The 72,089-nt window shown below is 42.7% G+C and overlaps 2 protein-coding genes and 1 non-coding gene across 4 annotated transcripts in view; 2 read left to right on the plus strand and 1 right to left on the minus strand.

The window, feature by feature from the left end:
- Positions 1–30,453: 30,453 nt before the first annotated feature.
- Positions 30,454–31,600, plus strand: Rps20 (ribosomal protein S20). Its single transcript, XM_040741499.1, has 4 exons — positions 30,454–30,613; positions 30,737–30,836; positions 31,045–31,118; positions 31,383–31,600. The coding sequence occupies exons 1-4, from the start codon at positions 30,611–30,613 to the stop codon at positions 31,563–31,565; spliced, it is 360 nt and encodes a 119-aa protein (XP_040597433.1). The 5' UTR covers positions 30,454–30,610; the 3' UTR covers positions 31,566–31,600.
- Positions 30,903–30,970, plus strand: LOC121139066. Its single transcript, XR_005875918.1, has one exon. It is a non-coding gene; the product is annotated as a small nucleolar RNA U54 (small nucleolar RNA).
- Positions 31,601–64,891: 33,291 nt separating the features above from the next.
- The window catches only part of Lyn (LYN proto-oncogene, Src family tyrosine kinase), a 113,676-nt gene continuing 106,478 nt past the window's right edge, over positions 64,892–72,089 (minus strand). For both annotated transcript variants that reach the window (XM_040741501.1, XM_040741500.1), the window contains exons 12-13: positions 70,392–70,523; positions 64,892–66,282 (exon numbers count right to left, since the gene is read on the minus strand). In XM_040741501.1, coding sequence (XP_040597435.1) covers positions 66,080–66,282; positions 70,392–70,523 — 335 coding nt within the window. In that variant the 3' untranslated portion in view covers positions 64,892–66,079. The remainder of the gene's footprint in view (positions 66,283–70,391; positions 70,524–72,089) is intronic.

Raw genomic sequence — 72,089 nt, forward strand, 5'->3', positions numbered from 1 at the left:
AAAGGGAAAAAACCTGTAGGAATCTTGAAACAATAATGTAAATAGTGGATAAATATCAAGGAGCTAGAACTTACCATCTCAAATAGTAACATGAAAAACACAATAAAAACAAATTAGTTAAACATGTGTCAACATTTAGAGAAAACAAAACAGAGAATTAAAAAAAAACAGGAATAAGGTAAAACATAATGGGTTTTAAAAATCAAAACAAATAGATTTGTTGAATAAAAATCAACATACATACCACTATGACATAAAAAATCTCAAAACTGGAGAATACAGATCCAGTTTTGTTAAGTTATGAAAAATGCTGTTCGCATAATTTTGGAAATAAAACTGAATGCCTAAAAGAATAGATGGCTTCCTAGGCAACTTACCTAAACTAGTCCCAGTAAACACAAACTGGCAGTTTGTGTAGAAGAAATAGTTATTCAACTTCTGATCTACTTACCACATAAAACATTCTTGAAAGGATAGCATTTATACAAATGCCTAACTAAGATTACTTTAATATAGAAAAAGAAAGAAACTACAAGGGCTGGAGAGGTGGCTCATTTAAGACACAAAGGCCACAGAAAAACTAGTAAAGGTGTCTTTCCATGTCATAGGTCAGTGAAGAACGCCGGAATACAAGTATCAGATGATCTGTGTACCAAAATCAATAGAATTTAGAAAGCATGTTTAAGTCTTAAGCAAACAGACAAACAAATGGTTTGCAAAGAATTGCAGCAGAATCGGAGTCCTATTTCTTTCCTCAAATGGCTTTCCTGTCCACCTTTGTGAGGTTTGTCCCACGCTTCTGTTGGCTCTGAGAGGGTGGCCCCATTCCATGTTCACAGTGATCCTCCATTCAAAGTCTCATTATGAAGCATCTGCATTTCCTAGTTGGTAAATCCAACAGCACAATCCTGCACTTTCTATATTTTAAGAGAGCTAGTGTGGGGGTGACTTTGATCCAGTCTCTCAACGAAATGGCACCCTTTCCACATTTAGCTTCAAAAATTTGGTTTCTTGGCCAGCATTGCTAAATGTCTGCATCGTATTTTACTCCAGAATGTGACGTCTCTGTAGAAATGACTCCTTCTTGAACAGTGTCTCTCTCACTAGAAATTTTTCTGTACTCCCCAAGTCTCAGAAAGCCATCCTTCCTTCTGCTGCTGAGCTCTCTGGAGTCTCCATTGAGGAGTCCCACTTCACCTTCTCCAACCGGATTCTGCTTCCAAACCCATGTAATTTCCACTAGGTCAGCAGCCTGGCGGGGGGGGGGGTAGTTCTCTAGGGCTTTGAGAACAGGTCGATGATCCATTACCTTCCATTTTTCTCAGTGATCCTGGTGCTGGATTGTTGGTAATGGCTAAGAAGTGAGTGAACTTCAGCTCAAGAAAATGGATGGGTACATGCAGAAGGCCGTGGAACTATACATCAGTGATAACTAGTATTTAACAAGTTGACCCACTAGACGTTGGAGAGTCCTACTTGGTAAAGACAACTCACCAGATGTTATTGGGGACCCCCACTTGTCAAAGCCATGGGATATTGACTGGATGACTATGCACCCCTAATAATAACAGCTTGGGGCTTTTTCCACAGCCTTTTGGGGGTGTGTTTTATACAAGTTGGGCATAAACATAGCTGTGGAAGGTCAGAAGGATGATTTCTACTATCTGCATAATTTTGATGAATAAAAATAATACTAGGATATTTTACATTACTCAGACTGACATAGGATTCTCAGTCACAAAGACAGCTTTTTACACAGACAAGCTAACTTTAGACCTCAGAGCAAACTCAGAGCAGGCTGATTGTCCCTGGAGACAATATCGAGGTGGCCCCTAGAGACAAATACAGGAGGTCATTTTCACAGGTGTTATTTTGTTAATTCAAGGCCTGAGTTTGAAGCAACTTTAGTCTGCACATACTCGTCAACCTCAAGGTTCAGCTGTTTTCTCATCGTCTGGGAACCCTCACCATCTTAGAGCTACGTGCAAGGCCACTTGGTCACTGGCCAGTCACTGTGACATTCCTAACCTGACAGAAACAAAGTGACTTAACATGTATTATGAGTATGGGTTGGTCCCTGAAAAATAACACTTATTTGTCCAGAGTCTGGTGATGAGAGGAGCAGAGGCAGAAGGCAGAGATATGTAGGAGAAGGCTGCTGTGGGAGAGAGAAGGAGGAGAAGAAGAAGAAGGAGAAGGAGAAGGAGGAGGAGAAGAAGGAGGAGGAGGAGGAGGAGGAGGAGAAGGAGAAGAAGAAGAAGAAGAAGAAGAAGAAGAAGAAGAAGAAGAAGAAGAAGAAGAAGAAGAAGGAGAAGCATGAGAGAAGCGTGAGTGAAGAGAATGAGTGAGAGTGAGAGTAAAGAATGAATGAGTAATGTAGAACTCTAAAGTATGTACATGTGAGTGAGTGTGAGAGAGAGCTGTGTGAACGAGCTGTTGCTACGCAGAGAAGCTGTGTCTAGGAACTGTGTGAAGTGCCACATGATGAGGTTATGTAAATGAGATGTATAGCTATGGCTGTGTGGAGATTTGTAAGTGTACCTGAATATAAAAATATGTACTGGGCCGGGTGTTGGTGGCGCACACTTTTAATCCCAGCACTTGGTAGGCAGAAGCAGGCAGATCTCTGTGAGTTCGAGGCCAGCCTGGTCTACAGAGCAAGTTCGAGGCCAGCCTACAAAACAATACAGAGAAACCCTGTCTCGAAAAAAAAAATCCTGCTACTCTGAGGCTTTCTCTTTATTACTCTGGTGCTGACTGGGGCTGGACCTCCCCCAGTCAGCTACACACACACACACACACACACACACACACACTCCATGGTCCCCTTCCCAGGGTTTCAGGCTCACAGTGGTTGTTAACACCACAAAGCAGTCATCACTTCCATATCCTCACTGGCTGCAGCCCTCTCTAGACAGAATGCAATTTTTACAAAAGAGACCCAAAAAGAAGAATAAATGAATCCCCTTTAACCTGATTCAGCACACACATATCACCAATGTTAATTTCTTAGTTTTGCTAATTATAACATGATGAGATAGGATGCTAGCATTCATGGACTCTAAATAGAAGATACACAATAATCATCTGTGTTTTCTTTGCAACTGTAAAATATTATTCTGTGCATTTTTTAGATGACTAAGTTTTTAAATTTCACACACGTAGGGGCTGGAGAAGCAGCTCAGCAGTTAAGATCACTGGCTGCTCTTCCAGAGGTCCTGAGTTCGATTCCGAGCACCACATGCAGCTCACAGCTATCTATCACTCCAGGCCTAAGGAATCTGACCTACACTTCTGGCTTCTGTGGGCACCAGACACATACACCGTGCACAGACATAGGCAAAACACTCATACACATTAAAAAATTCACACACAAATATCAGCACAATAACAATCATCTTACCAGAAATATAGGAGTCATTCTCCCCAAATTTAGGAGCAAAGTAATACCCTCTATCTTCTGGCTGTTTAATAATTTTTATTAATCACTGGTACTCAAAAAGAAGAAAAGTTGAGTCCTGCCACTACAGCATGGAGGAACAAATTCTGCTTGCAGATTCTTTTTTCAGGATATAAATCTTGGAGGAGGTTCGGGGAAAAGAGCCAGAAAAACTCAGAAAGCAACAAGCACTTAGGAGGTACTGCCTGTATCAGAGTCAACACATCATGTGAAACCTGAACTGTGATAACACCAGCTAAGAGTGTGACTGTACGGGGCCAGTGGAACAAAAAAAGACAGACAGACAGACAGACAGACAGACAGACAGACACACACACACACACACCAGTCACATGAAGGCATACAGGGAAATTCTGGATATGATAAGATGGTGTTTGAAGACAGGGGAGAAAAGACCAGCTTTTTAATGAGATCATCTATAGACATCTATGTAGCTAACTAGAACCAAAGGATGCATCCCGACTTTGTACCACATAAGACACATTCCCAAAGGGTCAGTCTTAAAGTTAAAATATGAAGTTATGAGAAGCCCCAGAAGGCAGGGGTGAATTTTAAAATATGGGAGTGACAATGTCTTCCTAAAGCCATAAAAGCAAACTTGTGTTTTCAGCTGCAAGAAGGGACATAGGTGTATGTGAAAATATCAGTAGGACTTTTAAAGCCAACAGGAAAATAACAAGCTGGGCTCTGTAGGATGTTGCTAGTAAAATCACAGATTGGTAGAAATTCCTGGGAAAATGATCTCCGAACATCTATTTACAATCATAAGACCCTTGCTTGGTGAGCCAATAGTTCTTCTTCTGAAAGTTTAAGCTGTTATAGACACTGTAGGCATTTTGACGGATAGGATGGGATGGATTTTGGCACTCGGGAGCCCAAGAATACTGAGTGTTACAGCTCAGACAGGAATGTATCCTGGAGCTTGGGAGCCAAGGACTACCACAAGCCACAGTAAGCATAGCAGCTTACAGCCCTGCTCCGGGGAAAGGCTTCCCCAGTGTATCAGCTCTGCTTTGGCAGGAGAGGGTTTCCCAGCTGGGGAAGTTTTCCCAGTGTAGCAGTTTTGCTCCAGCAGGAGAAGGCCTCCCAACGAAGTTGCTACAGTTCAGCTCCTCTCCCGGCTCTCCCGGGAAAGTGGAGAGCCTAGTGCAACAACTCCGCTCTGCCAGGCAGAAGTGTTACAGCCCTGCTCGCTCTGCTCTGCCCAGGGTCATCTCTGCTCTGCTGCAAAAGAAGGTCTTCACCTGAAGCTCATCAAAGGTGTTTATTGGGAGGGAAGAATCTGGCAGAAGAGAGCTGGGTAGTAACGAACAGCCACAAGCTGAACAGACATAAGGATTATAAAGGAATTCTTGGGGGCAAGGGAAGTGTTTCCAGGGTGGGGATTGGTCAGATTTAAATCTCCTGCTCAGGAATTGGCTAGTTTTCTGCACAGGGTTAGAGTCAGATTTGGCTCCCATTTCAGGATCAAAGTGTGTTTCTTCTTCTGATCTTTTTTAGCCTTTTGGCTCTAGTTTTAGGGCCAGGGTGTATTTCTTTCACTGGCTCTGATTCCAGGGACAAAGTGTGTTTCTCTGGCACTGGTTTCAGGGTCAGGATGCATTTCTTTAGTTCTGGTTGCAGGGCCAAAGTGTATTTCTTTGGCTCTGCTCAGGGTGTGTTTCTTTGGCTGGCCCCCTTTTCCCTACAGGCACTCCCAGAGTCAGGAAGAGTGCACCTGCAGCAAAAAAGCAGCAAAAAAGAGTGCCTCTCATCATAAAACCCTGTGCACTGACCGAAGTAAATGAGCCTTACACTTTGCTGGAAAGCCTTCATATTTTCAATTAAAAGCAAGGTATAGGACCAATGGATACAACTAACATGCTTTATTTTGTGAAGGAAAGTGAAAAAAAGCACTATTCCTATTTGTATCTGCATACAAACTCCAGAGGAAAACTAAAAGGTAAGACAAAATGAGACTGTTCACTGTGTATCTTCCATAGTAATCTGAGAACTGTGAGTGGGGGGGGCGACTGGAGAGATGACTCAAAGGTTAAGAGTACCAGCTGCTCTTCCAGAGGTCTGAGTTCAATTCCCAGCAACCACATAGTGACTCACAACCATCTGTAATGAGATATGGTGCTCTCTTCTGGAGTGCAGGGACACATGCAGACAGAACACTGTATACCTAATAAACAAGTAAGTAATCTGAGAACTGAACCATATTTCCTGTTGAAAAAATAACAGAATTTAACAGTAAAAAGTATTTACACATAGTCAAAGATCTATTCTCTAAAGCTTGCCTGAAAACAGTTTCAATACATCTTTCCCGTTGCCATTCCCTTCATCCTCCTTCATCCATCAGAATCTCAATAAGCATGATTTGAAACAAGCCAGGAGCATCATTTCTCTGAAGCAGCTGGTCCTCATTAACTGACAGGGATGTGGCCTTTGAAGAAGGAGACAGCAACCTCAGTTCCTGTCCCATCCTTCAGATGAGCATTGCTGCTGGACTGTCCTCTACTGCCTTCGTTGGTGTGCCGCTTCTTTACTCTTCATGCAGATCCTCATTTCCCCCCACTATCGTGTCTGAAACGTACTATTATATGCCAACAACTGTGTTTACAGAAATAGTCACAACTAACCTGTTTACTATTATTGTTACTTTATTTTTAAATATTAGGCTACTGAGACCCAGTGAGCATAACCTGTCACACAGACAACGGATGCGGGCACAGCCCATGGCCTTCACTATAATATTCTTCCACCTGGGATGGCGGCGGTGGCAGAAAAAAACAAAACTATTATTTCAAATGTTTAAAGAGTGTATCTGATTCATACAAAAAATAAGGCATCCTCTGGTATAAATGTTAGGGTACTTACTATAAACGAAACACAGACACATGAAAAATATGAGTGACAAGGGCACAGTAACGCTAGTGTACACCTAATCCTTTTGCTTATGTCATCCCAATCATAAAATTATTTTCCGTGTTTTCTCATATTCAAACATGTATTACCAAATATATATCCTCAACACCACCATGTGTGGAAGTGCTTACAGTATCGATAGGAAGTAAGAGAGAAACTGCTGTGTTTCGTATAGCTGATGAAAATTAAACTAAATTTAAAAAAAATTAAAATGAAAGCATAACTCCATCTTAGGAACATATTTCAACAGGACAACTCTAACCTAACTCTGAAGCAAGAAATAGTGTTTTGTTTGTTTTTAAGACAGAGTCTCACTGTGTAGCCCTGGCTGCCTTCTTTTTCTAAATATCATTTCATATCAGGTGTGTTTTCATATCTAGTGAGTGTGTGTGTGTGTGTGTGTTTACATGGTCATACCATGACATATGTATAGAAGACAGAGGACATCTTACAGTAGTCAGTCCTCTCTATTATGTGGGTTCTGGGGAGAGAACTCAGGTCTTTAGTGTTGACAACAAACACTGACCCACTGAGCTGTCTTGCTGGTCCCGAACTGGCTTTTAGTTCACAATCCTCCTATCTCAGATTCCCTGGTGCTAAGATTACAGGTGAAGTGTCATCAGCATGCCAGGCTTAAATATGAGTCTTAAGAAACAAATAACAACACAGAGGCAAAGCATTCTTCTCAGTAGCCTTGGCATATGTGAATCAACTCACGTGAGAACCATTCTTTCTACATTCACACTCTTAAAACTGAGCAGGCTGCCTCCAGAGGAGAAAACCTAAAAGATGAAAAAGCCCACACAGTCAACTAAGGAAAGGCAGCTACTGAAAAATAAAACAAAGTGAGCACACTCCGAGTAGGGAATCAGATTACAAAGAGGGAAACCTAAAGACTACATTTAAAGAGAAAGGAGGAGGTTGGCCACGATGAGGGAATAACTACAGCCAGGGCCAGAAGCTTGTGCCCTTCCTCGAGAGGTCAGGGTGGGAACTTCCCTGACTTAGAAACAGAAGCCGATTTTCTGCTTTCCGGAGCAATGCAGCACAGAACACTGTTCTGTCCATCTAAGCAAACATTCGTCACATGCTGAGGAAGGTCTGGGTCCCACAGAAATGGGGAGTCCTGCCACAGATCCCTCTAAAGAATAAATCATATCTGTTTCCTCTCGTAGTTTTTAAACGCTGTGGCAAGGGGTGCCTTAGAAGACCCTGTAGCCATCATTCATGGTCCACTTCCATGTATCTTTCCATAGTTATTCACGACTTGTGGCTATTGTGATTTTAGCCAGAATAATTGCTTGCCAGGGCTGTTCTGTACATACAGTCAGTTGAGTTAAGTCTTGGTTATGAAGACAGAGCATTGTCCCAGGGCTCTCGGTGTTCATGTCTTGGCTTCTACTTGTTAGCACCTTTCTGGGGTGTTAGAGAAACTTGCAAAAAGAGTCAGCAACATATTTTCTATAGCAATCCTATCCTGTATTGTCTTTAATTAGGTTTGAACATCAACTAGTAGATTCTTTAAACTCTTTGCTCTCTGAAAATTTCCTAGATTCTTCCTTGTCTAATAAAATTCAATTTTGGCACATTTTATGGACCTTGTTTTAAACCCCCGTCAGAGCAGCAATTGGATGCACAGCTCCAGGCTTTGGTGTGGGAATGGAAAGACCAGTGCTGGCTACTAAGGAGCTGAGTTAACAGCCCCATCTCCAATAGATCCTCTACTCCATATCCAAATAATAGTAATTATTATCAAAAGGCAACCAGAGAGAACCACCGGAGACCTGGGGATTGCACACTGAGGATCCCATGCCAAGGGGAATCAGCTCGCCCACAGACTGCCAGCTCCATAGTCCCTGTCTCCACCCACGGGGCTAGGTAGGCCTGGGCTTGGTAACAGTCTGCCTTCCGGTGATCTGCACACAACTAGCCGAGGCCAGGGTCCTGAGCACTGCAGCTCCCACCCCAGCAGCAGCCAGTTGGCCCAGAGACTGCCAGCATCTAAATCCCATTCTCCCCCACGGGACAGGTGAGCCTAACTTCCGGTGCCCTGAGCAGAACCACCAGAGACCTGGGGATTGCACACTGTGGCTCCCATCCCGACAGGGTCCAGCCTACCCAAAGATTGCCAAGGCCGTGGTACTAGGACCGCCTCCATCCACACAAGAAGAAAGCCACCAGAGTTTGGACCTGTTCGCACCCAGCAGAAAGGAACCGTGGTCACATACCCACCAGGAGAGGAAGAGACTCCTTTCTGCACGCACTGGAAGAAATGATAGGAAGGAGACAATATAAAAACACACCCAGCAACAGAAAAACCAATGTGACACCACCAGAGTCTAGAGACTCCACACCCAGAAGATCTGAACAGATGAAGCAGATGAGAAAGACCTTAAAAACAACTTCATGAAAATGATAGAAGCCCTCAAAGAAGATATGATAAAATCCCTTAAAGACATGGAAGAAAAAGCAAACCAAAAATTCAAGGAATAAAAGAAAAAACACACCAAAAAATCCAACAAATGCAAGAAAGAGAGGAAAAGACAAAGCAAAAATTGCGAGAAACAATTCAAACAGTGCAAGGGATGAAAGCTGAAATAGAGACAATTTTTAAACAACACACACAGTCTGGAGGAATGCTGGAAAGAGAAAAGCTGGGCAAATGGTCATGTACTACAGATGCAAGCATAACCAATAGAATACAAGAGATGAAAGAGAGAATCTCAGACGGGTAAATAGATTCATCAACCAAGAAAATCTTAAGTCCAGCAAATCCCTAACACAAAATATCCAGGAAATATGGGACACTGTGAAAAGACCAAACCAAAAAAAAAAATAGGTATAGAAGAATGTGAAGAAAACCACCTCAAAGGGGCAAAATGATAGAAGAAAACTTTCCCAACCTAAAGAAAGACGTGACAATGAAGGTAAAAGAGGCTTACAGAATGCCAAATAGAGTGGACCACAAATAATAATAATAATAATAATAATAATCAAGACACCAAACATACAGAATAAAGAAAGAATATTAAGAGCAACTAGGGATAACACACCAAGTCAACCTATCAGAATTACACCTGACTTCTCCATGGAAACTCTGGAAGCCAGAAGGTCCTGGATACATGTTCTACCAACACTAAGAGACCAAGGATGCCAGCCCAGACTGCTATACCCAGCAAAGCTTTCAATCACTATAGATGGAGAAAGCAAAATATTCCATGACAAAACCAGATTTAAACAATATGTATCCACTAATCCAGCCCTACAGAAAGTTCTGGAAGGAAAACTCCAACCCAAGGAAGTAAACTACAACTAGAAAAACTGATAATCCCACTTTATCAACAACCAAAAGAAAAAAGAGGTAAAAATCCACATACAATTCTACGAACAAAAACACTCCAAAACAAACAAAAATAAGCAATTAATGGTCATTTGTATCCTCAATATTAATGGTCTTAATTTGCCAATAAAAAGACACAGGCTAACAAAATGGATTCAAAGACAGAATCCATCCTTCTGCTGCATACAAGAAACACACCTCAACTTCAAAGACAGACATTACCTCAGAGTTAAGGGTTGGGAAAGGATTTTCCAATCAAATGGACCCAAGAAACAAGGAGGTGTAGCAATCCTAATATCTAACAAATTAGACTTTAAACTAAAATCAATCAAAAGATGAAGAAGGTCATTTCATACTCACCACAGGAGAAATCCACCAAGATGAAGTATCAATTCTGAACATCTACGCCCCAAATACAAAGGCATCCATGTTCGTAAAAGAAATATTACTAAAACTCAAATCATACATAAAACCTGACAAATTTATAGTGGGAGACTTCAACACTCCACTCTCACCACTAGACAGGACCCCCCAGACAGAAACATAACAAAGAAGCAAAGGAACTAACACAAGTTATGACCCAATTGGGTTTAACAGACATCTATAGAACATTCCATCCAAACACAAAAGAATATACCTTCTTCTCAGTGTCTCATGGAACCTTCTCAAAAATCGACCACATATTCGGTAACATATCAAACTCTGACAGGTACAAAAAAATTGGAATAACTCCATGTACCTTATCAGACCACCATGCATGAAAGTTAGAATTCAACAACAACACAAATTGCAGAAACCCTACAAACTCATGGAAATTGAATAATGCCCAAGTGCACCATTCCTGGGTCAAAGAAGAAATAAAAAAAGAAATTAAAGACTTCCTAGAATGCAATGAGAATGAAGACACAACATACCCAATCTTATGGGACACTTTGAAAGCAGTGCTAACAGGAAAGTTCATAGCACTAAGTGCTCACGTGAAGGAACTGTAGAATAGTCACACTAGAAAATTAACTGCACAACTGAAAACCCTAGAATAAAAAGAAGCATACTCGCCCCAGAGGAGTAGACACCAGGAAATAATCAAATTGAGGACTGAAATCAATAAAGTAGAAAGTAGGAAAACAATACAAAGAATCAATGTAACAAAGAGATAGTTCTTTGAGAAAATCAACAAGATAGACAAACCTTTAGAGTGCGAACATGCAAATTAACAAAATCAGAAGTGAAAACAGGGACATAACAGCAGACACTCAGGAAATCCAGAGAATCATCAAGTCATACTTTGAAAACCTGTACTCCACAAAATTTGAAAATTTAAAGGAAATGGACAAGTTTCTGGATAGATGTAACTTGCCAAAATAAAATCAAGAAAGGATAAGCAATTTAAATAGACCTATAACCCCTAAGGATAGAAGCAGTCATCAAAAGTCTCCCAACCAAAAAAAAAATCCCAGGTCCAGATGGGCTCAATGCAAAATTCTACCAGAAATTCAAAGAACAGCTTATACCAATTCTCATAAAAGTTTTCCATGCAATAGAAACAGAAGGGTCTTTGTCAAACTCTTTTTACGAGGCTTCAATAATCTTCTAAGACACACAAAGACACAACTAAGAAAGAGAACTTCAGACCAATATCCCTCATGAACATTGATGCAAAAATACTCAATAAAATACTGGAAAACTGGATCCAAGAACACATCAGAAAACTCATCCACCATGATGAAGTAGCTTCATTCCAGGGATACAGGGGTGGTTCAACATACGAAAATCCATCAATGTAATCCATCATATAAACAAGCTGAGAAACAAAAATCGCATGATCATCTCAATAGATGCTGAAAAAGCCTTTGACAAAATCCAACATCCTTTCATGATAAAGGTCTTGGAGAGAGCCGGAATAACAGGAACTTACCTAAACATAATAAAAGCTATATACAGCAAACCAACAGCCAACATCAAACTAAATGGACAGAAACTCAATGTGATTCCTCTAAAAACAGGAACAAGACAAGGCTGTCCACTCTCTCCATACCTTTCCAATATTGTCCTTGAAGTTCTAGCTAGAGCAATAAGACAACAAAAGGAGATCAAGGGGAAACAAATTGGAAAGGAAGAGGTCAAACTTTCACTATTTGCAGATGATATGATAGTTTACACAAGTGACCACAAAAACTCTACCAGGGAACTCCTACAGCTGATAAATACCTTCAGCAAAGTGGCAGGATACAAGATAAACTCAAGAAAATCATTAGCCCTACTATATACAGACGACAAAAGGACTGAGAAAGAAATCAGAGAAACAGTGCCCTTTACAATAGCCACAAACGACATAAAATACCTTGGAGTAACACTAACCAAACAAGTGAAAGACCTGTATGACAAGAACTTGGAGTCTTTAAAGAAAGAAATTAAAGAAGACACAAGAAAATGGAAAGATCTCCCATGCTCTTGGATAGGTAGGATCAACATAGTAAAAATGGCAATCTTACCAAAAGCAATATACAGATTTAATGCAATCCCCATCAAAATACCAGCACAATTCTTCACAGACCTTGAAAGAACAATTCTCAACTTTACATGGAAAAATAAAAGACCCAGGATAGCCAAAACAATCCTGTTCAACAAAGCAACATCTGGAGGCATCCTGACTTCAAGCTGTATTACAGAGCTATAGTCCTGAAAGAAGCTTGGTATTTGCACAAAAATAGACAGGTAGACCAATGGAATCAAATTGAACACCCCGGCATTAACCCATACATGTATGAACACCTGATTTTTGACAAAGAAGCTAACATTATACAATGGAAAAAAGAAAACGTCTTCAACAAATGATACTGGCATAACTGGAGTCTGACATGTAGAAGACTACATATAGATCCATGTCTATCACCATGAACAAAACTTACGTCCAAATGGACCAAAAACCTCAACATAAATCCAGTCATACTGAACCTGTTAGAAGAGAAAGTGGGAGGTATCCTTGAATGAATTGGTACAGGAGACCACTTTCTGAGCACAACTCCAGTAGCACAGACACTAAGATCAATGATTAATAAATGGGACCCCCTGAAACTGAGAAGCTTCTGTAAGGCAAAGGACACAGTCAGCAAGACAAAAAGGCAACCCGCAGATTGGAAAAAGATATTCACCAACCCCACATCTGACAGAGGGCTGATCTCCAAAATTTACAAAGAACTCAAGAAGCAAGTCTCCAAAACACCAAAGGATCCAATTAAAAAGTGGGGTACAGAACTAAATAGAGAATTCTCAGTAGAAGAGTCTAAAATGGCTGACACTTAAGAAAGTGCTCAACATCCTTAGCCATCAGGGAAATGCAAATCAAAACAACTCTGAGATACCATCTTACTCCTGTCAGAATGGCTAAAATCAAAAACTCCAATGACAGTTTATGCTTTAGAAGATGTGGAGAAAGGGGAACACTCCTCCACTGCTGGTTGGAGTGCCAACTCATAAATCAGTAAGGAGATTCCTCAGGAAAATGGGAATCAGTCTACCACAAGATTCAGCAATTCCACTCTCAGGCATATACCCAAAAGATGCACATTCATACAACAAGGAAGTCTATTCCACCATGTTCATAGCAGCATTATTTGTAATAGCCAGGACCTGGAAGCAACCTAAATGCCCTCAACTGAAGAGTGGACAGAGAAAATGTGGTACTTTTACACAATGGAGTACTTTTCATCAGGAAAAAAAAAGGACAATGGAATCTTGAAATTCACAGGCAAATGGACAGCACTAGAAGAAGCCATCCTGAGTGAGGTAACCCAGTCACAAAAAGAGAAACATGGTATGTACTTACTCATATGTGGATTTTAGACATGAATCAGGGGAGTGCCAGCCTACAATCCCACTGCCAGAGAGTCTGAGAAACAGAACCCTCATCCAGCAACTATTGGAAGCAGAGGCAGACACCCACAGCTAAACACTGTACTGAACTCCTGGAACCCAGTGACAGAAAGGGAGAACTGATGACCAAAGGGGGTGAGACTGGGTTGGTTTAACCCACAGAATGGTTGACCTGAACAAGGACCCCAGACTGATGGCTGGGTGGACAGCATGGGATTAATCCAGACCCTCTGAATGTGGGTGTCAGTGAGGAGGCCTAGGTAATCTATGGGGACTTGGTAGTATTTATCCCTGGCATACAAATGAACTTTGGCTGCCCATCCCACAATGAGGGATGCTCTCTCAGCCTGGACTCTTGGGGGAGTGCCTAGGCCCTGCCCTGGATGAAATGACAGACTCTGGAGATCCTCCATGAAGGGCCTTACCGTCCCTGGGGATCAAAGTGGAGATTGGGTGGGGGACTGGGGAGCCTGGTGGGGTTAGTGGAGGAGGAGAGGAAGGAGAGGGAGCTGGGATTGACATGTGAAGCAAGCTTGTTTCTAATTTAAATTTTAAAAAAGAAGAAAAAAAAAGGCAACCAGAAAATGGTTTCTCCTCGACTGGGGAGGAGCTCAAGTGGAAAGGAATTTGCTCACATGGTATGTCTGTCAGTGCAGGGAAACTGAAAGACGACATCAGGGGGCGCTGCTGGCCAGAGGCAGGGCAGTCACCAGGGGTTTAATCTGCAGAGACCTAGGGTGGGAGATGTGATATCAGTGTGTCATGAATACTGTCACCTGCAAACTGTCTACTGTGAGAAGGCATCATTCCTAAGTATACTCGGTCTTCTAGAATACTAAGGACAGAGATTGGGTGTAGTCATGCTTCTGCCTGGGAAAGGCCAGGAACCCCAAGAGTGAATAAAGCACGCTTCCTGTTTTCAAAGAGTCTAGCCTACCACATCAGTTTCACTAAAACTATTTTTTTCAATAAATATTTTACATACCACATACCAAAATGATTTCCAGATGGGTTAGAAGCCATATGCAAAACTGGAAGAAAAGAGAATTGAAAGGTTATTATAAATTTGAAGAGAAAAAAGATTTCAAAGTATAAAAGCCATGGAAAAACTCTAGAAGAGATTGCCAGAATTAATTACACAGTACAGATGACTTCTGAATATCAAAATATGAATAAAATACAATGGACTGTTAAAATATTACAACAAATAAAAATGAAAACTTGTCTGGCCTTAAAAGAGAAATAATGAAAAATCTTGAAAAGTTGATTAATTCCCTTAAAATGCATTTAGGGACCAGTGTAAACCACAGGAAAATGTCATCTCTCATGTGCTTGAAGATTTATTTGCACATTAACAATAAGGTATCTTGAGAGACGTATACACATAATTCTCAGAGTTAACGAAGTTGTGGTAAAACAGGATCTTCCACACATGGCTAAAGTCTCTACAACTTTTTGAAAAGCAACTATAATTTGGCAGTATATCAAGAACCCAGCTTTTACTGGGTGTGGTCATGTCAAAAAAGGCCTGTAGTTTCAGTATTTTTAGGATAAAGGAGGGAGATTGTGAGTTCAAGGCCAGCCTTATTGTATAGCAGGACCCCACTTCATCAACACAAAACAATTTTTTTTAAAAAACCTAAAAATATTTTTCATTTAGTATTCAGTACACAGGCTTTGGAAAATATGAAACGCTACACAGTAAGTTTAACTATGAAATTTCACTAAAAGCCACTTTGTGCTGTCAAAATTTTTAAATAACATAAATATGAAAAGTGGTCAAAGCAAATCAGTTGGTTCAGAATGTAATAATTAATAAAGTCACATAGAAATGGCTAATTTACAATGCTGGATGGTGGTGGCACATGGCTTTAATCCCAGCAATTGGGAGGCAGAGGCAGGCAGATCTCTGAGTTCAACACCAGCCTGGACTACAGAGCGGAATTCCAGGACAGCCAGGGCTATGCAGAGAAACGCTGTCTCAAAACAAAACAAAACAGGCTAATTTGCAAGGTGAACCAAGTGGGGGAGATATAAAACTATTCAGTGTGACTATATTATATGTTTATTTATTCACTTATTTAGTTTTTTGAGATAAGGTCTTCCTGTTACCTAGACTGACCTGGAGTTTACACTGTAGCCCAAGCTAGCTTCCAATTCCAGCCTTCTGAACGCTGCAGTTACTGGTGTGAACCACCAGAGCTAGCTATACACGAACACCATTGTTTTGTTGTAGCACTGAGGTTTAAGCCTAGTACCTCGTGCATACTAAGCCTTCTACCAATAGAGCTACTTCCCATCTCTTGGTGGTGGGGGGGACTTTTTTGTTAGTTTTATTTTTGTTTGTGAGACAAACTGGCCTTGAACTCACAATGTAAACCAGGCTGACTTCAAGCCCACAGAGATCCACCTGCCTGCCTCCATGGCACTGGCATTAAAGGTGTGCACTGCAATACTTTCGTGGGATATTTGTGCACTTGTGAAAAATACACTGCTGTGATTGATTTAATAGAGAGCTGAATGGCCACGGGGCTTCTGTGCAGAGAGAGAGGAACTAAGAAATGAATCGAGGCTCAAGAGAGACACCAAGTCAGACATACAGAATGGAAGAAAGGTAAAAGCCACATAGTAAAACATAGATTAATATAAACAGGTTAAGTTATAAGAGCTAGTTGGGAACAAGCCTAAGGCTGGGTTTTCATCATTAATTATAAGTCTCTGTGTCATTTCTGAACTGGAAGCCCAAGGAAAAATCCATCTACAATACCTAGCTTCTTTGTTCTTTTATTGCATAATCACCGTAGAAATTATCCTAAGATAATTTTAAAAATTCATTTATTAATAAGTAAATGAATGCTGGGTGGTGGTAGTAACACACACCTTTCATTCCAGCACTCAAGACGCAGAGGTCAGTCCAGTCTACAGAGCAACTTCCAGGAAAGCCAGGGCTACCTACATAGAGTAACCTTGTTTCAAAAAACAAAGACAAATTATAATAATAGTAAAAGTAACAGGGCGTCGGTGGCACACGCCTTTAATCCCAGCACTCGGGAGGCAGAGGCAGGCGGATCTCTGTGAGTTCAAGGCCTGCCTGGTCTACAGAGCAAGTTCCAGGACAGCCTCAAAAAATACAGAGAAACCTTATCTCGAAAAAACAAATAATAATAACAATAATAATAATAAAAGTAAAAATAAATGAATAAATAATTGGTTGTACCTCTATACAATAATAATGAACGACTTGAAAGAGATTTAAAAACTAGTTTCATTTACAATAGTATCAAAAAGAATAAAATATTTAAAAATTTGACTGTGTGTCTTTGTTCTTACTTTCTAGAAACAGCCTTATTGCGATATGGTTCACAAATATGTCTGTTTTGGCAGCTTTTGGTCTATCTAGAGTTGTGCAACCAGAATGGAACTCAGCATTAGAATATTTTTCTCACAGTTCCCCCACTTTCCCTATGCCAGTCACTCCATGTTACTCCCCTAGCCAGTCTTAAGCAACCACCAACTCACTCCCTGTCACTACAGAGTCCCCTTGTTTTGACATTGCACAGAATCTGATCACATAATGTATGACTACCTGTGACTGGCTTGTTTGACAGCCCACTGTCTTCAAGCTCACTCCTTTCATAACATGCCTCTGCATTCCGCCCCGTGAACACAGCCCATTTTATCTCTTCAGCGGTTAATGGGCATCTAAACTGTTTTTACTTTGGGAGATGTTATGAATCATCCTGATATAATCACCTAGACAAATGTTTGTATAGGGAAATATTTTCATTTTTATGTACACCTAGGACCTGAGTGATAACACTTTAAAAAATGTCTTTTAAAAAATGTAATAAAAAAATTGCTTCCTAAAGCAGCTGAATTGGCTTATGTGCCACTCTGAAAAAAAACAACAACAAATTTACAGATAATAGGTGTAAAAGGAAAGAAAACATTTTTTTCATTTTATTTCTTTAGAGAAAGTGAAATAGAGACAGTTACCCACAACGCACATATGGTGGTCCGATAGCATTTTTGGGGAATTGGTTCTCTCCTACCAATCTCAAAGATTGAATCCAGGTCATCAGTCTTGGCAGAGGGTACCTTTATGCACTGAGCTATGTCATTGAGCCTGAATGTATAGAAAACATTTTTTTAAAAGAATTATAACAGAAAACTTCCCGGAGTTAGAAAAAGAGATGCTAATTCAGATGAAGGACACATTGAGGACACCAACCAGACACAATAAGAAAGGAAATCCCCTCCTCATAATGAAAACACAAAATATACTGAAAAAAATTCTTGAGAAACGTCAAGTCACATATAGAGGCAGGTCCATCAGAACAACAGCCAATTAATCAATTGAAGCTTTAAAAACCAAGAAACCTGAGAGGCATATTTCAAGTTCTTCAAGACAACTGCCAAGCTCAAATATGATCTCCAGGAAAAGTTATCTGTCATAATTGAAAGAAAAATAAAAGCTTTCCACGATAAAAATAGTCTAAAAGAATTCATGACCACTAAGTCAGCTCTACAGAAAGTATTTAAAGGAATGAAGAGAAAATCCATGAGGCCACAGGAAAGAATAAACCACACTAGAATAACAGTTAAGCAAGAGAGGAAGAAGGGGGTACAAGGGGAAACACTACAAAATCAACAAAACTGCGAGAATCAACATACAACACCTAGTCATAGCCCTGAATAACTCATGACCTCAGTTCCCCGGTCAAAAGGCACACTCTATAGATTGGCTCAAAATGCAGGAAACATGTGTGTGCCAATTCATCAACTTCTTAAAATAATATGAAGACACAAATTAACTCTAGCACAATACGAGTGGCAGCTTCAATACCTCACTCTCATCAGTAGACTGGTCTTACTAACAAAAAAAGAGATGTGAGTTAAATGATGTCATACATCAAGCCAACTTACCAGACATCTACAGAATATTTCACCCAAATACTACAGAAGAATTTATTTTTCTCAGTAGCCCATGGAATTTTCTCCAAAATAAGTTATATGTTACAGGATGGGGAGGAAGGGGCATGAAGAGAGGACATGGTGATTAGGAGGTGGGGTAGATCTGGGAGGAGTTGGGTGGTAAATATGATAAAAATTGTTGTATAAAATTCTTAAAGAAATAATAAGATATTATTTAAAAAACAAAGCATATATTAGGATGCAACAATTATATCAAAAATTGAAATAGTTACTTGTATCTGATGACAATGGAATATGACTACAAATCAACGGCAAAAGAAGTCCTACAACATGCATAAACTCATGGAGATTAAATAACCCTCAACTGAATCATGAATGAGTCCTTGAAGAAATCAAGGAAAAAGTTTAAATCCTAGAATCAAATAAAAATGAAAACACAACATCCCAAAAATTATGGGATAGAATGAAAGCTGTCTACAAAGGAAGGTTGCAGCTCCACGTGCTTACATTAAGAAATCAGAGGAGTCTCAAATAAAGAACTTAACAATTCCTCTTAAGGATATAGGAAAGGAAGAGTACACCAGACCTCCAATCAGGATAGATTGAAAACATTAAGATAAGGGTAGAAATTAATGAAATGGAAACAAACAAACAAAACCCTCACAGAATCAATGAAGTAGGAGCTTGAACACTGAGTGTGTAATCAGTGCTTCCCCAGAAGATGTTGATTATGAAGTAAAAAATCTCAGTGCCAGCCATGAGTTATTAGTCATGGAGGCCCCCCAAACAATGTAGGCTATCACTATTGCTGTTGGATCACCACTGGAACTAGATGATAAGACCTTATTGTTGAAGCACAAGTTGGTTGCAGGACAAAGAGAGCTCAATCTAGAACTAACCAGAAAAGCCCCCTTGCTGGCTACTCTCATAGTTCCCGGAGGTGCTGTGTAGGGCACTGGGTGAGAAAAGTCATCTGTGGATGGTATCACCCAGTGGTGAACCCGAAGGCTAGACTACCAACACATCAGGCAAGATGTGTTCACTCGTGCAATATTGGTGTGAAGGTTAAGGGGGTAACCAACTGCTTTCTGACTGGATCTGAGGACTGCTTCAGAGAAGAGAATGTATATCACCTACTGTAAACTTGGTCAGAAGCCTGCGGCATGGGAGGTCATAGTGGGGACCTATGGTGGGGACCGACTATAGTTACTGCTAGATGGTGGTATTGTCAAATGGTCTTCTAAATATTCATGTGTCATACCATAGACTAGTACTTGCCTTGGCCAGGGAACCTTCTTCCTTCAGCAGGCAACAGGCAGCGCAGAGGCTGAGGATGGGGAGGGTGCTGTGAAAAGCTGTCTTCTGGACAGGACACGGCTGTGAAGCTCAGGAATTCACCGCAGCCATGCTCACCTGCTTTAGGAACCACTTGATTCCAAGTAAAGAAGTCAACTGAGTGACAGAGATGGCATTGACTGCAGGGTAATCTAGTATCATCGCCTTTTAAACAATGCTGGACCTTCCATAGGGTGCACATCCACACATCTTTATCTTCTATATTTCTTTTTATAATTGTTACTGTTTCACCAGGCCTTGGTGGCACATGGTAGGCAGATCTCTGTGAGTTCCAGGTGTTCCACAAAGACTGTTTCACCAAGAAATTCTGTCCTGAAAACAAACAAAAAAAAGCTACTGCTTGTATGAAGAAGCACAGCTGACTGCTGTATGCAAATCGGTTATGATAAAGGTTGAACTTGTCTTTGACAGTGCTGTCAGTGTGTGTGTCCACTAGAATTTTCTGGATACAAAGTTATCTCTGGTGCAAATTCAGATGGCACTACTTCATTCCAACTTCAATCTTGTTTGCTTGTTTTCTCATCTAATTGCCCTGATGGGTGTTTTCACCAAAATGCAAGTAAAGGACAAGAGTAGCAACATTGTCCTGTTTCTCAACTTAAAGGAAAACCGTTCACTCTTTTTATTTTGAGTAGAATGTTCATTGTGGGTTTTTCATAGACTCCCCTACTGAGAAAATTCCCTTCAAGCCCACTTTCCCAGATTATTGTATTTTTTATCATGAAGGAAAGTTTAATTTTTCATTTTTTCATTGTCTATTGAGATAATTGTTGTGGATGCTATTTTAACTAGGCAAAGATGTGTTACATTTGTTTATGCTGCAGAGCATTACTTTAACTATGTGATGGTGTGTTACATCTGCTTATACTGCATTTGTTTAATGCAAAGATGTGTTGCATTTGTTTCACCTTGCCTGCCTAAAGTATCTGACTGATGTAATAAAAAGCTGAATGGCCTATAAATAAGCAGGAGAGGGATAGGTGGGGCTGTTGGGCAACGAGAATTTAAGTAGAAGAAATCTAGGCTCCAGAGAGAAGAAGAGAATAAGGGAGAAAGAGAGAGCCATGGCCAGGGTCAGACCAGGCAACCACCATCCTGCCATACACAGGAAACAGTGAAAGTAAGACATACAGATGGAAAGAAAGGTAAAAAGCGCCTGGTGTTGGTGGCGCACGCCTTTAATCCCAGCACTCGGGAGGCAGAGGCAGGCGGATCTCTGTGAGTTCGAAGCCAGCCTGGTCTACTGAGTGAGTTCCAGGACAGCCTCCAAAACAATACAGAGAAACCCTGTCTCGAAAAACAAAAAAACAAACAAAAAACAAAAAAAACAAACAAAAAAGAAAGGTAAAAAGCCCTGATATAAAATGTAGATGCAGAGAAAACAGGTTAAGTTATCAGAGCTAGTGTGACAAGCATAAGATAAGGCCAAGCATTCATAATTAATAAGAAGTCTCCATGTCATGATTTGGGAGCTGGTTAGTGACCTAAAAGAAAGCCTGTTACAGACAGTTATATTGGTTGTTTGTATTTTACGCAGTTGTGTTTTAGGCAAGATATCCTGTAACCCCGTCTATCATCAAACTTGCTATGTCCCTAAGGATGACCTTAAATTCCTGATTCCTTTCTTTTATTCTCTAAAGCTGAGATTAATTACAAACATCCACTGCCTTGCCTGGCTAGTCATATGGTTTTTGTTTGTGTGATATAATTCACTAACATTTGACTGTCTTCAGCTGATAGAGTGGCACATGCTTTAATCCCAGGAGGGAGGCAGAGGCAGGCAGATCCCTGAGTTTGAGGCCATCCTGGTCTATAGACCTAGTTCCCGGACAGCCAGAGCTACACAGGGAAACCCTGTCTCAAAACACCAAAATAAAAAGCAAATGAACACAAAACATTTGCCTGTCTTTATTCTTACCGGACCTCCCACCAACATTAACATAATTTGTCAAATCCCTCCTTTTAAAAACACTCTCCCTTTCTTTTTTGGTTCATTTTTCACTGATTTCCTCCTACCTCCTGGCTTCCTTCTCCTCTGCACCCTAAGCCCTGAGAGCAGTGGGCTTCCGGTGTGTTCTCTTTAAGTGATCTCATCCTGTCCTGGACTGGGCCTGCCCTCAAATTCAGATTTGCAGCCCTGATCTCTTCTTTGAACTCAGAGCAATCCTACTGCCTTTTCTGACTCCACATTTCCTGTGAACTCTGAGCCTTCTGTCCCCACATTCCCTGTGAATAGTTCAACTATAAGTTGCTTTAAGCAGGGTGTTCCACATCTTCTGTTCCCGGTTAATGTCTCCCAAATGTGTAATTCTTAAACCAGAAACCGAATTCCATAATAATTCTTTTCCCTCCCTTCTTTTATTCAAATCTTGTCATTTACACTTCAGAAAAATATAGCACAAATAATAAAAACCCTGAGACAGATGTTGGGGTTAAGGCTGAAGACCAGAGAAGCAAAGCAGGCAGTCACTAGAGAGTTCTCGCCTCTACCAATGCTCAGACTGAAGGGGCGATCCTGTCCTCAGACTACACCTCCAGACTGCACTGCTCCTCAGACTAAATACCCTGCACTGCTGTCTCCACCCACCATACATCCCTCTCTAATGCTGGCACTGAAGGTGTGTGACACCACTGCCTGGCCTCTGACCTTCAGGCAGGCTTTATTATATCATCAACAAAATATCACCACGGAAAAATACACATCAAATCCGACAACTTTTCACAATCTCTGCTGGTAAAGCGCAGCCTGAAGCACTGATGGGTAGCCTTTGGATGGCAAGGAGAGCTGCCTTCCACCCCATCTATTGCTGTAACTCGGGGTGGAACCAGCAGGCCTGGGCCTCAGCACTGAACTCCACCTCCAGCCCGTGTCGTTCTCAGCTAACCTGTTTCCCTGAACCACATGCAACAGCCCAGTGTAAGGCTGCAAAACCCAAGTCACTGATTATTCACAAGTCCCCATGCTTGGCACAGCATTCGGTCTTAGAGTCACGGAGGGACATCATGCCAAGTGAAATGTTAGAAGCAGAAAGAGCACAGCACAACCTTACTCCTGCACGGGATCTAAAGAAACAAACATACGGTCACCATACATACATGAAAACGAAGTAGAGGGGCCGGAATGATGACTCAGTGGCTAGGAGCGTTTTCTGCTCTTCCAGAGGACCCCAGTCCAGCTCTCAATATTCTTGTAGAGTTGTTCACAGCAACCCTGTAACTCCAGCTGCAGACCAAGGCTCCCTTATGGACCCTACAGATACCTGAACACACATAACACACACTCACACAGATACATACATCCACATAAATAAAAAAATAAAATGAAACAGCAACAATAAAAACAATAGAAGGGAGAAAGATGAGTGTCCAGGGTAGGAGGAAGATAAAAATAAAGACTACATTTTCTGTTGCCTCCCCATTGCCTCACACAAGCCTCAAGCCTCTTGCTATGGCCTAAAAACCTGTCGTGATTGAGTCTGACTGCGTATCCGACTTTGCCCTCCCCCTGCCGCATCCTGTTCACACCTGTGCACACCTGGAGTGTGCCCAGCTTCTTGTCCCAAGGAATGCTGACTTTCCCAACATTCACTTTCAGATACACTTTCTTTCCTGACCACTCTTTTTATAAATACTTATTCGTTTTTTAAAAACAAATTCAACGTGTGCCTACATGTATGTATTAGCCTGGTGCTTTCAAAGGTCGGGAGAGAGTGTCAGAGCCCTTGAAACTGTAATTACAGATGGTTGCTTACTGCCGTGTGGGTGCTGGGAACTGAACCTGGGTCTTCTGATGGTGAGCTGTCTCTCTAGAGCAGCACGCACACTTAACCTGTATCGCTCTTTTCTCTGTCACTCATCACATTGCTGGACTCCCTTCTCATGGGTATGACATTATTTTTCATGACAGAGTCTCATACAGCTCAGGCTGGCCAGCAACTGACTAAAGCTGACGATGACCTTGAACTCCTCATCTTCCAGCTTCCAACTTTGGAAGACTGGATTCCAGGCCAGTGAACCAGCACCATGGTTTATGTGGTGCTGGGCATTGAACCCAAGGCCTCCAGCATACTAGACCAGCTCTACCAACTGAGCTCCATTCCCATCCAAACACACCCTGTATTTCCTTATAATCCTAAAAAACTAATAATTTCCCTTCCTTAGGTAAAATAAGGATTGTAAGCCCCCTGAAAGTGAGATCGTATATATGCATATATAACTAATGATGTATAATTAATATTTTCTGGAGGATTAATGAGTCATATTTGTAAAAGATATAAAAGTAAGGTATCTTTTTCGAGATAACTCAGAGTAGAAATGGAAGTATGTATTTCTCTATTCATTACAAGTAGTAATGAATAAATGCATAGTACAAGTCAGGCATGATAACAATCTCAAAAGGGGGTTTTCTCATTTTAAAAACAATTGAGACAGGATCTCACTACGTAGCCCTGGCTACCCTGGAACTCACTATGTTGGCCAGACTGGTCTGAGTTCCTATCCCAGCTAAGTCCCTGACCTTTCCAAGAGAACTCCAGAGTCCTCCTGCTCCTGTTCGTGAACACAGTAGGGTTTTACACCTCAGACACTGAGTGAGCCCTGACTTACAGTGATCCTGCAGCATAGCAGCTAAGAATGCACACGCTTCTCACTGGCCCTGACCCGTCATCTGACTTCAGCTTCTCCCTAATATCGATGTAAGGGTCAAATGAATGGACAGAGAACTTCTGGGAGCCACACAGCCAGGGCCTGCTGAGGGCCATTCTGCATATACCTGCTATCTTAGGCACCCATGAGAGACTGTCTCTCTGCTCCATTGAATGATACAATCCGGGCAGTCACAGAGGTTTTAAACTTTTCCTAGGTTTTACCTTTAATTTTCAGACTGATGAAGTTTTAAATTAAAATATTTATTTAAAGCCAAAATTTCACAAAAAGATACCATTTACACAGACTCTCCAGTACTAATTTTATCATTTACTTTCATTATTTTACTCACAAATGTACAGATGTGTTCCATGAATTAAGTCATTTTCAACTGCCACAGATTTTGGGAAGGAATAGGATGACACTGTCATTGTGGCAAATGACCAGTAGGTGGCGGTTCACAGGCCACAAGAATACAGAGAGCAAGTCTTCCTGAGCTTTTTCAAAGAAAAAAAAACAGTGTTTAAAAAGGCTAAGGAAAGATACTGAAAACATTTTCTAATTGTTTCAAGACTATTTTATAAGTTAAAATAAAATGAATATTTAATTCATCTTTTTCACACTTAAAATTGTTCTTTTAAAAAAACTTTATTTTTTATGTTATGTGCATTGATAATTTACCTGCATTTAGGAGAATACAAGATTCCCTGAAACTGGAGTTACAGACAGGTGGGAGCTCTTATGTGGGTGCTGGGAATTGCACCCGGGTCCTGTGGAAGAGTAGTCAGTGCTTTTAATCACTGAGCTATCTCTCCACCCTAAAATTCTTATTGTTGAAGGAAATGTGTACTTAGGTACAACTTTCTCAGAAATCAAGTTAATAAGGAAAAATTGACAGTGTTAAGGATGAGATAATGACTTATCTGTAACAGTGCTCTCAACAGTGGTGAGGAAGGGTTCTGACTATGCCCCGCAGAAAACACTGGGCAGTGTCTGAGCCTGTGTTTGAGGTCACAGCTCCAGGGGAGGGGTGATTGTTGGTAAGGGGGGGGTTAAAGGCCAAAGGTATGACTAAATGCCCTGCAGTACAGATGGCGCCCACCCAGCCTCATACATAACTACAGAGCTTAAGAGGCCTGATAGACAGCTCTACACTTACTGGGATTGTTTATCAGAGAGAGAGGGGAGTGGATGAGACAGAGAGAGGGGGGGGGAGGGAGGGAGGGACGGAGGGAGGGAGGGAGGGAGTGACAGGAAGAGAGAGAGAGAGAGAGAGAGAGAGAGAGAGAACAAACCCATGCCTAAAAGCTACCAAAGACCCCTCCACACAATTCATGATACAGAGCGTCCCTGCAAAACACAGCTCTTGCTCCAAGGGGAATGAGAGAGCACTTCCCCCAAGCCGGACATCAGTCGCCATAGCACAGAGACACAGACTCAGTCACTCAGAATGATACGTCCCACTTCAGAGAGGTTACATGAAGTTTTAAAGAAAAAAAAAGTCAATGCATTGACCAGACACGTCGATGGGGACACTATGTGGCCAAGTATGGCAGAGTGGAAGAGGCCTGTTCTGGAGGTTTCTGATGCTACCTTATAACTTTAGATTTCGACGTGGTAGAATTCAGTAGTCAGGTACACAGTGCATTCTGAGAGTGTTAAGTGACAGTCACAAAACTGCTAGAAGAGACATAAATTGGCCACAAATAGCCCACAAGAGGCTAAAGCGAGCCCAAGCTACTGTCAAGTCTCATCCATAACCTTGCATCTCTCCACTGACTATCCGTGGTGAAGTCAATGAGCCTTCAATAGGGACGTGGTTTCTTTGCAGACTTCGGTCACAGTTGTGCTTAAAGGAGGTGAAAAGGGCCTGGCAAAGACGGTTCAACAGGTGAAGGTGCTTGCAGCTGGATGCCACAGGCCTGACCTGAGTGCGGTCCCTGGAACTAAACGAATAAAGGTGTAAATAAATAAATAAAGGTGGAATGAGGGCTGGAAAAATGGCTCAGCCATTGAAGGCTGGGCTCACAACCAAAAGTAAAGGTGGAATAAAGAAAAAGAAAACCTCCAAAGCCACAGAGAAACCCTGTCTCGAAAAACCAAAAAAGAAAAAAAAAGAAGAAAAAGAAACCAATTATTCTCTGGCCTACACACAGACACCGACAGACAGACAGACACAGACACACATACACATCACACACACACACATCATACACTCACATACACACTAATTATTATTATAACAATTATTTTATAAAGAAAGGGAATGGAACAGAAATATACTTGGAATCATATTGTACATAGGATATAGGCCATTTTTTAAAAAAAGATATATACATACCTAAAGGCTTAAATTGCTTATCTTGGAATGGTGAAAATATGTGTTTTCCTTTAGCATTTTACTTACTGTTAATTTCTACTTTTCATTCAATAGCTACCTTATACCCTAACACAGAAAATTACCTTTTACCTGGAAATTTGGGCGGCACTATAACCACTAATTTCCAACAGAAGGGGCTGAAGAGATGGTTCAGTGGTTAAAAGTACTGGCAATTCTTCCAGAGGTCCTGAGTTCAATTCCTAGCAACCACGTGGTGGCCCAAAACCATCTGTAGTGGGATCTGATGCCCTCTTCTGGTATAAAGGTGTACATGCAGATAGAGCACTCATACATGTAAAATAAAGAAATCTTTAAAATTTTCTTTCCAACGCAGCAAAAAGTTTGAAATAAAAACCAACAAAATCTTAAACAATGGTTTTTACCAAACATCTCCTCAGACTTTGCTGTCCCACCCTGTCCCTGGTAACTGCGCTTTACCTCTTCGCCTCTGTGAGTTAAGACTTTTTGGTTGCCACATATCATTGAGAACACACACTATTTGTCTTCCTGACTCCACTTAATACAATGCCAACAGCCTCACAGATACACATCGGGATTTCCTTTAAGGGCAAGTGATATTCCATTTATATGTACGTCCTTTTCTTCATTCACTCATCTGCTGATACTCAGGTTGTTTCCATACTCTGATTATTGTAAATCATACTACAATGGATATGAGACGTTATTTCTCTGAGATACTGACTTTAAAAATATTTTTATTTTCAGTCATGTGTCTGTTAGTATATGCTACTTGTGTGCAGGTATCCAGAGGCCAGAAGAGGCCAATGGAGCCCTTGGAGCTGGAGTTACAGGTAACTAAGAACCTTCCAAACTTGAGTCCTCTGGAGGAACAGCAAGTGCTCTTAACTGCTGAGCCATCTCCCCAGCCCTGAGATACTGATTTCACAGACACCCAAAGCTGGGATTTCTGGGACATACGATGGTTATGTTTATTTTTATTTATTTGGGTGTGGTGATATACCTTGAACCAAAGCTCATGCATGCTATACAAATGCTCTGGAGTCAATCCCCAGCCACAATTACAGTTTTTAAAGGAAACTCCCCTTTTGCTTTCCTTTTTAAAGTTCTTTTTTTTTAAGATGTGTGTATTTTATGCATATGAGTTTTTGCCTGCATGTTTGTGTGTGTACCATATATGTGCCTGATGTCCAAAGAGAGTCCTTGGGCAAGCTAACCAGGGGTTCTACACTGAGCTACATCCTCAGCTTGGTGATTTTGTCCGTTTTGTTTTTTCTTCCTTTTTAAATGTTTTTTTTTTTTTTGAGACAGGATGGGTTTTTTTGTTGTTTTGTTTTGTTTTGGGTTTTTTTTTTTTTTGAAACAGGGTTTCTCTGCATTGTTTTAGAGGCTGTCCTGGAGCACTCTCTGTAGACCAGGCTGGCATCCAACTGACAGAGATCCACCTGCCTCTCACTCAAGAGTGCTGAGATTAAAGGCGTGTGCCACCAACACCCAGCTGACATAGGATTTCTTTGTTTAACAGTCCTGGCTGTACTGGAACTCACTCTGTAGACCAGGCTGGCCTTGAACTCAAAGAGATCCGCCTGTCTCTGCCTCCCAAAGGCTGGAGCTAAAGGCTGCGCAACCACCGCCCAGCTCAAAACTCCCTTTCTTATTGTTTAAGAAGTTTACATGTTCACCATTTCCTTAAGTGTTTACGAAGTAGGGAGTCTAAGAATTGTTCTTGAAAATAATTCTAGCTGAGAATGGTGGCGAGCCCCTGTAATCCTGTAGCACTGGGAGGAGGATTTTAGATTTGAAGCCAGCCTGGGCTACTAAAAAGTTTATAACTATACTTCTCAAGCACACCTCTGAGTTTCTGGCTCCTGAAGATACTAAAACAGATCACATCTCAGAAAGGTGGGCTATTAGGCATTTGCCTATTTGTTGCAGATGACCCTATAAATATATCAAACAGATTTAAAGTTTCATCGAGGTCACAGCTACTAAAATAAGGATGCAGGTTTCAGCTGGGGTGCTGGCACATGCCTTAATCCCAGCACTCGAGAGGCAGAGGCAGAGATCTCTGTAAATTCCAAGCCAGTCGAGAAGTAAGACCCTGTCTCAAAAAAGCAAAACAAATAAGAAAAGAAAAAAGAATACAGATTTCAGATTTTTTTCCTGCTGTGAAATCTACTAGTAGAGTATTTGTAGTCAGTGGATTATGTTTAAAAAATAATTGAACTTGAAAAAAATCTCCTAATTTTAACACTTAGTTAATTGTTCAATGACAGCAAACCTTCCTGTGCATTATAAGTCAGAAAGCCGGTTACTAGCTCACTGGAAAAATGAGCCATGCTGGTGATTAGAAGTTTCAAGTCTAGTTCTCTCCCAAAGATTAGAAGAGAGTATCTTTAAATCCCTGATTGGAGAGGTTCAGTGTGCAGACCCTCACCATTCTGGCAGGTCTGAGTAAATAACTTCTCACCTGCAAATTAATGTGATTTTCTCCTGTCTTGCGCTAAGGCCACCTCCCTGTTTACATTCTATTTGACCACGCCCTCATCCTTGACAGGGTGGGAGTTTGGAGTGGGAGTTCAACCTGCACCCTCCTCCGCTTCTCAGGGCGTTTGACCTCGCTTGGCTTTCCTTCCGCTGCGTTTGGACACGGGTTTTATTATGAACAGATGCTCCGTTCTAAGGGAGTCCTCGGAGGTCTTAGCCAATACACATTGCTCATCGCCACACAGAGGAGAGACTGTGTTCAGTGAAAAACTGGGCACACGGGTCGCAGGTCGGGCTGCAGGTACAAAGTGACCCGACAGAGCCCCGGGCTGGAGGTGTAGACGCTAAAATATCACAAAAGGGCACTTCAGCTCTGAAAAACAGTTTCCGAGTAATTTTGTTTCTCGAGACAGGGTTTCTCTGTGTAGCTTTAAAGTCTGTCCTGGAACTCACTCTGTAGACCAGGCTGGCCTCGAACTCACAGAGACCCACTTGCCTCTGCCCGTGATCCGAGTGCCACCACCGGCCGCCCCCACCCCGAATAATTTTAAAACATAATTTTAGTTATTAATAGGGGGTGGGCGTGGGTGCCACAGCTCTCGATCGGAAGTCTTAAGACAACCTTTGGGAATCCATTCTCTCCTTCCACAGAGGACGAACAGGATCGAACTCGGAGTTCACGGTTTTTTTCCGCACCAAGTAAATAAATTCAAACACCTGGCCTGTTGGGATCGCTCTTCCCCAATGTCCGTGTCAGTGAAACCCGGAAGTCGTTCTCGTGTCTGGCGAAAGCACGTTGGCTGGGTGTGCATGGGAAGCATGTGAAGTTCTGTGACGACCGTGGAGGGCTACGCTTTGCAAGGGGCTACGCTTTGCAAGGGACTCCGCACAGAGCGCGGGCGTCGGGAGCTGCCCTGGGGTCCAGCCTCGTGAGTCCCCCGGGACCGGAGCAGTGACTCCGCCAAGCCGACAGGGGGAGCGCGCGCGCCCTCAGCTTTCCCGCCAACTCCCTGGCGCTGCGGCCCCGCCTCCCGCGGCCGCCTCTGGGCGGGCGGAGCGGTTCCTGTTCCGGGGCGCGCGGGCCCCCGGATGCGAGCGTGCTATATAAGCGCTCGCCGGCCCTTCCGCCCTCCTTTTCGAGGCGTGGTGGTGGTGCGCGCGGAGCTCTGCCCGTCCGCTCCCGTCCTGACTCACCGCTGTTCGCTCCCGCCGAGGAACAAGTCGGTCAGGAAGCCGCGCCGCAGCCATGGTGAGGCCCGGGGCGCCCGCGGGGCTCGTGATCCCCGGCAGAGGGTCCCGGTGGCGTGTGTGTGTCTTGAGTGGGCCGCCACTTAACGCTGCGCTGTTTGTTTCCCCGCCTGCGTGCTAACAGGCTTTTAAAGACACCGGGAAGACGCCTGTGGAACCCGAGGTGGCGATTCACCGGATTCGGATCACGCTCACCAGCCGCAACGTGAAGTCGCTGGAGAAGGGTCAGTAGTGCGGTGGCCCCGGGGGCGCGCGTGGTGGGTGCCTGGCGCACCCGGGGTGTGGGCGCTCGGCGGTGAGGACACACCTACTGTGCGGAGTTGCCGTGATGCCTCTTATACGCTATTCTGAGCCGATAAGCCCGAGCTCCTTAGGGCGACCCGAGTCACTCTGAATGAACTGAAAGGCGGCGTTGTGTGTCTCTTCCCGCAGTGTGTGCCGACCTGATCAGAGGCGCGAAGGAGAAGAATCTGAAGGTGAAGGGGCCGGTGCGCATGCCTACCAAGGTAAATGCCAGCTGGAAGCGTCTGGTGGTGCAAAACAGGTGTTCTTGGCAGTTCCGGGGCCTGGTTACAAAAGGAATCCCGAAGAGTGCGGTTTGGCTCGTACTAGGTACCAAACACCTGATGGTAGTGCGCCGAGTACGACGTCTTATTAAAGCAACAAACTCTGGGTGCTGTTGTCTTGTGGAAATTGCTAGTATCTGAAGTCTTGGGTGTACGGGGGAAATTGTTCACACGTAGACTACAGTATCTAATGTTTCGTTGCAGACGCTGAGAATCACGACAAGAAAAACACCTTGTGGTGAAGGTTCCAAGACATGGGATCGTTTCCAGATGAGAATCCACAAGCGACTGATTGATTTGCACAGTCCTTCCGAGATTGTCAAGCAGATCACGTCCATCAGCATTGAGCCAGGAGTGGAGGTTGAAGTCACTATTGCAGACGCCTAAGTCAACTTTTTTAATAAATTGACTTACCTGGTTAAGTTTTGTTGGCCTTTATTCATAAAACAAGTTTTTATTGCATGTTTTTGTTGGCCCATCAGGGTGTCTGGTGCCATTGCCTGGGACTTTTTTTTTTAGGTGCTGGAAACTGAACCGGAGTGGGTCCTCAGTGAACAACTTTTTTAACTGTTGAACAAGGAGTTGAATTAGAGGTGTGCTTAAAATTGGTAAAGTGAAAGAAAAAGATGAGTTAACTTCTAGAGGTCACTAAACCGATTTAAAGGCTAAATTCGATTGATAGGGGAGGACAGATATTTCTTGACACTGAAGTTTGGAGATGTTTGGGTCAGGGTCTCATTGTAAACCAGGCTAATCCCATCTAAAACTTGAAGCCGTTGGTCTTGTGGTGGACTGAAACCGTCGTAGAACCTTTTAACCCAGGTAGACCTCAAAGCAGACCACTAGCTTTTTTAAGTATTGTGGAGAGATCCAGAAGCTAGTTTTGAGTGTTGAACTTTACCAGTGTCAAGGCTGGGCTTTTGAAATCCTCTGTTAAGGTGTGTAAAGATATATTATCCAGTGGGTAGAAGTTGTGAATGAGTATTACAAATAATGAAATTTATGCACAAATTGTACTTGCTGTTATGTCACTTTGAGGGGGGTCAGGGAATGCATTCCTTTGGGTATTAGCCTAGGCCTTTTGAACTAATACTGACTGGCTTCTTAGCTACTGTATATAGGCAATGGTACTTTCCCACAGTGGGCTAGATCGTGCTGTATCCATTAACAAAAATGCCCCACAGGCTAATAAAGGCAATTCCCATTTCTCAGGTGTGTTTAACCAAGTAAATAACCCAAGACTGACACCTGAGTCATGAACCTCAGACTCTTGAGAATTAAATGAAAGATGTATTAAGAGCATGGATCAAATGCAGGCCATAAAGACCAGCTGGGCAGTGGTGGCACACGCTTTTGATCCCAGTACTTGGGAGGCAGGTGGATCTCTTGAGTTCAAGGCCAGCCTAGTCTTTGAGTTTCAAGACAGTCTCCAAACCTATAGAGAAACCCTGTCTCGAAAAACAAAAGTAAAGGCCAGCCTAGTCTGTAGCAGGGCTGCATTTAGTAGGACCCAGTTTTTAAAAAAGTATCTGGGAATTTGGGAAGCTTTATGTTTCAAGTTTTCAAAATACTTGGTGAGATAAAACCTTGAGAATCTGAGAAGAAAGGATAGTTTACCCAGTTAGTAGCCATGAATCATGGTTCTGTGAATCTTGTGTAAATGAGTTAAAGTAGGAATTACTTTCCCTGATTGAGAACACTTTGAGAAATGTGACCTAGCAAGGGAGTTGAAGCCATTTCATTGCATCCCTAGGGCCGTATGTGTGTGGTTTGTGAACATAAGACAGGCAAAAGGATGTTGAGTGGAAAGATTTGGCTACAGAATCAAATTCCAAATTTAGATTCTTGGATCAGAAGGCTGGTTCAAGTTACAAGATTTCCTTTAAGCTAAATTCTTATGTGACTAACAATAGCTGCTTCAAATGCATATGGGTGTTTTCTTTGAGAGACACTCTGGGTTTCCAGAGAACAAGCTAGCCAGTGGTATTAGTTACTTGAGGATTATTTGAGAAATATTTGAGATCCCAGTTATGAAGTTTCTAACTGGATCATCCTCAGTTGAAAAGAGGGCAGGCCTAACTGGGGAACACAGCACAAGTGAAATTTCATCTCTGAAATTAGGTGAAATGAAACTATTTTTATCCTGTGACTAGCATATTTTACTTTCAAGACATTAAATCACACAAATTCCTGTTCATCTCTATAAAATTTTTGACTTTATATTTTGTAGTTACTATTCTTTGTTAACTTAAAACAACACCCCCGAAAATTGTGTTACTAGAATTAGGGATTTTCATTTTGCTTTCAGGAATCTAGGCTTCCTAGGCTTTTTTTTTTTTTTTTTTTTTGGTTTTTCGAGAGAAGGGTTTCTCTGTGACTTTGGAGGCTGTCCTGGAACTCACTTTGTAGTCCAGGCTGGCCTCGAACTCACAGAGATCCGCCTGCCTCTGCCTCCCGAGTGCTGGGATTAAAGGCGAGCGCCATCAAAGCCTGGCTGCTTCCTAGGCTTTCTACTTGTACAGTGTGCAATGGGATTCCACAGGATGCAATCAGGGTGGTTCGAATTTGTGTCTTCTTACAAGCACCATTTCTTTATTCTGTGAATCTTGGAATCACTGATACTGCTTTGTAAAATAGTCATTCTGAAAGTCACCCTATTGTGCTGTAAAGCGCTGAGTTCGAGGCCAGCCTGGTCTAAAGAGTGAATGCCAAGATAGACTCCAAAGCTATGCAGACAAACCCTGTCTCAAAAAAAAATGTAACTCTAGTGTCACTATTTTCCATTCTCCTTTCCCTTCTTAGCCTCTGGTGACCTATTGTCTGCACTTAGTTAGCTCATTCTAGATTCCATACATGATAGACCATGCAGTATTTTTCTGTGTCTGGTTTATTTACTATTTTGTCCACAGTTCCATCTATATTGCCACAAATTTGAAAATTTCTTTTTTTTCCTCTGAATACTACAGTGTGTGTGATTGGATCTGTTGCTTGCATATCTATAGCACATTTCTCTGCACATGTAGATACACATGTGCTTCATGTATATATTCATATTCTATGAATATTATGTTGGGTGAGTGTACCATTTAGCCTCTCAGTCCTCTTAACAGTCTTTTAGATAAGGAATTTGCTATTCAAAGCACAATTTGAATTAAATGTCTGCAATAGTGTCTTCCCATTTGAATGTGTTAAGAAAGTATTCCTAGAAGTCAAATGTCTGAATATTGGTTGCACTGTGGATGTGTGCACTCAACTGATTAAAAATTATAGGACTGACAAGATAGCACAGAGGGTTAAGGCATCTCGTTGCCAGGCCCAACAGCCTGAGTTCAATCCCAGGATTGAACAAAGTGGAAGAAGAGAACCAACTCCCACAAGCTGCCTTCTGACCTCTACACACATGAAAAATAAATAAATGCAACAAAAATGTAAATAATTAGCCATTCAAGCTGGGCGATGGTGGTGCACGCCTTTAATCTCAGCACTTGGGAGGCAGAGGCAGGCGGATCTCTGAGTTGGAGACCAAGCCTGGTCTACCGAGCAAGTTCTAGGACAGGCTCCAAAACAATACAGAGAAACCCTGTCTCAAAAAAACAATAATAATAATAATAATTAGCCATTCAAAACAAACATATACTAAATGTTCATATATGAGTGTTTTCTGGGATATTTTAAGCAATTTTCAGTCATAGATTTGGGAATTTTTATTTTCAGCAAAACAACCAAAAGGATGCCTTTAAATGAGTGCATTTACATCACCACCATCATCAGAGTGCAATCACAGCCTTGTGATGTACACAAGGTGGTTCTTGGAGTTGGGCATTATCTGCCACATCTCTCTTCTGGGACTGCTATTAGCTATGTGGCCTTCTAGAAGGCCTGCTGCTTCCGTGCACCCTTTTAGTTATTTTGGTTTTACATTCAGAGAAATTTTCTTAACTGTTTTGCCTAGCATTTCTGTTGATTTATTTTTTCAATTTCATTATCTTGATTTAAAAAAAAAAATCTTGTGTAATTGTGTAGCCAGGCGGTGGTGGAGAATGCTTTTAATCCCAGCATTTGGGAGGCAGAGGTAGGCGGATCTCTGTGAGTTCGAGACCAGCCTGGTCTACTAAGAGCTAGCTCCAGGGAGCCTTCAAAGCCACAGAGAAACCCTGTCTCGATAAAAACAAAAACAAAAGCTCATATAATTGAAAGCTTCAAAAATATAAAAAATTGTATAATGCGCTGGTAGAACTTAGCTTTAAGGATTGTCAGTTGGTGTTGTTGGTATTTCATGTATGCCTGCTTACACCCTTCAGAATATTTTGAATCCAATTCCAGTTGTGATATTTTAGCATGCATGCATACATACAAACACACACATACATGTATGCTAACATAACTTTTATGGATTGAGAGTGTTGCCTGAATGTGTGTGTGTGCACCACATGAGAGCCTGCTGCCCAAGGCTAGATGAGAGTGTTGGTGGATCCCTTGACCTGGAGTTAGAGATGGTTTAAGTTGTTGCCAGGAAGAGCACGGGCAGTAGAACCCCTTTGAAAGAAACAAGACCTCCCAACAATTGCGCCATTTCTTTGGTCACTAAGAGAGAAACTTAAGCCAAAAATCGGGCATAAGAGAGGGGAGGTACTGTCCAGACCACATCCTGAATGAGGAGCTGTTGGCAGACGACAGCTGCTGAGGGAAGGGCAATCACCATTTGACTGTTTCCTCTGGTGGTTTTCCCGTGTTCCAGCAGATGGCCCCATACCCATGCACTAATTGGGTTATCAAAAAAAAAAAAAAATGAAGTTGGGGGAGAGAAGGGATTGGGAAATGGAGATTAGACCTGGTCATATTTCACTGTATATTTGTATGAAAAAATTAGGGAAAATGATTTTTAGAAGTCAAGTAGTAATTTTATTAGTATTGTGCAAGAGATCTCCAGAGCTTTTGCTCTGGTAAAACTGAAATTCTGTGCCTGTAAACACTAATCCACTTTTCTTCCCTTTGCCCCTGGCACCTGCCATTTCATTTCCTATTTCTGTGAGCTGCCTATTTTAAGACACCTCATATGAATGGAATCATACACTCCTGTTCACTTAGCATAATGGCATTGAGATCTCCATCACATGACAGGAATTTTTCTTTCCAGTGTTTAAGGGAGAGTTTTGCTGTGTAATCCTGGCTGGCCTCAAACTCATGACGATCCTGTCACAACCTCAGGAGTTCTAGAATTACAAACTTGTACCATCATACCTGACTTTTTTTTTTTGTAAAGAATTTATTGTGTATACAGTGTTCTGCCTGCTTGTATGCCTATAGGTTAGAAGAGGGCACCAGATCTCTTTACGGATGGTTGTGAGCAACCATGTGGTTGCTGGGAATTGAACTCAGGACCTCTAGTAGAGCAGTCAGTGCTCTTAGCCACTGAGCCATCTCTCCAACCCCCATACCTAATTTATAAAGCAGTTTTGCATGGATTAGCTGTTAGCTAAGGCTAACTGCACTTTTTTCCTTTGAGAGTTTTACTAGGTGTTTTAATAGCACCCCGTCCTCCAATTCTTCCCACATCCAGCACCCACTCCTGACTCATCCAACTTTGTGTCCTTTTTTATTTAAACCTGTCAAGACCAAATTGTGCCACCCAAATATTCTTGGATGTGTGTGCTCGTCCATTACAGTGTGGGGTGAACTTTCTACACTCTTAGAGAAAACTGTCTTCATCTCCCAGCTGTCAATACCCACGGCTAGAAGTAGGATTTTGTGCCCAACTCCAATCTCCATGATGGACTTCACTGTGGCTTGGGCTTGCACAGGTGTTGTGCATGCCTTTCAACTGCTGTGTGTTCATATGTGCAGCTGCCCGGCTGTGTCCAGAGGACACCGTTCCCTTGGAATCTTCCACCTTGTCTGGATCTGGCTCTTCCACTCCTTCAGCCCCGTCTTTCTCATTGGTCTATGAGCCTTAAGAGGTGTGTGTGTTATATATGCTCCCTTTAGAGCTGAACATTTGAGTCTCTCGATCTCTGCACCTTGGATAGTCATGGGTCTCTGTCAATTACCATCTTCTGCAAACAGGAGTTTCTCAGGTGAGTATTGCTATATGAGGAGTGGTGTAATACTGTGCCCATGTAGCGTAAAATAGCAGATTTCTCCCCTAGGGCCTATGGCCTGTCTAAATATAGGTTCTTATGATTCCCCTACCTCTGCCTCCTGAATGGCAGAGTTGTAGCTACTGGACACTCAACTTTGCCCATTAAAACAAACAAAAAAACAGTATGTTATATGCAGTGTGCCTGTGAGAGTCAGAGGACAAGTTTCAGGAGTCCTCACCTTATTGGGTGAGTCTGGGTCTCTTGTTTCTGGAGCTGAACTGCATACTCTAGACAAGGCCCTTTCTTTCTCTTTCTCTTTCTCTTTCTCTTTCTCTTTCTCTCTCTCTCTCTCTCTCTCTCTCTCTCTCTCTCTCTCTCTCTCTCTCTCTCTCTCTCTCTCTCCCTCCCTCCCTCCCTCCCTCCCTCCCTCCCTCCCTCCCTCCCTCCCTCTCCCTCCCTCCCTCCAAGACAGGGTTTCTCTGTGGCTTTGGAGACTGTCCTGGAACTAGCTCTTGTAGACTAGGCTGGCCTCAAACTCACAGAAATCCACCTGCCTCTGCCTCCTGAGTGCTGGGATTAAAGGCGTGCGCCACCACCGCCCGGCCTCTAGGCTAGATCTTACATGTCTATTCTTGTTCTTCTTGCCTCTACTTTTGATGTCATATCTAAGAAGTCATTAAATATATTTATGCGACTTTTCCATTATGTTTTCTCCTAGTATTTGGAAGTTATATGCATTATAGTTATATTGTTAACTCATTAAACCAAAGAAAATGACCACTTAAACTTAGAACATCAAAATGATTTGGGGGAAATTATAATGAATGTGAAATGTGTCTCTTACTGTTAGTTTAAATGGAAGAGGAAAAAAAATAGCAAAAAAATATTATTTAATCAGTTTTCTACAACAGAACATTGAGGAAGTATTCTATTTACAAATTGAGGCTATTGGGGCTGGGGAAATGGTTCAGTCAATAAAGTGTTAAAGAGCACATAACTGCTCTTAAAGAGGACTTGGGTTTGGTTTCCAGTGCCCATATGGTAATTTACAATCATTAGGAGCTCCAGTTCCAGGTGACCCAAAGCATCTTTTCTGTGACATCTTTGTCCTTTCTGTCTTAATTATAGTTATCCCCTGGTACCAATGGGGAATTGGTTCTGTAACTCAGCAGGTACCAACATCTGCAGATGCTCAGGTCCTCTATATGAGTGTAACAGTGTTTGGATTTAACACAGATATTTAACTAATTTTACTCATACTTAAGGATTATGTTTTGGGGCTGAAGAGATGGCTTGGTGGTTGACATCACTGTCTCTCTGGAGAGAGCCTGGGTTTGGTTTCCAGCATCCAGGTGGGCTTGCAACCGATTGGTAACTCCAGTTTCAGGGAATCCATCTCCCTCAGAAGACATCCTTGGACTCCAGTCACACAAAGTGCACATACAGTCATACAGTCATACAAACACACTTGCATAGAGGCAACACACTTATACACATAAAATAAAAATACATCTTTTTAAAGAGAATTGAGCTTTGCCAGATGTGTCTTCTTTTGGTAGGCTAGCATTCATTTTCTGGATTCCACAATGGGAAACTCACCAATTTGTTTCCATCCTCATTTTGCCAGAGTTTCATTTCTTAGTTTGACACTTCAATTTTTACAATTATGAGTTGAAATTATTTGATTCCTAAGTTCCTCAAGTGTTGATTTTATATTTTGTATAGATAGCCATCTAAGACACTTTTTACTAACAGTATAGTGTGTCACCATAAGCTCCTGAGCCAGACAGCCTTCTTCCCAAACAGGCTGTCTCCCAGCTGTGTTCCTGTTATTATGCATCTTGTTACTCATTACCCCCCACCCACCCAATGTTTCAAGACAGGGTTTCTCTGTGTAGCCCTCCATGTCCTGGAACTCACTGTGTGGACCAGGCTGGCCTTGAACTCAGATCTGCCTGCCTCTGGAGTGCTGGGATTAAAGGGATGTATCTCCACCACCCGGTTACTCATTACTCTTGTATCTCAGTTTTCTTAGTTGTAAAATAGGAAAGTACCTCATGGAATTGCCTGAAAAATAGGTGAGTTAATTTTTTAAATGTTCTTAAGACATTAAGAACATAGTGCCTGGCACAGAATACAAGCTGTATAAATATTTGGAAATGAATTAAATTAAATTTTAGGGAATGAAACACATTTTGAAATGCAACTCCTTGAATTCCTTGTCTCATTCACATGTGGTGTAGAGTTCTCCAAAAGCAAAAGAAGGTAAACTTTTTTTTCCCAATTAGAGCCCAGCCAGGTTTAGAGGTGTCAACAAAAACAAATTTGCTAGAGTTGTTTTGTTTTTGTGTTTTTGAGACAGGGTTTCTCTGTATTGTTTTGGAGACTGTCCTGTAAACTTGCTCGGTATACCAGGCTGGTCTGGAACTCACAGAGATCTGCCTGCCTCTGCCTCCTGAATGCTGGGATTAAAGGTGTGTGCCACCAACGCCCAGCTTAGGACTTTTGAATGTATGAACTATGTATGTCCTTGACAAGACATTCAGGAATCTTAGTTGAAACTGAAAAGACTTCACCATACATACATACAACTGCTTCCTTTTGTGTTTATTGATCACTGCCTCTTCATAGTATGTGAGCCACAGCTTAAGAATTTGCCTAGTTTAAGTCCAACAAAAAGAATTTAATAAGACATTCGGCATAAGTATGCTTCTAACAAAACCGTAAAAAGGTTTGTTGTTGTTGTCTTTTGTTTTGTTTTGGTTTATTTGTTGTTTTCTTTTTTACATTAAAGTCTCACTATATAAATTAAGTTTGGCCTGGAAATCACTATTCTGCCTCAGACTCCTGAATGCTGGGATTTTAGGCATGATTGGTTTAAAACTGGGAATTTTGAAGAAAACAGAAAACAAGAAAACCCTACTAAGATTATAATTCTAGAAATGATTTATCAGACTTTTTAAATGATTTATTTTTTATTTTAAGTGCATTGGTGTTTTGCCTGCATGTGTATCTATGTGAGGGTGCTCCCAGAATTGTAGTTAAAGACAGTTGTGAATCACTATGTGGGTGTTGGGACTTGAACTCTGGAAGAGCAGCCAGTGCTCTTAACCTGTGAGCCATCTTTCCAGCCCCAATTTTTGGGTTTTAAAAAACATCTTTCACTTATGTTCCTTAAGGTTGTTTTTGTTTTTTTTCAAGACAGGGTTTCTTCTGTGTAACTGAAGTTCTGAGCTGGAACTATCTCTGTAGACCAGGCTGACCTCAAACTCACAGAGATCTGCCTGCCTCTGCCTGTGAAGTGCTGGAATTAAAGACACCCCAGTATGTTCCCTAAGGGTTAACACATTGTTTACATCCAGGTCTCAAGGGTTTTCATTTTCAAAAGACTCTACACTGCTAGTTTAAATCTTTTTTAAAGATAAATACTGTTTAAGTTTCATTTTAAATAAAACAAAAGGTATGACCACAGGATTAAAAGTATTTTATCTCTTAAAATCAAGAAAAGAGATATAAGCTAGTGTTGTAAAAATTAAAACTATGGCTGCTATTTTTTTAAATTTTTTATATTTATTTATTTAGCATACAGTGTCTGTCTATATGCCCACAAGCCAGAAGAGGGTGCTAGATCTCATTACAGATGGTTGTGAGCCACAATGTGGTTGCTGGGAATTGAACTCAGGTCCTCTGGAAGAACATCCAATGATCTTAACCTCTGAGCCATCTCTCCAGCCCCATGACTGCTACTTTTTATAATCCACTCAATTATTACCACAGTCCACAGTGTCAGAATATGTTGGAAAGCACGTGTTCTTGAATATTAATGCTTTTAGTTTGAAACCATCTCAAATTCATAAAGAAGTCAGAACAATCCCCCACTGCTTTTTTTTTAAAGATTTATTTATCATGTATGCAGTGTTCTGCTTACATATATGGCTGCAGGCCAGAGGAGAGCACCAGATCTCATTACAGATGGTTGTGAGCCACCATGTGGTTGCTGGGAATTGAACTCAGGACCTCTGGAAGAATAGCCAGTACTCTTAACCTCTGAGCTATCTCTCCAGCCCAGCCCCCATTGCTTTTTTTAAAAACATTTTTAGATATGATGCCAAGATGATGCACTATCAGTCCCAGACATATGTTGCTTAACCATGAAGATGAACTCTGAAAGATATATACATTGCAGTTGGTTATTGTACAAGCATTACAGTGTATATCACACAACCCTAAGGGGCTAGATCATTCCCTCCAAATGGATTCTCACTTTGTAGGCCAGAGTGGCCTTGAAATCTGCCTCCTGAGTCCTGGGATTAAAGGTATGCACCACTACCCAGCTTCCATATGGCTTCTTGAAGAAATAAAGACATGTAAGGAGGCTGGAGAGACCACAGAAGCCACACAAATGCTTCAAGACTGTATGATGCACACTGAATAACAACAGAATCATTGAAGAAATCAGAGAGGAGAATTACCAGAATCAAAAGAAATATCTTGGGGGTAACTCTCACCAAACAGGTGAAAGATCTGTATTGCAAGAACTTTGAATCTTTAAAGATAGAAATTAAAGAAGATACCAGAAAATGGAAAGATCTCCCATGCTCTTGGATAGGTAGGGTCAACATAGTAAAAATGGCAATCTTACCAAAAGCAATCTACAGATTCAATGCAATTCCCATTAAAATCCCAGCACAATTCTTCACAGACCTTGAAAGGACGATACTCAACTTTATATGAAAAACAAAAAACAGGATAGCCAAAACAACCCTGAACAATAAAGGAACTTATGGAGGCTTTACCATCCCTGACTTCAAGCTCTACTATAGAGCTATAGTAATGAAAACAGCTTGGTACTGGCACAAAAATAGGCAGATCAATGAAATCAAACTGAAAACCCTGATATTATCCCACACACCTATGAACACCTGATTTTTGACAAAGAAGTTAAAACTATACAATGGAAAAAAGAAAACATCTTCAACAAATGGTGGCATAACTGGCATAACTGGATGCAGACATGTAGAAGACTGCATATAGATCCATATCTATCGCCAAGCATAAAACTTAAGTCCAAATGGATCAAAGACCTCAACATAAATCCAGCCACACCGAACCTCTTAGAAGAGAACATGGGAGGTACCCTTGAATGATTTGGCACAGGAGACCACTTCCTGAACATAACTCCAGCAGCACAGACACTGAGACTGACAATATATGGAAACTCCTGTAACTAAGAAGCTTCTGTAAGGCAAAAGACACAGTCAACAGGACAAAACAGCATCCCATAGAATGGGAAAAGATCTTCACCAACCTCACATCAGATAGAGGGCTGATTTCCAAAATATACGAAAAACTCAAGAAGCTAGTCACCAAAACACCAAATAATTCAATTAAAAGTGGGGTATAGAACTAAACAGAAAATTCCCAATAGAGGAATCTAAAATGACTGAAAGATACATAAGAATTTGCTCAACATCCTTAGCCACCAGGGAAATGCAAATCAAAACAACTCTGAGATATCTTCTTACACCCGTCAGAATGGCTAAAATAAAAAACACCAACGACAGTTTATGCTGGAGAGGATGTGAAGGAAGGGGAACATTCCTCCATCGCTGGCGAGAGTGAAAACTTGTACAGCCTCTTTGGAAATCAGTATGGAGGTTTCTCCAGAAAATGGGAATCAGTCTACCTCAAGATCCAGCAATTCCACTCTTAGGCATATACCCAAAGGATGCGCATTCATACAACAAGGACATCTGTTCAACTAAGTTCATAGCAGCATTATTTGCAATAACCAGAACCTGGAAGCAAGCTAGATGCCCCTCAGCTGAAGAGTGGATAAAGAAAATGTGGTCTAGCACTCGGGAGGCAGAGGCAGGTGGATCTTTGTGAGTTCGAGGCCAGCCTGGTCTACAAAGTGAGTTCCAGGACAGCCTCCAAAGCCACAGAGAAACCCTGTCTCAAAAAACAAAAAAACAACAACAAAAAAAGAAAATGTGGTACATTTACACAATGAAGTACTATTCAGCGGGAAAAAAAATGAAATATTGAAATTTGCAGGCAAATGGATGGAACAAGAAGAAACCATCCTGAGTGAGGTAATCCAGTCACAGAAAGACAAAACATGGTATGTGCTCACTCATATACAGATATTGGACATATAACAAAGGATTTCCAGACTACAATCCACATCTCCAGAGAAGCTAGGAAAGATGGAGGACCGTAAGAGAGACATGCATGGTCCCATGGTGAAGGGGAAAGAGGAGGGGAGAAGAAAGGAGGGAAGAAGAACATGAGGGATCTGGAAGATTGAGTCGGGAGATAAATAGAGGAGAGCAAGAAAAGAGACACATCAACAGAGGGAGCCACTATAGGTTTAATGAGAAATCTGGCACTAGGAAATTGTACAGAGATCCACAAGGATGACCCTGACTAAGATTCTAAGTCAATAGAGGAGAGGCTACCTTAAATGCCATTCCCCTACTGTGTGTGCATGTGTGTGTGTGTTCATGTACATGTGAAGACAGCAGACAATTTCATGTGTCACTCCTCATGTAGCACCCATCTTTCTCTGAGATAGAGCCTCTCACTAACCCGTAACTTTCCAGGTAGGTTAGACTGGCTGGCCAGTGAGCCCATTGGTCTGCCTGTCTTTAAATATCAAAAAAAATTCACATTAGATTAAAAGAATAGTACTAAATCCAGCTTTAAAATTAAGACTTAATTTATGAATCCCATTTGCAGTGTAACGTCTGCGCTTCCTGTGTGGGCGGGACTTGTCTCATCAGTATGTCTGCCTCATAGTCTAGGCTTCCTGACTCCATCATTATTCTCTTCCCCCTTGTGTCAGTAGAAAAATAAAACAAACAAAACAGTTCTTACCTCAAAGGAACAACAGAGATCATTTATTCTGGAGTCAAATACGAGTGACCATGGGCCAGGAACAGAGATTCATGTCACCCAAATGTCATGTTTCAACATGGTCCCAGTTCTAGGCAGTTTTACAGCAACAAAACAAAGGATGTTATAGATCAAGACACTTTTCAAGTTTATTGGTGGCAAAATCAAGGACGAAGGTTCCAGAAAAGCTGGAGTCTCAGCTGCTGGCCTCAGATGGTAACTGACAGAAGTTTCAGCCTTTTGGTTGGTGGGAACTAGGGTCTGTTTATGCATTCTAAGGCGTTTACCTAATGGTCACAGAGATGTCAGGTCAGGCAAGAGGAGGACAGTAAACAGCTATTAAGGAAGTTGAAGACTTGCAACATTCCCATCTCACCACATCATTGAAGCTCTCACCAGTCAACCAGCCTTCGGAGTCACAGCTTCTTCCTAGGAATTCTTGCTCACATTACATTCAGGAGGAATACTCACACGGTAAGTTTCCAAGTTGAGTCCAACAAACCGAAAGGCCTCACTCTCACTCCCTTTCCCTGTCCCTCCCTCCACATCTCTAGTCTTCTGTCAGGATTTTGCACCCCATACTACTATCTTTGCCATAACTACCCCATGCCAGATACTAGAAAGCTTGGGGAACTTAGCACCTTCTATCCACAAGCTGAGTAAGCTTATGCAAAAGAGCCAATCCTAAACCTACTTGTTCTGCATCACCTTTTCTCCCATGGTGCTCTTTTTCCAGGTTTCTCATCGCCAGACATGACCCCGTTGGGTCACAAAATTGCCTATTTTTGTGTGCAGTACTAGGCACTCCCTAATCTTCTGACTTGACTATACATTCAATCTTTCTATTAACAAGCCATTTTTAGAATACTCACATATTAAAAATAAATGGAGAAAGCTAAACTCTGCTAACAGTAATATGATCTAGAGTCACTATATATTAAATTTAGGCAAATTGTACCAAGAAAAGGTAAGGCATATAAATCATTGTACAAGCATTGTGATGTGATAAGGTTTCTGTAATCCTTTGCTTTTCATTTTGTTTTTAATTGTAAAAATGGCCTCCCTGTGTAGCCCAAGATGGTCTCAAACTCACAATTCTCTTGCTAACATACCTTTAGCACTGGGATTATAGATATGTGCAGCCACACCTGTTCTCTTTGCAATTAAAGCAACAACAATAACAATGACCTTTGTCATTTAAAGTCCTTGTTTTCCAACATAAAACAGTAAACTAAGAAAGATGATTAATGCTTTGTCACTTATACTTTCCTGTCTGCCAGCATAAGGCAATAGGTTAAAGGATACTGCGTTTGTTTTGTATTTATATATGATGTGCATGAGTAAAAGGTGGAAACAAAGGAGTTACAGAGGTTCCTAGAGACTACTTGGGTCTGAAGAACTAAGCTTGAACAAGTGCGTGACCTGCTGAGCAGTTGTCAGGGAGTGGTATTCTCACACAGACACAGCTGGTGGAAACAGTTGCTTTTTCATCACTTACATTAGCTGCAATTCAAATCCAGAAACAGAACAGACCATGTTTTCTCTTTGTGCTGTAGGACTTGTACTGACATTCTGCCTGGCATTAGTCAGGGAACCTGACCCAAGCCATCACAGAGCCAAAGAGGTTAGAATGACTCTTCCCGAAGCCTAAAGTAGAGGAAGGTTTTGTGTCCTAACTCAGATGTTCTGCAACTCTTTTTATATGACATCTGGATTCTACAGACCAGCCCACAAGGACCAGACCATCATTTTGCACTTCAGGTTAGGCTAAAGAGCTAAGTACTTTCCATGGTAGGTATGTACGGGTTACTATATGGAAATGGTAGGATATAAGATTGCTGTAGGTACATAGACATTAATTATGACTCCCAGTAAATACATAGTGCTAACAGATGTTCTTTTTCCATACTCCTTTCATCTTATGTGCTCTTAACTTGCCTGGATGTCTTTTCCTGACACTCAATGGCTCTCTCTTGTATATTTCTGTTTCTGGGAATGGACAGCTAAGCTAATCTTAGACAGACACTCTTTTTTTTTTGTATTTTTGAGATAGGGTATCTCTGTGTATCCCTGGCTGTCCTAAAACGAGCTATGTAGACCAGGTTGACCTCAAACTCAGAGATACACCTGCCTCTGTCTCCCAAGTGCTGGAATTAAAGGTGTGCACCACCACTGCCCAGATGGACCAATTTTTTTCTATCACAACCATGAAAAAAGCTCATCTTTCCCTTGTTCGATTTTGTACTGCCATGGTTTGGGGTGACCTTCATTGATGAGCATGGCTTTCTAGCAGAGCAAGTTGAGTGAAGCCTATAATTCCATTGTTTAGAAGGCTTGAGGCAGGAGGATTGAGAGTTCATGATCAGTTTAGCCTACATAGCAAGACCCTGTCTCAGCCCTCTCAGCCTCCCCCTAAGACACCTTTCCTTATTTTTCCAGTTTTGTTTTTTAAAGGTCCCTTGTCATTCCCCAAATCAAGGAAGGAAGGAAGGAAGGAAGGGAAAGAAAGAGAAGTATTTATGGCTTGTTTCTTGTTCTAGTAAGAGCCTCACTATAAAGCAGTTAACACAGCACCTGACCCAGACGGGAGTGACTTAGTTCCTTTCCCCTTCTCTTTTGGATCCTGAAGGAAGCCCAAAGTCACACCTCCAGCTCTACCTCCTGCTGACATCCCCCAGGAAGAAAATACATCTATAAGACTAGGAACAACTTCACTTTGTCAGGAACTCTTTTCCCAGGACTTCCTGTGGTTCCTCATGACTCCATCTGTGAGAGCACTTCCTGTGGTCCCTCATGGTTCCATCTGTGAGAGCGCTTCCTATGGTCCCTCATGACTCCATCTGTGAGAACACTTCCTGTGGCCCCTCATGACTCCATCTGTGAGAGCACTTCCTGTGTCCCCTCATGGTTCCATTTGTCAGAGCAGGGCTGAAGTTCTGACAACAAAGCCTCTCCTTGATGACCTGCCCACAGAGTCCTCTCCTCTGGACACCATTACTTTCAAGCACCTTCTTAAGATCCTTAGTCCTGGGAAAGCTCTCTCCCAACTACCACCTTCATCCAGGATAATTCCTTTTTAAAGTTCTTTTAATTTTCTCTCTGTTCCCCCAGACCCAATTCCACAGTCTCATCCTTAGCACTGGAGCAGACCACCAGCTGCAGCCTTCCCTACCCCATGCCTGCATCTCCTGTGGATCCCACAGAATATCCCTCCTCACCTAAAGAAGGGCATGTCTATAAAGGTACAAAAAAGATTACAGAACAGCAAATTGACTGGACCGAAAAAGAGAATCCCCTCACCACATAATAATCAAAACACTAAGCGTACAGAATAAAGAACAAACACAAAAAGCTGCAAGGGGAAAAGACCAGGTAACACATAAAGGCAAAAGCCACTAGAATTACACCTGACTTCTCAATGGAGACTCTAAAAGTCAGGGCATGAACAGATGTGCTGCAGATTCTAAGAGACCACAGATGCCAGCCCACACTACTATACCCAGCAAAAGTCTCAATCAGCATAGATGGAATAAATAAGATATTTTTGATAAAGTCAAATTTAAACAATATCTGTTTACAAATCCAGAAATCTACAAAACACTACAGAAGTGGTAGAAGGAAAACTCTAACCTAGGAATTTAACTACACCCATGAAAACACAGGAAATAATCTCACACTAGCAAGATCAAAAGAAGGGGAACTCCTCTCTCTCTAAAACACACATATACACACCACCAACAACAACAATAACACAAAATAACAGGAATCAATCATCATTGATCATTGATAACTCTCAATATCCATGGTCTCAATTCCCCAATAAAAAGACACGGACTAACAGAATGGATACGGAAATAGGGATACATTCTTCTGCTGCATACAACAAACACACCTCAACATCAAGGATAACCTTTACCTCAGGGTAAAGGGTTGGAAAAGGATATAACAAGCAAATGGGTCTAAGAAGAAAGCTGGTGTAGCCATTCTAACATCTAACAAAACAGACTTTAAACCAAAATTAATACAAAAGAGATAGGGAAGGATACTACATACTTATCAAAGGAAAAACTCCACCAAGATGACATTTCAGTTCTTTAACATCTATGCCCCAAACACAGAGGAACCCAAATTTGTGAAAGAAAATACTACTAAAGCTTAAATCACCTATTAACTCTCACACACTGAAAGTGTGAGACTTCAATACTTCACTTCCACCAATGGACAGGTCATCCAGACAAAAACTAAACAGAGAAACATTGGAGCTGACATTATAAACCAAATGGACCTAATCAGTATCTATAGAATGTTCCACCCAAATGCAAAATAATACACCCATTTCCCTACACCTCATTGCACTTTTCTTCAAAATTGTTCACATACTCAGACACAAAGCAAGTCTCAACAGATACAAAAAATTTGAAATAACCCTTTCATTCTATCACCATGATTAAAGCTGGATATCAACAAGAACAGAAAAAACAACAAGCTTACAAACATGGAAACTGAACAACTCTGTACTGAATGAAAAAATGAGTAAGATAGAAATTAGGAAAGAAATTAAAGGCTTTCTAGAATTCAGTGAAAATGAAAACACAACATACTCAAACTTACGGAATACAATGAAAATGGTGCTAAGAGGATAGAATAGCTCATAGCACTAAGTGCCTACATTAAAAAAAAAGGATAGGTCTCAGCAACTTGACACCACATCTGAAAGCTCTAAAACAAAATCACACCCTGCAGTAGATACAGGAAATAATCAAACTGAAATCAATAAAGTAGAAACAAAGAGAACAATAGGAAGAATTGATGAAACCAAGATTTGGTTTTTGAAAAAATCAGCAAGATAAACAAATCCCTATCTAGACTAACTACAAAACAGAGAGAGGATATCCAAATTAACAAAAGCAGAAATGAAAAGGGGGACATAACAACAAACAAGGAAATCTAGAGAATCATAAGGATATACTTTAAAAACCAGTACTCCCTCTAATTGGAAAATCTGAAAGAAATTATTTTCTCAATAGATATTTACCAAAGTTAAATCAAGATCAGCTAAGCAATTTAAACAGATCTACAATCCATAGTAAAATAGAAACAGTAACTAAAATTCTCCCAACTAACCAAATAAAGAAGCAAATAAAAAAACCACCCAGGGCCAGATGGTGTTAGTGCAGAATTCTACTGGACTTTCCAAGTGGAGTTAACACCAATACTCCTCAAATTATTCCACAAAAAAGAAAGAACTCAATATAAAACCAGATACACTGAACCTAATGGAAGAGAAAGTGCGTTATTTATCACAGGAGACAACTTCCTGAAGAGAAAACCCATAGCACAGTCACTGAGATTGACAATTAACAAGTGGAACAGGTGAAGCTGAAAAGCTAATGTGAGGCAAAGGACACCATCAATCAGACAAGGTGGCAGCCTAAAGTATGGGAAAATATTTTTACCAACTTTACATCCTGCAGAAGACTACTATCCAAAATATATAAAGAATTTAAGAAAGTGAATGTCAATTAAAAATTCAGTACAGATTTAAACAGAATTCTCAGTAGAGGAATCTCAAATGGCTGAGAAACACTTAAAGAAATCTTCAACATCCTTAGTCACCAGGGAAATACAAATCAAAAATACTTTAAGATTCCATCTTTTACCTGTCAGAATGGTTAAGATAAAAAACAAATGACAACTCATCCTGGCAATGATGTAGAGCAAGGGGAACACTCCTCCATAGCTGGTGGGAATACACACTTGTACAGGCACCTTGGAAAACTTTATGGCAGTTCTGCAGAAAGTTGGGAATCGATCTTCCTCAAGACCTAGGTATACCATTCTTGGGAATACACTCAGAAGATGTTCCATCCTACCACAAGGACACTTGCTCAACCATGTTCATTATGGCTTTATTCAAATAGTCAGAAACTGGAAATAACTGGTATGTCCCTCTACTGAAGAATGGATAAAGGAAAATATGGTACATTACCCAATGGAATATTACTTAGCTGTTAAAGAAATTACATCATGAAATTTGCAGGCAAATAGATGGAACCAGAAACAAAAATCACCTTGAGTAAGGTAACCTAGACCCAGAAAGACAAATATGGTATGTATTCATTCACTTATACATGGATATTAGCCAGTAAGTAAAAGATAACAAAGTTACAATCAGTAGACCTAGAGGAGTTGAGTAAAAAGGAAGGGTGTTAAAGGGGAATGCATGGGTCCCCGTGGGAGGGAAATAGAATAGATTTTAAGGGCAGTCTAGGTGAGAGTGGAGACAGGAGGGAGCAGTGTCAGGGGAGATGGGGTTGAGAAGAGAGAGAGAATGTGTGGGGGGGGAGATGGCTGGAATTAGGGACCACTTCGGGTGTAGTATATAAACCTAGTGCAGTGGAAACTTTCTGGAATCTATGAAGGAGATCCTAGTGAGGACTACTAGCGATGGGGGATATGAAGTATCAACTGGCTGCCTCTTGTAGCCAGGTGAGGCTTCCAGGGGCAGGACATGGTTGCATTCAAATGAGTTGTTGGCCAAGGGGGTCCCATGAAAATCCCCAAACAACCCAGGTTGTTTCCAAGACAAAGGGCTGCTCTCCACAAACTGAAGGTGGGCCACATTGCTGAGAACAATGCCCACAGAAATAAATGAACATGGAGAAGTTGTGCTGGTTTCTACTTGGAGCCTTCACCCCTACATTCTAGTCTCTTTAGTGTGGGAGATATTGTAAATGGAGTTTTTAATTGGTCTAGATAATAAAAAGCCAGAGTCAAATAAAGAGGGAAATGTTGAGAGATGAGACAGAAGGAGCAAGCTACAGCACATCTTACCTCCTTAGCATCTCAGCAGACAAGAGAGCAATTTCATGTTTCTCCTTGTTTATATCCTGTTTCTGCCCAGCTACCTCACTTCCCGTCTGTCTGTAAAGACCTCCAGACCTCTATGGTTAGCTAGTGGTAAGCTCCATTCTCTGATCCCCAGACAGGCTTTATTTGTTCAAGCAAGATATCACCACAAGGTATTCTGCAGGCTACTGAAAGAGAAACATGGACACCAACCCAGCCACAAAACCTTTGACCTACAACCCATCCTGCCTGCAAAATATGCTAGGACAATGGTGACACAGAACTTGTGGGAGTAGCCAACCAATATCTAATTTGACTTAAGGCCCACTGGGTAACAAAGAACCAGAGACTACTAAACAGCCCAGAGACCTAGGGTAAAACCAAACACTACTGGTCTAAAAAGATGTGTTAATAAAATGACTCCTAATGATATTCTGCTATATTCACAGATCAATGCCTTATCTAGTCATCATCAGAGAGGCTTCTCCAGCAGCAGAAAGGAACAAATACAGAGATCCATGGCCAGACATTACTTGGAGAGAGTCTAAATGTTAGGTCCCTATCAAATCTCTCTCCCTAGAGCTCAGGGAATTCCACAAAAGAATGGCAGAAAGATTGTAAGAGCTGGAGGGGATGGAGGACACCAGGAGAACAAGACCCTGTGAGTCAACTAAGCAAGGTGCATATGAGCTCACAGAGACTAAAGTAGCAAGCACAGGGCCCACATGGGTCTACACCAGGTCTTCTGCATATGTATTACATCTATCAGCTTATTATTTTTATGGAACTCGTGACTGTGACAACAAATGGGTCTCTGACTTTTGTTCCTGTTCTTGGGACTCTTTTATTCCTGTTGGGTTACCATATTCAACTTTGTCATATTTTGTTGCTATCTCTTAGAAGACTGTTCTTTTCTAATGATAGACAGAAAGGGAGGGCAGGGGAAGTGGGCAGGAACTGGAAGGAGTGGAAAGAGGAGAAATTATAATCAGGGTATATTGTATGAGACAAGAATCTATTTTCAGGCCAGGTGGTGGTGGCACATGCCTTTAATCCCAGTACTCAGGAGGCAGAGGCAGGCCAATCTCTGTGAATTCAAGACCAGCCTGGTCTACAAGAGCTAGTTCCAGGACAGCTCCCAAAGCCACAGAGAGACCCTGTCTCGAAACCCGACTCCCTAAAAAAATAATCTATTTTTTTAAAAATAAAAGTCATTTTAATTTATGTTGACGGGATTTCAGGGGAAGTAAAGAAACCAACAGTATGCTCACACTTCCATTCACATCTTAAATTATACATCAATAATTAGCTTTTTATTTTGAGACAAGATTTCTCTGTAGCTCTGGCTGTCTGAGAACTAGTTCTGTAGACCAGGCTGGCCTTGAACTCACAAGATCCATGTGCCTCTGCTTCCCAAGTGCTGGGATTAAAGGTGTGCACCACCTGATTTTAATTTTTAAAGAACAGAGAAGGGAAACATCCATGCCTTAAATAGGCAGGAGAGCCACGGAGCTGGTTTTACCTGTTATTTCCTTCCTGCCTTTCCCGGGCCATGGGGACCTTTGCTTTTGATCCCCAGCCCCTGGCCATCCACCCAAGAGAAACAGCTCTGTGGAACGGGCAGATTTCTTTGCTTATTTTCCCTTTTTTGCTTTTTTTGAGGCTTCAAGATGCTGAGGAGGTTGACAACAAAACAATATAGTAAGAGCTGAAATTGATTTTGCCCTAGATCTTTGGAGAACCCAGGGAGATGATTCTAGAGGCCCAGACTCCAGGTTATCACATCCGTCTCAACAGGACATTCTTTCGTCCATTTGCTGTTCTGCCGGACAGAAAAACAGTTCTTGTCCTGACTCTGAAGCCTCCGAAGCCTACCACAGAGTGATGTGTTAATACCAGGCCTTGGGATGCTTCTCCACCCTCCCACCTCCTCTAAGAGTGTCTCTTATCCATTATCACACCCCAGGACTCATTCACAGCACAGTGTACTTTTACATGTTTTTATTAATCCCAAAGATTCATGACTGATATAAAATTTATTAGAGAGAATTAAAATCATTGCACGACTTAATTTTAAATTAGGAGTTTCCTAAAGGGAATTATTTTCCTTGACAATTTAATAAAATGACTCATTGGTTGTTAATCCATGTGCACAGTGGGTTGGTATGCACGCACCTGCAGGGTTGCCCTCTGGGCTTCATTCAGTTATAGATAGACCTCTGTAACTTCATGCACCATCCCAGGGCAAGAAAGTTATTAAAAAGTCTTAACTCGGTTTTTAAGGGATGTGTTTATCATTTTAGTTATTTGGAAAACTTTGCAAACTCAGTGACTAATTTCCAAAGTTATAACCAGCTCCAAAACAAATTATATTAAAAATGAAATATGAATTCTCTCACTCAATCAGGAAATATGTCTACTACATATAATTTAAAAAATTTTAATCAACTTGTAATTTGATACATGAAAGGGTGTGATCATATGACCTTTCATGAATGTCTTTATGAGACACCATTGCTAATAGAAAATTATACTAAGTTTATTGTCTTTTCTAACACTGGGCATAACGAGAGGAGCTTGGGTTAGAAACCATCTTGAGAGCAGAAGCCTACTGTGGGCTCTATTTGTATATCACAGACATGGGACACCATGTCAGAACCTTGTGACTTCTTATTTCATAATATGACTTCTTCATGGAAAGAAATCTTAAGGCACAGAGGCCTAATATTGGTCTTTGGAGATAGCAACAATGTAGGACCTAGGCAGAATCTGATTTTTCAGGACAAAAGCCCAAAGGTTGGGCCCACTTAAGGCACCATTGAGAGGAAAGCATACTTGAGTGTCATTGTCACTGGCCTTAAAAAGAGAGCTTGCTAGGAGTTGGCCTGAGTCCAAGGTGCAGGCAGGAGTGGGATGTGCTCCCATGTCACCTAACAGGAGGTGGGGGACCTGGTATTTCACTTGGCCGGAGTCCGACCTAACACCTGGCAAAACACACATAATGGATGCCATATTAGCTAAGAGTTTCTTGAGAGCACACACACACACACACACACACACACACACACACACACACACACACACACACACACATTTTGGGAATTGGATCATACAATTATAAAGTCCAAAAAGTTCCATAGTTCACTAGTCAAAAGGGAAAGGGCTGGCAGGTTGGAGAGTTGGCACTGAGATCACAAGAACTGGACAGCTGGCTGGTACCTCACCAGCTACAGCACTCAGGAAATCAGGCTGTGTCTGGCTTGGGTAGCACAGTGGGGCTGATCTTGTTGGCAGAGGCAAGCCCTGAGGTTGTGAGAGTGGGAGAGCTGGCTCTGCCCCCTCATATGCCATCGGTGATGAGGGCGAGGGAAAGATACCCTCTTCCTTCGCCTCTAGCTATCTGTGGCAGGTGACAGAACTCATCTTGCTCCTCACCAGCTGCAGCACTCGGGAGAGCAGGCCCCGCACCTCACCTGGGTGGCCAATAGAGCTGACCCTGTTGGCAGGAGTGTGGGTGAGTCATTCCTGAAGGTAGGAGAGTGGGAGAACTGCCCCCCCCCAGCAGCAGCTTTCAGGAAATTGGGCCCTGCATCTTGCTTGGGCAGTGCAGCAGAGCTGACCCTGTTAGAAGGGGTGTGAGTCAACCCTGACAACATGAGCCCCTCACCACCTGCGGCAGGTAGGAGAGCTGGCCCTGAGGTCACGAGAGCAAAAAAGCTGGCCCCACCTCTTACGAGCTGCCGCACTTAGGAGAGTGGCCCCAACCTGGGCAACACAGTAGACCTTGTGCTGTAGGGTAGGTGTAGCTGAGCTTGCTCCCCCAGGACGTGAGAGCAGAAATGGCCCCATCCCTTGCTGCATACTGTGCGGGGTGAGCTAGCCAGGGCTTGCCCTGTTGGTTAGGATGTGGGAGAGCTGGCGGGCTGACCACCCAGCAACCACTCAGAACCAGGGCTACGTGTGGGCCCACTCCAACATCCACCTATCTCTGATCTGCTGGAGCGGCTGAAGGGGCTGGTCCTGCAGATACAAAGCTGCAGGATCACCATGACACAGGGCAACAACAGGATAACCAAGAGGAGTCCCAGCGAGGCTGGGCCCTCACAACATCAGTGGTGTAGCAGCAACCAGAGACCTCGAACCAGACCAATGACTCATCGCAATGAACACTTGCAAATAAAGATGTATGGACAAAAGGGTTTTCTGTGTGACTCACTGGTCACACTACAGCTTGTATGATGAGAGTTTTCTTTTTCTTTCTTCCTTTTCTTTTAAAATTTCTTTTATCTTGTAGGATGGGGTTGCAAGGGTAGGGGGTTGACATGAAGGGATGGGGAGACGAATGGATTGAGATGCATGATGTGAAAGCCACAAAGAATCAATTAAAAGTTAAATCAGAAAACGGGGGCGGAGGGAGGCAGCTGTTAGCCCTGAGTCTCAAAGCCCAGAATGCAGGAGCCCTGACGTTCACAGACATCCCAGCCCAAGTGGAGCTCTGGGGAAGAGCAAGTTCTTTTTTCCTGCCTTTTCATCCTAGTCTGACCCTCAGCTGGTGGGATGGGGACCGTCTACACCTGTGAGGTGGATCTCCTGTGCTCAGTTTGCTGATCAAATACTGACAGCTTCCAGAAATGCCTTCACAGCTGTAACAAGAACCAGTGTTTTACTGTTTCTGCGTAAAGTGGCACCTAAAATTAACTGTTAGAGGTTGACTGGTTTAGCATAGTATACTGGTTTGCTTACTCTCCAAATAAAGACAATACAGGTCTGCACGATCTAGGCTCACACTACTTTTCCTCCTGCCTTGGCCTCCTGAGTTCTAGTTACTACCCCTAACCTGGCTTCAGTGTTTTGTTTTGATGGCTGGATTAATTTACTATTTCCAGGCAAAGATACCAACTAATGTAGTAAATTACCAATAGGTACATCATTCCTCATGCAGTACTATTGAAGTTGGGCAGTAATTTGTTTGATTTCAGAAAAAGATATAAACCTCAAACCTAAAAGAAGCTTTGATGGATAGCCAAAACCCACCAAAATATTAGAATTATAACTTGGAGTCATTGGCATCAGCGACTTTAGTACAAATTAAACCTAAGTGAAAGCTTGAGAAACAAACAAAATTAAAAACCACAAAACCAATCTCACCTTGAAAATTACTTCTTTTATTTATTTAGGTTTATTTATCTTATTTTATTGTGCCTGGTTTGCATGCGTGTATGTGCCTAATGCTCCCAGAGGTCAGAAGAGGGCTTTGATCCCCTAGAAATGAAGTTATATATGATTGTGAGCTGCCATGAAGGTGCTAGAAATTGAACCTGAGTCTTCTGCAAGAAGTGTCAGTGATTTTTTAAATTAATTTTGATTTAAATTAAAAACAATCTTATTTTACATACCAATCCCAGTTTCCTCTCCCTCCCATCCTACCACTCCCCTCACCATCTCCCCATCCCACCCCTCCACCCCTGTCCACTCCTCAGGGAGGGTGAGGCCTCCCATGGGGGATCATCAAAGTCTGTCATATCATTTAGGGCAGGACCTAGGCCCTCACCGCTGAGAGAGTATCCCTCCATGCAGGGTGAGCTCCCAAAGCCCATTCGTGCACCTAGGCTGAGAGAGTATCTCTCCATATGGAATGGGATCCCAAAGCCCATTCCTTCACTAGGGATAAATATTGGTTCCACTGCCAGAGGCCCCATAGACTGCCCAGGCCCCCATCAGTGTCAGTGTTCTTAAGTGGAGCCATCTCTCTAGACCAGACTTCTACCCTTCCTCTCTCTCTCTCTCTCTTCTCTGTATGATGTGTGTTTATATGTGTTCATGTGTGTGAATGCAGATGCCTGCATGCCGTGGTGTGTGTGTGAATGTGTGTGGACATAGAAGACAGACAGCATCAGGCATCAGTCCTCATCAAGCACCTCTCCTGACACAGGCATTTATTTATTATTTATTTATTTATTTATTCGCGTTGGTGTTTTGCCTGCATGTATGTTCATGTGAGTGTGTCTGGTCTTGGAATTACAGACAGTTGTTAGCTGTCATGTGGGCACCTGCATCCTCTGGAAGAGCAGTCAGTGCTCTTAACCACCGAGCCACCTCTCCAACCCCGACACGGGGGTTTTAGACCAGGCTAGCCTTGCACCTTTCTTGACACGGGGGTCTTAAATGGTTCTCTCCTGCACACACCAGGCTAGCTGGCCTGGATGCGCCTAGGCGTGTTCCCCCCCCCCGTCCTTTGCCTCCGCCTCGCTGCCGGAGTCCTGGGACTTGGAGTGGATGCTGGGGATCTAAACTCAGGATTTCACCCTGAGCCATATCCCTAACCCACAGAGTTGATTTCTTAATGCAAGAACAAACCTCTTACCCAGATATGATAAGAATAAGGCCTTTTAAGTCACAAGAGGGTGAGAAGAAGCATTCAAATCAGCAGCAAGACTTTCCCTGGATCTACACTAGTGCTAAGTATAGAGGGATCTCGGGATGGGCAGGGCTAGGGTTAGTCTTTTACACCAAAGCAAACTGTTACATTGCTTATTTGCTGTGGAAGGTGCCAGTTATTTACCTGTTTATTTCTTTTTATGACATAAGTTGAAAATCATTCAGGATCCAGGGATAATATATTGTTTCATTTTTTTTCACTTAAGACATTTTTTAGGTCTTCAATGGGTACTATTTTTCTTTTTAACTTTATTCTCAGTAAAAGCATGATTTATGAATAACTTTCTGATATTAAAGCAAACATGGTCTTACTTGGGAGGGAGCTCTGTGTAGCTACTGGATTAGAAAAAGATAATGATAGTGTTAGGGTTTCTTGAACTGACACTTGAAATTTAGATCTGCTATTTTAGAAAGCTTAAGGCATTTCCAAGTTTAAAATAAAAAGTGTCTGTTAGGATTTGTTGCGAGTTTGGATTTTACATATCAATTCCAGTTCCCACCCCTCCTATCTTCCCATGCCCTCCACCGACCCCTCCCCCCATCCTATCCCTCTTCTGCTCCTCAGAGAGAGTGAGGCCTTCTATGGGGGAATCATCAAAGTCGGTCACATCATTTGGGACAGGGCCTAGGTCCTCCCCTGTGTATTAAGGCTGAGAGAGTATCCCTCCTTGGGGGAATGGGCTCCCAAAGTCCATTCATGCACTAGGGATAAGTACTGGTTCCATTGCAAGAGGCCCCATAGACTGCCCAGGCCTCCCAACTGATACCCATGTTCAGGGGGCCTGAACATGGTCCCTGAGCTCCCATTTGCTCAGGTCAGCTGTTTCTATTGATTCCCCAGTATTGTCTTGTCCCCTTTGCTCATCACTCCTCCCTCTCTACAACTGGATTCCAGGAGTTCGGCTCAGTGTTTAGCTGTGGGTGTCTGCTTCTGCTTACATCAGCTACTGGATGAAGGCTCTAGGATGGCATTTAAGGTAGTCATCAATCTCATTATAGGGGAAGAGCATTCAATTCTTAGTTGTGGTCATCCTTGTAGACCTCTGGACATTTCCCTAGTGCCAGATTTATCTATAATGGCTTCTTCATTTCAGTTTTAAACAAGGTCTAGGTTTATGTCTAAAGGGAAGTATGCAGAACCTCTAGTGTGTTATTCATATGACAAAACACTAGAGGGTGCTGTTTCTTGAGGAATTAACCAGAGCTAGTATTTAAAGCCTACTCCAGAGGACCTTCATTGTAATTTCAGAACTGGAGAGAATACTACCTTTCTTTTTGTGCTTAGTGAAGTTTAACTTCATGAAAAACACCCAGAATTAAAATGAATATGGATCCAGTGAGTGAGTGGTGTGGTGCGTTAAGTAAGATGTTGAAAAAGGTAAGGGGAGGATCTGTGCTTCGCTGAGCAGGAGCCAGCTCATAGGACAGACTGACGTTTGGTTTTGCTGTTATGTTTAACTGGATTTTATAGAAGAGGTTTAGGTTTTCAGAAAAGCGTGAGTGCAGAGATTTCTCATAAAGCCTCTATACAAGTTCTATTATTAGATGTACACCTATAATCCCAGCTACTCAGGAAGCTAAGACAGGAGAGTGGTGAGTGAACCCTGAGCCAGCCAGGGAAATTTCATGTGACCCTACCTTAGAATAAAAACTAGCATGTCTAGGGATGTAGTTCAGTGGCAGAGAATTTCTCTAACATATGCGATGTTAGGTTCCATCCTCCTCCTCCTCCTCCTCCTCCTCCTCCTCTCTCTCTCTCTCTCTCTCTCTGTCTCTGACTCTCTCTCTGTGTTTCTCTGTCTTTGTCTCTCTCTGTCTCTCTGACTCTCTCTGGTCTCTGTCTTTCTCTGTCTCTGTCTCTGTCTCTGTCTGTCTCTGTCTCTGTCTCTCTCTGTCTCTCTCTGTCTCTCTCACACACACACACACACACACACACACACACACACCACAGATCAGTGGTAGAGCACTTGCTAATGTGTGCTAAGTCCTGAATTACATTCCCAGCATTGAAACACAGAAATACACAAATCTTGAATGCACAGTATGAATCAATATGGGCACTATGATGGCTGCTCTTCCTTGTGAACTTGGCTACCTCCGGAATTAGTTAAAACCCAGAGCCTGGAGGCCCAGAATATGGGCGCCACTCTCATGAGCTTGCTTATTGGAGGGGTGATGAGCCACTTTTCTCGGGCCTCCTTTTCCCTCAGGCCTCTGCCTGTACTGTTCTTCTACCCAACAGGATCAGTTAACATTTGTGCTGGAACATACCAGAAAATGCCTGCATCAGACAGGACCAAAACCAGAGCCCTAGTCTTGTAGGGCTTTAAAAGGTTTTTTACCTCTAGGGAGGCATAATATCCAATCCTTATTTTACAGGTGCATTGTACTCTCTCTCTCTGTCTCTCTCTCTGTCTCTCTCTCTCTCTCTCCCTCCCTCCCTCCCTCCCTCCCTCCCTCCCTCCCTCCCTCCCTCCCTCCCTCCCTCCCTCCCTCTCTCTCTCTCTCTCTCTCTCTCTCTCTCTCTCTCTCTCTCTCTCTCTGTGTTTCAAGACAGGGTTTCTCCCTGGCTGTCCTAGAATGCTGTGTAGGCTGGCCTTGAACTCACAGAGAGATTCACCTTCCTCTGCCTCACAGAGTATTGGGATTAAAGGCGTGCGCCACCATTGCCCAGAACTTTGTGGATTTTTCACATTCATATTGTGAGTTATTGCACACAGCTGAATGTTAGTCTAGGAGGAACTAATCTCCCCAAATTCTCCGTGACCAGACATTAGACTTTGTCCTCAGCCTCATGCTGGGGTTGAGAAAGATGGCCTTGATTCTTGTTCCCTCCCACTTGTTCTAGAATTTTATCTATATGTGAATTCATTTTCCAAAAGGGTGCTTTGTTACATTATTGACTAATAAGGAATAATGGTTTCTGTGATCCAACACTCTCAAATTAAGTTTTATTGAATTTTTCATATTTTGTCTTTATTTCTACTGAGAAAGGATAGAAAGGCATGGAAATTTGGGGCAATATAACAGAAAGAGAGGGAGAGAGGGTGAGTGAGAGAGGGAGAGAGAGCAAGAGAGAGGGAGAGAGTGAGAACAAGAGGAATAGAGGGAGAAAGAAAAGGAGAGAGGGAGAGGGAAGGAGTGTGTGTGTGTGTAAGAGAGAGGGGGAGAGAGAGGGAGAAAGAGTGAGAGGCAGAGAGAGGGAGAGAAACAGAGAGAGGGAGACAGAGGAAGAGAGAGAAAGAGCGAGGGAGAGAGAGGGAGGGAGAGAGAATAAGAGAGAGCAGAAAGATGGAGGGAGAGAGGGGGGGATAGAGAGGAAGAGACCAGGAAGATGGGGGATATCTAGAGGGAGGGAGAGAGGGAGAGAGAATGATAGAGGGAAAGATAGAGATGCAGAGAGAGGGAGGGAAAGAGGGAGGGAGGGAGAGAGAGAGAGGAGGGAGAAAGTGAGTAGTGAGTGAAAGAGAGGGAGAGAGAGGGAGGGAGAGAGAAGGAAAGAGGGAGAGTGAGAGGGAAAGAGAAAGGGAGAGAGAGGGAGGGAGGGAGAGCGGAAGAGAAACTCCTAGTCCAGGAATGTGGCTGCAGCCTCTCACTAGCCGAGAAGAAGGAGCACAATTAACAACTGCTCAAGGTCAGTGTCTCATTGCTGCTCTAAACCTGCAATTTTCTATGAATGTCTCCAGAAGTCCCATTTATAGGGAAAGAACATACACTAAAGATGGTGAGCAACCACAACGGTTTCTGGTTTTAGTTTTTCAGATTTAAGTTCCATTCAAGGCCCTCTGGAGTTCTCCTGTAATCTTGCTTGTCAAAAGAGAATGAGAAAAGGAGGGGAAAGAAAGGGTTTATTAGTAACCCTTTGAGGTGTGTCCTGAGCCACCTAAGTGGTATATGCGGCTAAGTAATAGCGACTCCATTGAGAACCTGTGCATATCCTTGGCTGTTTCTCTTTCTGAGCACTTCTCTTTCTCCTGATTCTTCATTTGTTTGTTTGTTTTGTTTCTCTGTGTAGCTTTGGAGCCTGTCCTGGCAGTCACTCTGTGACTCACAGAGACCCACCTGCCTTTGCCTCCTGAGTGCTGGGGTTAAAGGCGTGTGCCACCATAACCCGGCTTCTTTCTCCTAACTCTTGTGCTGAAGTTTATGTTAAAATATCTTTAACAAAGTCTCCAACTCTGCTTGTGTCTGCACCTGAAGTTTCTTCTTTTTCTTAAGTCATGAATGTCAGTTTGCCCTTGAGTTGAGGTCCCTGAAAGAGTAGGAGACCTCCTCCTGCTGCTGAGGATGGCAGCATGGAGCTGTGTCTCCGTCTCACCACTGAGGTGCACACAGAAAGAGTTCTCCGTTGTTCAGAAAGACGATGACATGTACATCACTGTAAGACTAAGGGTGTGTGTTGGGAAGGGCGAGGCTTATGCCCAAGTCATCGTCACATTGCCGCTGTTCTGAGGACCCTCCTCAAGTGCTGCATGGCAGATGATTAGCAAGTGTCATGGATTTAGCAAATGAATGAACGACAGTCTAGTATCTCACTGTTACTTATTTCTCATAGTTGAGAATAAATTCACTCCTAGCTTTGGTTCTCAAGTTCTGGTTTCTTTTTTTTTTTTAATGATTTATTTGTTTGCATTGATGCATCTGTGTAAGGGGTGTTGGATCCCCTGGAACTGAAGTTACAGACAATTGTGAGCTGCTATGTGGGTGCTGGGAATTGAACCCGGGTCCTCTGGCAGAGCAGCCAGTGCCCTTAACCGCTGAGCCATCTCTCCAGCCCCAAGTTCTGCTTTCTTTAGGAGAAAGAAATGATTTAAGTACAGATTCAGCAGCAGAATAAGACAGTCTTGGGTTTCAGGTGTGGCTCAGCAGCAGGGCTGGCTCAGCGAGACATGTGCTCAGCGTGTCTGAGGAGTAGCTGATACTATGCTGCCCCTTCACTTTTAAAAAAATCATTTTATTTTATGTGTGTGTTTTGCCTGTACACCTCCATGCATGCTTGGTGCCCATAGAGGCCTGTAGAGGGCACCAGATCTCCTGGAACTGGTGTTACAGACAGCTGTGAGCTACCATGTGAGTGTTGGAAATTAAACTTATGTCTTCTGAAAGAACAGCTAGTGCTCTTAACTACTGAGCCATCTCTCCAGCCCCTGCCCCCACCTTTGATGCTCTTACTTATTTCTGTCCATTCTAATACTGTCTTTAGGCTCATATCCAGCAGCTGGTGAGGCCCCTGCACAGGCCTCCAGCTACTCTAGTTCCTGCTAAGTCCTCCCATCACACTGGCGTGTGTGTGTGTGTGTGTGTGTGTGTGTGTGTGTGTGTGTGTGTGCATCCTCTTTACCTTCTTCTCCTAGTGCTTTACAGAAATAACTAGAACTGAGAAGGCTCCTCTGGGTGATGGGGTGGGTCCGCAGGGCAGCAGTACTGGGGATTAGTCCTAGGGTCTCATGCATGCTTGACCTGCGCTCTTCCATTGAGTACGTGTGCTCAAACAATGATTTGGATGACAGCCTTTCCTACTTACTGTGTCCAGCATAGCTCATTTACAGACTAGGTTGTATTTTCAAATAAAGCCCCCCCCCCAGTTGGTAGGCAATGGCGCCAAGATTCAGTAGGGTGGTGTTTTGGTCGGTATTCTGTTACTGTGAAGAGATGCCTGACCACAGCAGCCCTTATAAAGGAAGGCATTTAATCGGGGCTGGCCTACATTCAAAGGTTCAGTCCATTATCATGGCGTATGACGGCATGAGAGCAGACATGGTGCTGGAGACGTTGCTGACGGTTCTTCCTCTCGGCAGGCAGCAGCAGGACAGCTTCTGAAACCTCAAAGCCAGCCCCAGTGACACACTTCCTCAAACAAGGCCCCCATGTCCTAATCATTTCAAATAATGCCACTCCTTATGAGCCGGTGGGGGACATTTTTACTCAAACCCACCACAGGCAGGCTGTGAAGAGAATTCAAGCTCAGAAAGGGTCAAGGGCCAGCAGTGGTCGAGAAGGCTGTTAATCAGGTCCAGCCCCTCTGTGCTATGTCCAACAGGGTGATGGCTGCAAGACAGCCCAGGCTTCGCAGGGGTGGACACAGGCAGAGGAGAATGCCCTGGCTCCCCACACCCAGAGCTAAGCACTAGACAACATGGATTAGTTTCTGGAACGGGCTACAAAGATTCCACGCTGTCAGTGCATAGCCTCCCCCTGCCTTGATGTCCTACAGTCACCCCACTAAAGGCCTTTGCTCAGATGCCTGCCAATGCATGCTGGAGACTGTGGGAGCCTTCTCGATCACGCAGTGCTGTCAGCCGTGGTCTAAGGAAGCCCACTCCTAACCTGGACCTCTTTTCTCTGAGACATGGCTTGATCCGGGTTTCTTGGCTTTACCTCTCCCTTGCTGCAGCACCAGTCCCGGATGAGCCCCACGTCCTGCTGTACCTCTCTCCCTTGCTGCAGTGTCAGTCCCCAGATTCCCTATAATGCCTCCTTTTTGACTGTGCCACCATTTCAGGGAAACCCTTTCTCAGTGCCCCGTTAGAATGACCATCACATGTCAAGCCTGTTTTTGTCCCCTTTTTAACATTTTTCTTGTTTTATCTTGCATTGCTGTGCCTGTCACCACTAAGTAGGCAACTTAAGGTGAAATGTTCCTGTCCGCTGGTTTCTTCGATGGAGAACTATCTCCTGAAACAGTGCCGGATGACTGCCATTGGCCCAAAGAGATCCACAATCACAGTGGGGTGCATTGGTAGAAAGAGATTAGGGGTGATCACTTAAATATCTCACTGAGCCATCTCTCCAGTTCCCGCCCAGTGTACCTGGCTCCTTATGTGGGAGAAAGGACCAAATACTTCATGGAGGAGAGATGCCAAACGGAAAACGGAAGTAGAATTGAGAGAAGTAAGACAAGGTAAAAATTAATTCTTAGCAACTTTTTAGAGCTTTCTTTTGTTTCAAGGACTCTTTGCACTTCTTTTCCTGAAATAAATTGGCCAATACAGGTGAGTTCTGAGATGAGTGTATGTGAGCATGTGTAGGATGGGTGTTAGAGAACCTGCTACTGTAATCAAGTGACCAAATGGGCACACACAGTGTTTCTAAGTGGGCACTTGGAAATGAAGGGCTTGAGGACACTTTGAAAGGATATTGTTTTAAAGAGCAGGAAAAAAGACAAATTAAAGTTTAAGGAATATTCAATTCCTTTCTCTAGGGATCCAGTTAAAATAAACATACAAGTTACAATTTTAACGGTGCCTGCAAAGCCTGTTGGAAAACAGACCATTGGGCACCCACACCATCAACTCCTGAGTCCTCCAGTCAGAAATGCTCCAGCCATGGAGGAACCTCCACAAACTCATGTCACGTGACTGGACACAAGGACTTCTTGCCTCCCCCCCAATTGGCTCTTATTTATAAACTGACAAGAGTTGAAAAAATCTGAAGCACAAGACAAAAACCTCAAGATGTTACTGGGTGTATTAAAATAAAATCAAAAATAGAATTATTAAGTATATACACAATAGCGTAAGTGCAAGGGGCAGACATAGCAGTTTCCAATTGGAGTTTGCAATGGAAAACCTAGGTAACAAAGCTTCTCAGGTCTGCTGGAGGCGTCTCCATGGTTAACTCCTTCTTACCTGTAGGTGTAAATAGTCTCTCACACACCTTACACAATTTAGAAAAAACTACAGAATCACAAAAATAGCCCCAAATATGGCATTCTTTTTAACTTCTTAGAGTACAGCTGAAATATATGATTCATAAAATGTTCAAGTCACTTGAGGCAGTCAAAGAAATCCTTTACGGTTTTGGAAGGCCGGTAAAGTCCTGACAGATTACTCTTACAGTTCTCCCAAAGGGCCCCGTCAAAAAGCCTTTAGAGAATCCTGTCATTGAAACACCCAGACCATTACAAACGTTCCTCTGTAGGCAGAACCCGAGGTTCTCCTGCCTTGGCTGGGAAGTCTGGATGGTGGGGTGGCTCCAAGGGCTCCAGATCAGCGGCGGTCACTCTGCATGCTCTTACACAAGGCTCTTGCAGTGCGAGCATGAGCTACCGCCTGTCCGACCGTCTTATCTTACCACAAAGGGAAATGTTTAACAGTCTCAGACCAGAGTGGGGGTGGGGTGGGGGCCTGGGAGTGGAGTGGAGTGGGGAGAGTGGAGGTGGGGAGAAACTAAATCTCCAAAGCAAAAACAATCAAATTTAGAAAAGACAGTTTAAAGCTGGTGGCTTCACGTGTAAGACCTAACTGGCTGGATTAGTGGTTGTTTTTTTTTTAAGTAAGACAAAGCATGGAGAAGGTCAGGGAGCATCGGCTTGAGCATTTGGTTATTTCTGCTCAGTGAGTTTAGTTCTTGCTGCATCAGGGAATGTGTTGGAACAGTCTCTGAGCCTGAGTCACTCAGCCCATGGAGCCAGTGTGGTGCATACTGGAAAGAGCAGGCTGTTGTATTTTGACTCTGGTCCCACTGAGCAGTGGCCACCCGTTAAAGAAACAGCATCCTAAGTCCAGCGTGTTCTTCCTGAGTTAGTTCGGGCTGTCCATCAGGAACCAGGAACACAGAGGGTCCTGGCGGGAGATGATTAGCTGTGCCCGAAGGCTGTTTTTCCAGCTAACTACAATGGGCAGGTCTTCGCGCTCATTACGGTTGCTGCTGGTACTGCCCTTCCGTGGCAGTGTAGAAATCATCCAAGACGCTCTGTAAGTAGTCAAACGTCGGCCTCTCCTCTGCTTTTTCTTTCCAACACATTTTCATGATGTCATAGAGCTCATCTGGGCAGTTCTCCATGCGTGGCATCCGGTAGCCCTGAGACAGTGCAGTCATCACATCCGCGTTGGTTCTCCCTGAGGCCAAAAGCAAACAAAAAAGCAGCCATGTTGAGTTTAGAAGGCCAGCTCAATGGCAGAGCACTGCAGGGGCTGGCTTGTTGTTGGCATTCTGCGGTTAGGACTGAAAAAGGTTTCCTTGAGTCTACTTATGGGTTGGAGTATGCTCTCCCCAAATTCATAGGTTCAAGATTTAACAGTCACTTACCCCAGAGTGGGACTATAATTGGAGATAAGTCCCTAAAGAGGAGATTAAGTTAAAATGGGTCTTGTAGGGGGGGGTCCTAATCCTATGTGACCTGGATCATTCCAAGAAGACAGACACACACAAGTCCATATAACACAGAGTGGACCAGACAGCCTCCTCTCCAAGGAGAGAGACCTCAGATGAGATTCACTTTCCCAACTCCTGACCTCTTGGAGTCTTCAGCAGCCACAGCAATGTGGGATTTCTGCTGCTTTAAGTCACCTGGCGGACAGTGTTTGGGATGCCTTTCTCAGCAATCAAGACAGAGAAGGAACTCTGCAAGCAGCTAGGTAAGTATGTTCTAGAATGGGCATGTGTGGTCAAGAAAGCATCAGTTTGCAAAAGCAAAATCAGGCATACCTCATAGGCATTATGACCTGAACTAGACTACCAGATTCCACATAAAAAACCAAGCAAGGTGGTACACACTTGTAATCCAAACTCTCGAGCCAGTGGGGGTGGGGGCAGCAGGGCTCCAGAGCAGTGGTGGTAAGACTAGCAGATCTCTGGAGCTGCCAGCCAGCCAGCCTAGCCTACTTGACGAATTCCAGGCTAATGGGAGACTCTCAGAAAACAATAGACAGCACTGAAGAATGACCCCCATGTTGTCCTCTGGCCTCTACAATCATGTGCACACATGTGTACATGTACTCATACACACACATGCACCTGCACACCTGTAAATGAGACCTCACATTAGCATACACACAAATTGATACTGGACTTGGCTGACCTCTTACATTATCTATACCAGCCCAGTGTTCACCTTTGGTAGGGCAGATTCTTTTTAGCATCTAAAAACTTAAAAATATCTTTCACACATCTCATACTTTGAGACCTCCACCCACCCACCCTCTGCAGCCCTTCACTGACTTTCCTTCACAGAGCAGAGGTACTAAGGAGCTCTCCTGATGTGAACCTCTGTAAGAATGATGATCTCTAAATGGAAAGAATCAAATATGCTTTACAACAGTTTGTATCTCTTTTCTAAATTTTCATTTATTTATTATGTGCATGAGTGTTTAGCCCAAGTGTTTATCTATGGTATCTCATGTGCTTGAAGAGACCAAAAGAGGATATCAAACTCCCTGGGACAGGAGTTATAGATAGTTGTAAGCTACCACATGGTGCTGGGAATTGAACCCTGGGCCTCTGGAAAAGCAGTCAGTGCTCTGAACTGCTAAACCATCTCTCTAGTCCCTTTCCTCCATTTGTATCTCTTGCAAGTTGTTTACCTGATGAATTAATTTTTCTCAAGTCTACTTATGCAATGCCACTTTTCTATCTGTCTCCTGGAGTCCTCTAACTAGAAGGTTTCTGGTTCTTGTTGGCCAGCCAATGAGCAGGTAGGTATCACTTTCTGTAATTAGAACTTGGGTCTCCACAAACTTATGTGATTATTGGGTCCATTTCTGCAGAAATGTCTGGTTTTACTTCTGCTTGATGTCTAGGGTGCTAGTGGGAGGGAGGTCGCACTCAGGACTATAGCAATGCAGCTGCAAGGGATATCTCTTTCACTTCCTTCTTGAAGAATCCTTGGTTACATAAAAGGCCAGATGCCCAAAGAAGATAAAAGTTTGTAGGGTCTGCTGAGCCTCCTGGCAGATGTTTTCTTCCTTATTCTAGCATGTTCTCTTAACTCTGAAGAGCATCATCAATGCTGCAGACCAAAGATAGCCTGGGGAATCTGATTTGTAAGAGAACAAAGGAGAATCTGAAAGCCATCTTTTTATGCTTGAGTGGACCAACACATAAAGCAAGCCATGATATGGTAAGTCTTATAGAAGAAAGGAGATGGCAGACAGACTTCTACAGCACCCTAAACTACTTGCTACTTAGCCTATGGCTAGGCTAAAGAATACAAATGCCCATTGGCTGGAGGCCTTGAGTCTTTCACTATAGTCTTCATTCTTTCTGCTTACTACTAACCACCATGGGCCATGAAGTAGCACTAAGTTCTGAGGGATGCAGAGAGATGGTTAACATGGTGAGCTGCCTCCAAGGGCACATAGCCCAGAGGGAAAGATGCTCTCACTTGGGGACAGGGGAGGTGCTATCCAGAGAGGAGGAAGTGGCATCTGGAGAGCAGAAAGAAGCACAGGCTATAAGTTGGTCAAAGAGCATGGGAAGAAGGAAGATGTGGTACAGATTAGAAAAGGGATTGGGAGTTAATGACAGGAGAGGGGACTCAGCAAGACCATAGAACATTACAGTCTTTCAGGACATAGGGCTTCTGGGTAAGTGGGTATTAGTGTAGAAGAAACTAGAAATACACCTTATAAAAAGTTGAGTCATCTTTTTCAAGGTCAAGGCAGATACTCACAGTAGGATGGATTTTAAAATTTGGATCCACACAAGGTTGGAAAAAGTCAGAGACAACACGATGACATCATGCAAATGACACAAAAAACTTGCGTCATGTTGAAGCCTGTTCTCATTGTAAGAGTAAAGTGAAGAGATGTCACCTGCAGAGACTCCTCTTTTCTCTTCAGAAGAGCGGTATACAAATACAACCATAGTTTTGGTTTTAAGACAAAAAAACGAGGCTCTTTTGGCTCCTCTCCCATTTCCCCCTATAATTCACCCAAAAGCAAACAACAGTGAAAAGGAGAACCAGAAATGGAAACTTCGGACTCCACCTTTGAAGCTCAGAGACATCTGGCAGTCAGAGAGAGGCAGAGGTGGCCTGAACCAAGGGGGAAGAAAGTGCAAGCCAAGTGTCTACAGAAAGGGACAGCAAAGGCCATGTGGGCCCATCCTGACACACCCTGACGAGCCTCCGGATGAAGCGGCAAACACCTGACAAAGGCAGGAGAGCCTGTCTGGCCGTGCCCACGTTAGTGAGGCAAACACAGTGCCCGGCCTGGGCATGGTGTGTCCTCCTGAAACTCACGTTGCGGGCTGAATGGTGCTCTGAAAGTATTGTGAGGTGGGCTCTGTGGAAGAGGGCTAGGTTGGTAAGCAAGATGGATGCGCTTCTCACAGGACCCAGTGCTTGTTCTGGAGGGGCCCGCACTAGTCACCAGGAGAACTTTTAGGAAGCGAGGCTATTCCTTCTACTTGGTTCACTCTGCATGAGCCTGCTTGCTCGCTCTTCTGCTTCCTACCTTGCACGGAAGCCATGTGGCAGCAAGCGCCTGAGGTCAAAGTGTTGGATCCCCAGGCACTGGGGATTATGGGTAGTTGTGAGCTGCCACGTGGGTACTGGTAATCAAACCTGGGTCCTCTGGAAGAGCAGCCAGTGCTCTTAACTGCTGAGCCACCTCTCTAGCCACTAAAACTTTAACTTGAAATCCATCTTATTCACCCAGCTTTGACTGATTGAAAGACACTAAAGAGAAATTGGGAATTTGAGAAGGCCCTTCTCCACAGCAATACAGTCTCTGGAGGAGGGCAGATCAGGCAGAACCTGGCACATTGGAATGCAGGTGTAGATACTGAACAATGTCCTCAGCGGCATCCTAAGTTAGGACCACAGGAGTCCTTCACTGATGAACAGCAGCCAGCACCTCCCGAAAAGAGACCCTACCACCCTGTTCGTCACCTCAGCTTTCACAGCAAGCAGAAGACGTTGAAGACCCTGGTTCCCCGTACATTCTGCTCCATCTGGAGCCCTGCCTTGGAGGAGAGGCATCAAGCAGCGTCTAATGTGCCTCATTTAAGCACCCAAGGTAGTGCCAGGTGCAGTCAAAGCAGTAAGTGGTGGATTTGGTGAAGGAAACGTAAGATAGAGGCCATGAAGCATCTGCACATCTTCCAGAAGGATTTTCACAAGAGATAATGACCCCCAAGCTCTGTAGGAAGCATGGATTTGGGTAGATGGCACTGCTTAGTTCTTCCTTCACACAGAACACTTGAGTGGGGAGTAGGCAAGCGATACCTGGGTAAGGAATTTTCCCGTAGGTGACGATTTCATACAGGAGAATTCCGAAGGACCACACGTCAGACTTGATAGTGAAGCAGCCAAAGTTGATGGCCTCTGGAGCCGTCCACTTGATAGGGAACTTAGCACCTGGGGAGGGAGACACAGGCTCTTACACAGAGCTCAAGATGGAAGGTCGTGGATCATTCTCTCCTTTGGATTTTTAGAAATTCAAGTTATCATTTGGAATCGATAAGACACATGCACAGTCAGAATGGACGTGGTGTCAAACGTCATTTGAATATATTTACTTCCCTATTGTGTTTCCTTTTGGGCTCTCCCTTCCTTAGAAGCACAGTTTCTAATGAAACCCTTAGGGGGCACTGTAACTGGCCTAACTTCATACTCAAAAGGACATGGCATACAATGTAAAGACTAGTGTGTATGTTTGCCTTTTGAACCAGACATCTTCAGCATTGATATTCAGCGTAGACATTTTATCCAGAGTCAAGCATGCTGATGTACACTCAGCCGAGGCAGAAGGATCTCTTGATCCTAGGAGTTTAAAACCAACCTGGGAACCCAAGCAGGACCCTGTCTCAAAACGGCAAACCAAACAAACTTAGCAAGATGTCCCCACAGACCTTTCCCCATAAAACAGCTCAGATTTTTCTTTAATGAGTTCATTCTATATTTACATGGATGTATTTTTTATTTCATTTAAATTTACCTATTTAATTTTTAGTGCTGGGAATCAGACACACTCAACACTGAACTATACCCACAGCCAGAATTATATCTATCTATCTATCTATCTATCTATCTATCTATCTATCTATCTATCTATCTATGTACCATATGTATCATGTATTTTATAAGTATCAATTAGGTGGTCAGCATGGTTATCTACTTAGAATAAGACAGTGATGGAATGAGGTTCCTCTGAGTTGCTGGTGAGGATGAGGGACCAGGAACAGGCAGATATAGTCAGGGAAACACAAGGTCCCTTGAGGAAAGCAAGACCTGGGACAGACTCCAGCATCAGGGAACTGCTAGGAGTTATAGCCATCACTTGAAACCACTGCCTGTACTGTCTTTGCATGAGATTTCTTCTGTCTTACTAAAACTGGAAGTTCCTACAAGAACAATGAAGAGAGTTGTATGACACCTGTGTGGGTTGGGCAGCATCATTAATTCCTGCATCATTCCTCGACAACCTGGAGCAGTGGTGCATGATGGGAGGGAAGAGGAGAGGCTAGGACCATCTCTGGGTTACTGCTTTCTCTTTGCTATAATCTTAACAAGTTCCATACTGCCTTTGTGCCCAGTGTGTAATCCAGAACCCAAGATCAGCATGCCAATGACATATGGCAGAAGATTTATTTTTCAAAACTCAGTGCTTGTTGGTGCCAACAAAACCAGTAGAATTAATTCTCTCTCATGTACTTTGAGGCTGCATTCCCTGGTTTGAATCCCGGCTTGGCTCCTTACAGGGGTCCCTGAGCCTGCAGAACCTTTGAAGTCCCTCATTTGTGGTTTACAGCACAGACTGTGTTACAAACATCTCTGCAGGTCAGAGAAGCACATGTACTTTATAATTGAATGAAGACATTTGCCTTACAGGGTAAACAAAGAACTCTAATTGTGACAAATTTACTTTTGTTTTACTTTCGTTAACTGAAATACAAGGCTGGGAGTGGTACACACACCAGCACC

This window comes from Mesocricetus auratus, unplaced genomic scaffold (assembly GCF_017639785.1).
Source record: "Mesocricetus auratus isolate SY011 unplaced genomic scaffold, BCM_Maur_2.0 Super-Scaffold_6730, whole genome shotgun sequence".
In the NCBI taxonomy this organism is placed as follows: domain Eukaryota; kingdom Metazoa; phylum Chordata; class Mammalia; order Rodentia; family Cricetidae; genus Mesocricetus; species Mesocricetus auratus.

What these genes read in the sequence shown, in the direction of transcription:
- Rps20 (XM_040741499.1), top strand. An exon ending in CGTGAAGTCGCTGGAGAAGG is followed by an intron (nt 30,837 to 31,044) that starts GTCAGTAGTGCG and finishes CTCTTCCCGCAG; the next exon opens with TGTGTGCCGACCTGATCAGA. An exon ending in CGGTGCGCATGCCTACCAAG is followed by an intron (nt 31,119 to 31,382) that starts GTAAATGCCAGC and finishes GTTTCGTTGCAG; the next exon opens with ACGCTGAGAATCACGACAAG.